This window comes from Pangasianodon hypophthalmus, chromosome 2, assembly GCF_027358585.1.
Source record: "Pangasianodon hypophthalmus isolate fPanHyp1 chromosome 2, fPanHyp1.pri, whole genome shotgun sequence".
Classification (NCBI taxonomy): Eukaryota; Metazoa; Chordata; class Actinopteri; order Siluriformes; family Pangasiidae; genus Pangasianodon; species Pangasianodon hypophthalmus.
Genome location: NC_069711.1, coordinates 3,970,001 through 4,034,702, shown reverse-complemented (window position 1 = coordinate 4,034,702; position 64,702 = coordinate 3,970,001). Strand labels below are relative to the sequence as shown.

General features: G+C 38.9%; 3 protein-coding genes across 6 annotated transcripts; 2 read left to right on the top strand and 1 right to left on the bottom strand.

Annotated features, from left to right (window-relative positions):
- Positions 1 to 5,688: 5,688 nt before the first annotated feature.
- cldn10e (claudin 10e) lies at positions 5,689 to 13,510 on the top strand. Its single transcript, XM_026945452.3, has 6 exons — positions 5,689 to 6,386; positions 6,548 to 6,709; positions 6,817 to 6,895; positions 7,086 to 7,196; positions 7,440 to 8,694; positions 13,052 to 13,510. Exons 1-5 carry the CDS (start codon positions 6,155 to 6,157, stop codon positions 7,603 to 7,605), a joined length of 750 nt encoding a protein of 249 aa, XP_026801253.1. The 5' UTR covers positions 5,689 to 6,154; the 3' UTR covers positions 7,606 to 8,694; positions 13,052 to 13,510.
- A 9,691-nt stretch (positions 13,511 to 23,201) lies between these two features.
- cldn10d (claudin 10d) lies at positions 23,202 to 27,154 on the top strand. 2 transcript variants are annotated; one of them, XM_026945607.3, is made up of 6 exons: positions 23,202 to 23,611; positions 24,412 to 24,549; positions 24,795 to 24,956; positions 25,034 to 25,115; positions 25,442 to 25,549; positions 25,694 to 27,154. In XM_026945607.3, exons 1-6 carry the CDS (start codon positions 23,383 to 23,385, stop codon positions 25,929 to 25,931), a joined length of 957 nt encoding a protein of 318 aa, XP_026801408.2. In that variant the 5' UTR covers positions 23,202 to 23,382; the 3' UTR covers positions 25,932 to 27,154. The 2 variants fall into 2 exon arrangements, with proteins under 2 accessions (XP_026801408.2, XP_026801409.2); XM_026945608.3 differs by lacking the exon at positions 24,412 to 24,549.
- dzip1 (DAZ interacting zinc finger protein 1) lies at positions 26,005 to 56,425 on the bottom strand. Of its 3 annotated transcripts, XM_026945604.3 has the most exons (19): positions 56,354 to 56,425; positions 55,409 to 55,513; positions 54,597 to 55,178; positions 53,105 to 53,189; positions 50,443 to 50,573; positions 47,314 to 47,472; positions 46,809 to 46,946; positions 43,510 to 43,572; positions 43,274 to 43,402; positions 42,674 to 42,713; positions 42,525 to 42,578; positions 38,417 to 38,476; positions 36,276 to 36,427; positions 35,962 to 36,148; positions 34,344 to 34,506; positions 33,883 to 34,199; positions 30,709 to 30,842; positions 29,830 to 29,998; positions 26,005 to 27,285 (listed from the first exon to the last, which is right to left on the bottom strand). In XM_026945604.3, exons 2-19 carry the CDS (start codon positions 55,409 to 55,411, stop codon positions 27,209 to 27,211), a joined length of 2,643 nt encoding a protein of 880 aa, XP_026801405.3. In that variant the 5' UTR covers positions 55,412 to 55,513; positions 56,354 to 56,425; the 3' UTR covers positions 26,005 to 27,208. The 3 variants fall into 3 exon arrangements, with proteins under 3 accessions (XP_026801405.3, XP_053083688.1, XP_053083690.1); XM_053227713.1 differs by lacking the exon at positions 38,417 to 38,476; XM_053227715.1 differs by lacking the exons at positions 26,005 to 27,285; positions 29,830 to 29,998 and having other exon boundaries at positions 33,866 to 34,199.
- Positions 56,426 to 64,702: the final 8,277 nt, after the last annotated feature.

Below are 64,702 nucleotides of genomic sequence, written 5' to 3'. Positions count from 1 at the left end.
TATTAGAACATCCAGACAGAAAGGCATTACAATAATCCAACCTAGAGGTAACAAAAGCATGAACTAGTTTTTTTGCATCATGTAGTGACATTATATTTGTTATCTTATATTTCTGAGATGAAAGAAAGCTATCCTAGTAATTTTATCTACATGAGCTTCTAATGAATGACTGGAGTCAATAATCACACTAAGGCCATCCAGAGTTACTATGTAATCAGAAAGCTTACTTCTAGCTGCATGTAGTCCTAGTACAAGCACTTCTGTCTTGTCCGAATTATGTAAAAGAAAGTTAATAAGCATCAAGTGTCTAATGTCCTTTACTCATTCCTCAACATTATTAAGCTGGTGTCTCTCACCTGGCTTTGCTGAAACATACAACAGTGTGTCATCAGCATAACAGTGGAAGCTAATACCATGTTTATGAATAATTTTACCCAAAGGTAACATATATATAGAAAAAAGGAGTGGGCCTAAAACAGAACCTTGCAGAACACCAAACTTTACCTTAGTATGTGTAGAGAAATCACCATTTACAGCTACAAACTGATAACGATCAGTCAAAAAAGACTTGATCCAGGAGACGGCCATTCCCTTAACTCCAACAACATTTTCTAGACATCAAGGAGAATAGCATGATCAGTGGTGTCAAAAGCTGTACTAAGGTCAAGCAACACGAGCAAGGAGACACAACCCTGATCAGAGGCCAGTAGTAGGTCATTTACCACTTTAACCAGCGCTGTCTCTGTGCTATGATGAGGCCTAAATCCTGACTGATACATTTCATGAATGTTATTCCTATGTAGTTATGAGCATAACTGCTGTGCTACAACCTTTTCTAGGATCTTGGACATACAGGGGAGGTTTGATATTGGCCTATTGTTAGACAGCTGACAGGGGTCGAGGTCAGGTTTTTTAATCAGGTGTTTGCTAATTGCTAGTTTATTAAGATTTAGGTACATAGCTAGTGCTAACGGAAGAACTGATTGTTTTTAGAAGAGGTTTGATTATTTCTGGTAGTATCTGTTTGAAGAAACATGTAGGTAAGGGATCTAGTACACAAGCTGATAATTTTGATGACAAAATTAGTGAAATTAGTTCGGTCTCTCAATCTTATATAGTTTTATTGTTATCTACAGGGTTAGTCATCAAAACGTCTGGTTTTAAATTTATAGTCTGATTTTTTTGCCTGATATTTTCAATTTTGCCATTGAAAAAATTCATGAAGTCATCGCTACTACATATTGATGGTGTGCATGTTTCTGTGGTGGTCTTATTCCTAGTTAATTTTGCCACAGTATTAAATGAGAATCTAGGATTATTTTTGTTATCTTCTATTAGGGTGGAGAGATACATTGATCTAGCCGCACTAAGATCATTTCTATAGCTCTGGAGGCTCTCCTTCCTTGCTGTTTGAAATACTACCAATTTAGTTTTATACCATTTATGTTGTAATTTTATACAGACACCAAAATAAGTGGAGCTAATCTTTTAATAGATAATCGTTTGATTACCTACCACCATGCACATAGGCCTACAGTTATGTGTTCCTGCTATTTGAAGATAAACAATCTGAATATGAATACGCTGAGTTTTCTTCTGATCGAAAACCATTTTCTGTGGTGTGTATTGTCGTTTCTTTCAAGCGCTTCAACAATCCTGTTAAGAATTTTTAGGACTTAGGAATTAGGACTATTTGAGATAGTTTCAGTAATTCTACTAGCCCTGTTTTCCATCTGTTATAGGAACTGCTGATAGCAATAGCCTAAGTATTTCTGAGTAGAATTATGAGTAGAATTCTAATGAATTTGCAACGTTGGAGGCATTTGGTCTGCGCTGCGTGGTTCTTCTGAGCATGTCCAGTTTGGGTGAGTCTGTGCCTATGGTAGCCTCAGATCCATGTTCTTGGCTGATGGTAGTGGAACCTGATGTGCTGCTGTTGTAGCCCATCCACCCCAGGGTGTGATGTGCTGTGCATTCTGAGATGCTTTTCTGCTCACCATGATTCAAAAGAGTGATTATTTGAGTTACTATATCCTTCCTGGCAGCTCGAACCAATCTGGCCATTTTCCTCTGACCTCTCTTATCAAAAAGATGTTTCCACCCACAGAACTGTCACTCACTCAATGTTTTATGTTTTTCGCACCATTCTATGTAAACACTGGAGACTGTTGCGTGTGAAAATTCCAGGAGATCAGCAGTTTCTGAAATACTCAAACCAGTCCATCTGGTGTCAACATCCACGCCATGATCAAAGTCACAGGGATCACATTTTTTTCCTTCATTCTGATGTTTGATGTGAACATTAGCTGAAGCTCTTGACCTCGATCTGCATGATTTTTTGCATTGCCCTGCTGCCACATGATTGTGTGATTAGATAAAAGCATGAAAGTGCAGGTGTACAGGTGCTCCTATTAAAGTGGATGGTGAGTGTATATTTTTACTGGCATAGATATGACTCAAAATAACTTCCACTTCTACCTCTGAGAAAGTTATTCTTGTTATTTACTCATCACATCGGGTCTGTGAGCTTTGTGTTTTATTGAGTTTTGGGAGCATCACCAAATGCAAATCAGCTGTGCTGTGTATGCACCTAGTAATATATGAGTGATTGGCATTCATCAACATACAGTTTGTATATGAATATTAAGAAAATGAGTGTTTTCTGAAACTTTTGTATATCCAGCATAAATGTTTAGTTCAGTTAGGCTTTCGCAAACAATTACACACAACTTTACTAAAAGATTGACAGAGGCCTAATGTTTTTAAAATGCTTTAAAGCAGTTTCTAACTTCTAACTTTTAACTTCTAACTTTTAACAAGCAATGCCATTAATCTGATTAAAATATATATCCTAAACAAACTGTAAAATTGAAAATCAATATCATATTTAAAAAATAAAATCTAAAATTGTGTTAATTGAAGCCTAATGTGTTCAAAAATAGTAATGAATTGATTTTCTTAAGTGTTTTAATGTTTTTTCCCATTAAAGGGTTAAGAAAATATCCTTCTAATATGTATGAAATATTACATCATACGTTTTCCTTTAAGAGTCTGAATACGCCACTCTACTGAGGTCATTTTATTCTAGGTCTTCAGAATATTTTAGCTTGATTTTTTTTTTATCAGTGACCTTTATGTGAAATACAATTCTCGAACAGTATTGCTTTTTTTGTTGACATGCAGAAAACTTTCCTCACTGAAAAGTAAAACCTTCACTGCTTTGCTCTTAGGTCACGTTATCTGTTCAGTGAAACATCAGCAGGGTTTTAATTTTTAAGAATTAAACACTAAGATCAGAAGTGAATTTAATTCCTCATTGAATTGCATTTCACTTTACAGTGTTGCACTTGTGCCACAGTAACATGCAATGCCCAATCCTAAACCGTACTCACCCTTTATAGTTTCTCAGAGATGCTTCATTCCTGCTGCATTGATTGTTGAACCGTTAATATTTATAGCTCACAGCGCAACCTAGGAGTTATCACTGTTCTTACTTTCAGTGATATATCTTCAGACTTCAGAAAGGAGGCATTTATTTATTGTTTCTATTTATATCTGCCTGTGATATTTCCAAATGAACTTTGTTTGATTTTGAAAAAAAGAAAAAAAAATTAGTAAATTAAACCACAGTGAATAAAGCATGTAGTTATTATGAATGAGAGAACGTGGGAGGCTACTATGTTAAACAATGTGGCCTTTCTTTGTCCCATGAGCTTCATACGACACCTTTAGCCTTGAGCTCGACACTGCTGACGAGGCTTTTGCCTGCTTATTCGACGTTGCCATATTCTACATTAAATGACGATGCACTGACTTGTAAAACAGTCCAATTATACCACATGCACGAATGCATTATGACCTAATTTCATTTAAGTTGTTACTTCGAACTGAAAATCGTTATAACAGCAACAGCAACAAAAACAAAATACATGTTGTTTAAACATTTTTCAAAAATGTAACAATCATACTCATTGAAATTTTTTTTTATGACTATAAGGTATGGTATGATACATTATCTGAACCTGGACTACCAAAAATTCACCACAGTCTGTAAGAACAAGGCTTACTAAAATAGGAACATAATAAAGACAAAGCCTTCTTCACCCTTAAAAGTATGATCATATATTGTATTCAAAAATAGCTTGTTTATATGAATAAGTGTCAGACCACTCTGTCTCACAGGGGTTAAGATATCTTGGGTCAAGACTTACAATCTTATTTCTAGCCATAAAATCTTATTGATCTTATTTTAAGAATAAAATGCTATGCAAGTGCAGATTGTGTAAGATTATTATGATTGTTTTAAGATTATTTATCTTTTTTTTCTTACTTAGTTCGCAAAGCTTAAAGTTAGTTATTTTACCTGAAAATTAAGCTTATTAATTATTATTAATCATCATTTATTATTATTATTAGGCATCATTTGAGGCCTTGTATCTTTTAAGACTTTGTTTTAGCTGTAATAACTGGTCTTAAGGTTGCCCAGTAAAAAAAAATGCTCAATAATCACACTTAGGACTTAGTATTAGTAGGACTTAGTACTCATTAGTATTATTTATTCCAAATGCTTGTTTTATGTCAACACCAACATATTTATTTACAACCTAACAACAAATGATAAGACTCTGCAGTATTAAGTCAGCACACTCTTTCCAATTATCCAGTATGGTTTTTAATTTCCAGTTTTAAGTGCAACGACATCTTCCAGATTATATTTTGTCAATACATACACACTGTTTTTGAAACTGACTGGATAATATGACTTCGGATTGAGGATCGAGGAGCTTTTCAGCATCTATAAACTCTGTTGCCTGGTATTTTGAGAAGCAGCAAGTAATGATTTTGCTTTGTTTTTGCACGGTAACTACTGTGTGTTTCAAGAGTCTTCATTTGAATAAATAATTGTTGACAATATGTATGCGTGATCTTGATTTTAATAGTCTTGTTTTAAGTTTAAATGCTTTGTCTCATTTTAAGTCAGAATATATAATGATGACAATTCTTAAATTAAGAGGAATTATCTTGTTTAGTAGCTCTAGTTTTACGATATTTTCACACAAATTAAGATAAGCAAACTGTTTAAAAAGTAATTAATACACTGCTTGGAATAAGTGTTTTAATGCTTATTTTAAGACATTTTGTTCTTTTTCTAAAGCCTAGATATGTTTTCTTATTTCACGAAATCTTACCATGTGTAATTATCTTACTGCACTGGCAGATAGTTGGACTTGTTTCTAGTCTGTATCTTCTTAAATCATGCATTTGTTTCTTATATTTAGACGGTTATTTTTTGCAGTGTATGTTCTTGATGATGATGATATCAAATATTTTCATTCAACTTCATTCATTTAACATAAATAAATTCTTTAAAATAGATTAAAAACAATTTTTTCTTTAAAAGCCTGCAAGGGGAAAAATGCCTTTTAATTAAATATTTACTAATATATGTAAAATGTGTAAATGTAGTTATTTTGACATCGAACTATAATGCAAAATTAAAGACCAATTTCTTTAGTATTTTTTAAAAGTTCAATATTACAGTTTGCTTCGTGTTGGTTCTGGAATCTGGGTAATTTCTGCAGCGGTACGACTCTTAAAAGCACTTGTTTTCATGCTTATATTACTCCTGATTCAGAGCAGAACACCTCTGTGTTGATAGATTAAGTCACAATCATATCCCTTTTGACTCAGATAGGATTTTCTTCTCTTGATGCAGAAACTTTTCCTAAGACAGGTACGATGTGTTAGTGAAGCAGAAATTTGAGCTGCGTGTCTAGGTAAGCACTTTATAAGTTCTTTGTGCCTCACTTATCAGTCCAGCTCTGAGAATGGACACTAAGACTCGCTCACATTGACAACAAGAAGGACACATTGTCTCCTGAGGCAGTTCTCTTCTGTTGGTTTGCAGAAAAGCCAAAAAAAAAAAAAAAAAAAAAGGATTTAGATTAAGTGTGACAGTGTGAAGGGCAGACTAATTAAAAACTTCTAAAAGGACTAATTTTAGTAAAAGGCTAAAAACTAGACAGGGGCATGTGCAGTAAATTCAGACAAAATAGGTTTGAGAGAGAAAAAAGAGATTGCTAAAGAGGTACAGGCGAACAAGAAGAAACAAAGTTCTGAAATCGATATCTGACAGCAGAGTAGTGAACTGAATATGGAGGTCCGTGGAATGCAGATCTGGGGATTTTTTCTGACTGTACTAGGCTGGATTTTCATTGCTTGCTCCTTGGCCATGGAGGGCTGGAAGGTGGCCGCTGTTGGTGGCCAGGGTGGCAGCTCTGTCATCTACATTACTTGGTATTGGTCCAGTCTGTGGCGGACATGCTCCACTGCCTCTAATGCTGTCTCCAACTGCTATGACTTTCCCATGCTCTGGTCTGTGGAGAGTAAGTACAGACACTTGACTGTCTAATATCACTTAGACTAATTACTGCTGCTGTGGTGGGTGGTATGTACAGTATATTTCCCTGTGTATTGAAAACTTGCCAAATAATGATGTGTGCTGTAAGAAGAAAACTATTCAAGGTAATAAGTCTTATATGTCCAGATCATGTCCAGATTGTGAGGGCACTACTAATGGGTGGACTATCCATTGGCATGCTGGGGTTCATTCTGAGCCTGGTAGGGATGGAATGCACTTACATAGGGGGCAAAGAGAAGGAGAAGAACAGAGCCGTCTTCATTGGAAGCTTCTGTCATACTACCAGTGGTACTAAGATTCATTTTTTATTATTACACTTTTGAACCTGATAGTTAGTCCCTCACCAGTGCAATTAACCACTTTGTTCCTCTCTCTTTTCATCTCCCATTTTTAAGGTGTGTTAGCTGCAGCAGGGTATGCAGTCTATGCTCGCAACATTACAGCAGAATTCTTCAATCCTAGTTTTGAATTAAAGTAAGCACTCTATAGGCATCTGGGAAGTTCTGGGATTCTGCCTCTCTTAAATGATCAAATAATCAGGATTATCAGTGAAGTATTACTATGGTCCTTCAAACTTCTTTTTGTCTTGTAAATTGTGATATAGCATTAATTAACTGCGCTGGAGAACAACGTAGTTTTGTCTTGCATGTCTGTCTAATTTCAGGTTTGATCTGGGCACACCGTTATTTGTTGGATGGGCTGGATGTATATTTCAATTCAGTGGAGGGATCTTGTACATGGTTTCAGTTTATAAGCTCTGGTCTCTAGACAGGAGGTGAGTTTACGTTTAGATACTGTATTGCATTCTCTCCACTAACCAGAGAAGGAGGTTCTTACCGAACTGCTCAATTGTATTAAACTGCTTGGTTTAGCATTTTCCCTGCTCCAGCTTTTGAAGGGTTAATAATTATATGACAAATCATGTGTGCTAAAATAGGGAAATACTACAGGTACATATGTTTCTTGGTATTCATGCTATTCAGATTCTAATGATGCTTAATAAAAAGTATCTCTACAGGACAATTGACGATATAGTTCCTGATGAAGAAGCCATAGCCCTGCAATCCATTCCCTCTGAGCTTACCACCAGATCCAAAGGGTCCAGTGTGTCTGAGCTGTCCTTAAAGTCATCTTCCACTGTGTTCAGCGTCTCACATAAGTCTCACCATCTTTCCAAAGCCTGATGTTTTTCAAAACAGAAACATATTATGAGATCATGGGACTGTATGTGATTGGAACATTCTTGAGCTCTTTCAGGTTTTCTTGAACTTCTTGAAATTTTGGAACCTCTAAATCCTGCTCTTCAGGAACTCATTGGAAACTGGAAAATATGTGCATATGTCTCACACACACACACACACACCTTATAAAATGTTACATATGTAAAGGCCAGTGTGAAAGTTGAATAAAAAGAACAAAAATCAAACGAGTGCTGATTAATGAAGTGGAGGTTTGACGTTTGCCATTAAACCCAAACTGGTGAAGTAGCAGATTGTGGCAGTGAATGTGCTAAATTCTAAGATAGAACAGATATTTGTATGTATTTAGTATACTATAATTGTGTGTGTGTGTGTGTGTGTATGAGAGAGAGAGAGAGAGAGAGAGAGAGAGAGAAAGAGAGAGACGAACTGGGGGTATTCCACAAAGCGAGCTAACAGGCCAACATCCTGGCTCAATGCTCCAGCAGCAAAGCTCAGCTGCAACCTATTTCTGCTCACTCAAGCCAAAATCGGTCAATCGAAGCTTATGCATGTGCAGGTGATATACACCGATCAGCCTTAACATTAAAACCACCTGCCTAATACTGTGTGGGTGTGGCCAAAACATCTCTGAGCCATCAAGGCATGGACTCCATGGACTCAACTCATCAGCCCTAGCAATCAAGTGAAGATGGCAGTAAATGAGAGAGCCTGTTTATTTCCTCCACCTGAACACTGATTTATAATTAAATTGTACAATGAGTATAAAGGCATTATTGCAAATAAAAGCAACACCTTGGCAACTACCGAAGCTTGCAAAGCAGCATGGCAGAGAATATATGACAGAATAAATGTGTAAGAACATGTAATTAAAACAATTACATAAATAATATGAAAGAGAATTTAAATGGCTTCTATAGTCAAAATTAATATGCTTAATACATACTGTCGCTTTGTGGTTCAAGGCTTTGTGCATGAAGTTTGAATCCAAACAATTAACACGCAGCCTCTTTGTGGCAAAGAAGATCGTTGTGGAGCTGAATTGGAGGAGCCCAAGTCTGCAAGTAGAACCTGGTAGGTAAGCTGTCTTATAAATGCCATATAAAACGACATTTTAATGTGATGTTTTTGCTGGTATGCTTTAGTAAACTTTCTCACAATGTAAAAACTGCTTTGTTGATAAGAGCTGTTGCTTGTACCCAGCTAATAACGCAAACGTTAGCTAGCTAGTTAGCTAACTCACAAGAGCTATCACTCGTTCACAGTTTTCTCCGAATCTTGAAAAGTCTTATTAAATTTTAAAATAAATTTAAGGTCATAAATGTCCGAAATGTCTTATTTTTGCTAGCAGAAGTACTGAGTACTGATCCTGGCAGACCGTTATATTAACCTAAATTGTGCAGCTGTGAAAACACAAAGGTCACATCAGACTCAGTATCAGCCAATACTCAATATTAAAGGACTCAAACTGGATGGAGGGGCAGAAAAATGAATCAGTAAATTATCTGATTAATTTCTAAGATGATGCCTAAAGATTGAGTTAAAAAGAGTCATTGTGTATATTAAGCTAGTTCAGAACAGTGCGCTAACTAGCCTCACTGAGCACTTTATTAGGAACACCTGTACACCTACACATTCATGCAATTATTTAATCAGCCAATCACGTGGCAGCAGTGCAATGTATCTAATCATGCAGATACGGGCCAGCAGCTTCAGGTAATATACATCAACCATCAGAATGGGGGAAAAATGGTTTGAATATTTCTATAACTGCTGATCTCCTGGGATTTTTCACACACAACAGTCATTAAAGATTACTCAGAATGCAATAAATAAAAAAAAAAACAGTTCTGAAAAACATAGCCTGGTCTGATGAATCTCGGTTTCTGCTGAGGCGCACAGATGGCAGGGTCAGAATTTGGCACCAACAGCATGAATCCATGGATCCAACCTGCATTGTGTCATCAGTCCAGGCTGGTGGAGGTGGTATAGTGGTGTGGGGAATGTTTTCTTGGCACAGTTGAATGCCACAGCTTATTTGAGTATTGTTGCTAACCATGTGCATCCCTTAATGGCCATAATTTACCCATCTTCTAATGGCTACTTCCAGCATGACAATGCACCATGTCAGAAAGCAAAAGTTGTCTCAATCTGATTTCATAAACATGGCAATGAGTTCAATGTTCTTCTGTGGCCTTTCCAGTCACCGCATTTGAATCCAATAGAACACCTTTGGGGCATTGTAGAACGTTTGGAGAGCAAAGGGAGGCCCTACTCAGTATTAGTATGGTTATGTTGGCTTAAAAAGTGGAAAGAGAGAGTGGAAAACATGATAATATAAATGAAAATATAACAATCGGTTCCATTTTTTGTTTACTAAAGAAGAATTTAAACTGATTTTTGACACATCTACACTGACGAATCACTTCATCACATAATCCTTCAGTTTCACTATTCCCCTGCAAAAATCAAAACAAAAAATGCTCATATCTTATCATAATCTGAAAGGGATTGACCCAATATCTTTCTCTTCCTCTATTTATGCTTCTTCTATTCTTGACTCTGTTGAACTTTCTTGCCCCGCTGAGATCTTGTCCAGCTATAACTATTTCTCAGGCCAGCTGTCACCAAGACAAGGCTGGTTCCCTCCTCTCACGCCTCTCCCTCATTCACTCCTGAGCTTTGGAACATGAAAAAGATTGGGCAATGCCTTGAGCGTCTATATAGGAAAACTGGCCTAGCCTTACATTCTCTAGCTTATACTGAGCACCTGCTTAGATACAGAACTGCTCTAAATAGCACCTGATCAGCTTTAATTTTCCACTATCATCAGTAATGCCAGCTACAAGCCCAAAACACTTTTTGCTACTGTGTACAAACTCAAACTATTGGAAAGAGTCGTTGCCAGTCAGTTGTAGTAACACCTGTCTTCCAATCTCTATGACCCCTTTCAGTCAGGTTTCCGTCCTTGAGGTCTCCCAGTCAGGAAGTCCAACAGCCAGTTGCACAGCGAGGTGTTGAGTCCCAGCTGGACCAATTTGTGAATGAGCTGTTGAGGGATGATAGTGTTGAATGCTGAACTGAAATCTATGAACAGCATTCTAACGTATGAGTCTTTTTTGTCCAGATGTGTGAGGGCTGAGTGGAGAGCAGTGGCGATGGCGTCATCGGTTGAGCGGTTGGACCGATATGCAAACTGAAAGGGGTCAAGGGAGGGGGGGAGGAAAGACTTGATGTGGTGCATGACTAGTCGTTCAAAGCACTTCATTAGGATAGGAGTAAGTGCAACCGGATGGTAGTCATTGAAGCAGGAGGGTGACGACTTCTTCGGGACTGGAATGATGGTGGTGGCTTTGAAGCATGTGGGAACAACAGCCTGACTAAGTGAGATGTTAAATATGTCTGTGAAGACATCAGTGAGTTCTACTGCACAGTCTCTCAGTACACGACCAGGTATGTTGTCAGGACCCGGAGCTTTGCGTGCGTTGATCCTGCTGAGGGATCTCCTCACGCTGTGCGTGGACAATGTCATCACCTGGTCGCCAGGAGGAGGTGGAGTCTTCTGTGCAGTGGTGCTATTTTGTGCCTCAAAGCGAGCAAAGAAGGCGTTCAGCTCGTTCAGCAGGGAGATGGTGCTGTCACAGGTCTGGGGCGGGGGCTTGTAGTCCGTAATGGTCTGTATCCCTCGCCACAGGCTTCGAGTGTCTCTGCTGTCGCTAAAACAATGAACTATCCTCCTGGAGTACTGTCTCTTAGCCTCTCTGATGCCTCAGGACAGGTTGGCCCTAGCTGTCCTCAGTCCCTCCTCATCTCCAGATCTGAAGGCAGCGTTACGACATTCAGGAGTCTGTAGACTTTGCCTGTCAGCCACGGCTTCTGATTGGCCCGAACAGTGATGGTCTTGGTGACCGTTACATCTTCAATACACTTGGTGATGTAGGCAGTGACAGTCTCTGTGTACTCCTGGAGGTCAGTGGTGTTGTTGTATGTGGCAGCTTGCTTAAACATATTCCAGTCTGTGGTGCTGAAACAGTCTTGAAGAGCCTCTGAAGACCCCTCTGGCCACACCAGTATTTGTTTGCGAACTGGTTTGGCAACTTTAACAAGCGGTCTGTATGCAGGCATTAGCATGACAGTGATGTGGTCTGAGGCACCAAGGTGGGGGAGGGGAAGAGACTTGTAAGCTCCACTCTGGGTGGTGTAAACAAAGTCCAGTATGTTGTTTCCCCTAGTTGGAAAGTCTATGTGTTGATATATTTTATCGTATATATATATATCGGATATATATCGTGCAGAGTTCTACCGACGTCGAGCAGAAACTCACGACTGTATACACGCTTAAAGACAGACAGACGTGACGAATACTTACAATAACACTGCGACTTACAAGATAAAAAACACGAAAACACCGTACTGTCGGGAGAGAGAGAAGAAAGTGCATGCGCCACCATCTTGAAGGCGTTATACGCTAATTTTGAAAAAATCTGATTTCCGTGTAGATATTGACGGTATTCTTTTCAAACCCTCTCAGACTGTTAGGAACCTTGGTGTTGCCTGTGATCCCTTCCTCTCATTTGAACCACACATTAGCTCCATTGTTAAAACTACCTTTTATCATCTCCAAAACATGGCTCGCCTCCGTCACATTCTCAGTCTTAAAGATGCAGAAACTCTTGTCCAAGCGTTTATTGCGTCCCGTCTTGACTACTGCGATGCCCTTTTTATTGGACTTCCATTAAAGGCCATAACCAGTTTACAGTATATTCAAAATTCAGCAGCTAGAGTTCTCACCTTCTCCTCTAGGTCCACTCACATTACACCCATATTACATATTACATACACTGGCTACCTGTAGTTTCTAGGATTCAGTACAAAGTCCTTCTTCTGACCTCCATAGCCTTTCCCCCCTTATCTATCTGAGCTCCTTCATCCCTACATCCCAGTACAGACCCTCAGGTCCTCCGATTCAGACCTACTCATTGTGCACATTTCCGCTTCCCCGTGGTAGATCATTTGCCATCATGGCTCCAAAACTTTGGAATTCACTCCCACAGAACCTCCGAAATGTTACCTCTATCTCGACTTTCAAATCTTAAAACACATTTATTTCTTCAGTAGTTTCTCTCTTTTCCTAACAGTTGAAATATTTATATCATTGCTTTTTTGTTTGTTCTGCTCCTATGTCTATTAGTTTGGAATGTAAAGTGTCCTTGAGCTGTGGAAAGGTGCTATATAAATAAAACGTATTATTATTATTAAGCCAATATTATCTAACAATAAAAATAGACTATGGTAATGTTGTTATTTAATTTCACCTGTGATAAAACTGCACTTCCCTAATTGACATTTAGGTCTTTTAGCTGTATTAGATGCATTGCTATTCAATTCTAAAGTAACAACCATTGTTGTTTTTTTTTTTTTGCAATTGCAGATACTGTTCTAGCACAGTTTCCTGGGACCTCTCCATCAGATATCAGGACTATCCTTAGAAGAAAGGGCAACAATGAGAGCTATTCAAAGAGAGGTCAAGAAAGTGTTCAAGTTTACCAAAAGACTATTGCTGGTGACAAAACCAGTTGAGAGACAGAGAGGGACCTATTGAGTAACTTACTACAAGACTGACAGATAGAGGGAATAATAGATGGATAGAGGATAACAGATGGGAATAACAGACTGACAGATGGGGCTAAATGACAGATAAATGGGATAACAGAAAGACGGGGTAAATGATAGAGATAACAGACAGATGGGCTGACTGACAAAGGAGATAACATACAGTGAAAATGTAACAATAGTTATATATTTTCTTTTACAATATCTTTTTGATTTATTGAGGCTTTTAGTTACTTTGTTCAATGACTCAGGTTGAGTGAATTCATTTAAATAAACTTCGTGGACATTCATCCAGCTTTTGACTTCTTATTTCTTTACAAAACGTAGCCTATATGTGTTTAGGTGTTTGTTGCAAGTTAGTGTATCAAATATATATATTAGTTCACCCAAGACCATATTTTAAAAAATATATTTTAAGTGTAGTAGAATTTGTGTCTTAGTAATGCATGCTTAAGTAAAATTAATTGCAGCTTAAGTTGTTCCAGAAAAGCACACTTGGACATTACTTAAGTAATGGTACCGGTAATGATTTAAATGTAATTTAAATGTTATTTCAATTGAATGCATACTTAAGTATGCATTTTATGAAAGTACACTTAAATGCATTTTATATTTATTACATATATTTAGTGATATTGAAATATAATTTAAAATGCACTTAATTGTATTTTAGTTGCAGTATATCTTAAAGTAGTGTGCAATATGGGCAAAAGTGCAGTCAGTAGAACATTTATAATATACTGCATGCATCTACTTGAATGCAACTTCAGTTGTACAATAAAAGCACTCTAAAGTACAACTAAATGCATTTAAGATATATTTAAATATAAAATAATCACAATTTAAGTTATAATTTAAGTTGTCATAAGTTGTTCCAAAAAAAAAAAACATTTAGTATGCATTAAAGTATGTATTACTTTTTAAAAGTACACTTAAATACACTTTTTAAAAGGATACTTAAATACACTTTTGTTTTACAAGGGTTGGCAAGACCTAAAGAATAGGAGGAAAGTGGAATCATGTTTCTATGACATTGTGTTGCGAAGCTATTATTGTAAACATATGTCCAAATTTGCCCTATTGGTGGTGCTAGAATGCTTGAGGTGTATACACCAAAATTGCACTTTCACCAAATGTGCATTTGCCAATACCCCACAGTGAATCAGGCTTTGGTGGATTTATATCTGATTAGAATCCGATTCCACCAAGGCCTGATATGTGAACACTTGAATAATCACTGGTATGTGATATGTTCTGGCTCAGCCAAGGGAGGCCAGAGGTGCATCAGGGATCCCGATCAGTGTCCCCACTTCCAGAAGGGAACACTAGTCCTGAAAATGCACGGCTTATCTACAGTGCCAGTAAAACTGCCTGGGCCTGGCCATGGGCCTCATGGGCACAGGAGGTTCTGCCTGTGAGGAGAAAGCAGGGGGAGATATAGGGCAGGAAGAAGAGGAAGGGAAGGAAAAGCAGGTTGAAAGCAAGTTGAAAGCTGGGGTGCTGGTTTTGGGGCCCTGGCAAATAAATCCTGGAGAGCTGGAACTGGATAGGGAGAAATGAGAGGGAAAAGAGCCACCTGACCCAGGGGACACCACCGGTGGCCCTCTGCCAGTTGGATGGCTTCATCCAGAGATGCCAGCCAGTGACACTGGACTCACTCTGTTCTTCCGGCCGGGAGTTGAGCGATGAACTGCTCCAGCACCACCAGCTTGGGGATGTCCCAGAGTCCTGCTCCTCTGCCACCAGCCACTGACAGGAGTACAAAAGCTGCTACAAGAAGATGAATGGGTGGCCGAACTCCATGAGTTTCAAGGTCTGGAAGCATCAGCAATGTTCTGCCAGAGACCAGTCAACCTGCTGCAGCACTGCCTTCTTCAAGCTTGGTTACTCCTGCTGAATCCTTGACACCATGTGCTTTGGTGGCAAGTGGGTGGCAAACTGGGCTTCCCTCTGACAACAAGGGGAGGAGTCACAAAACCCACTCATCCTCTGGCCACCCCCATACAGCTGTTGCATGCTCAAAGAGCTCCATGAAGGCCTCCAGATCATCGGAGAAGGACATCTTTGTGAGAGTCATGTGCAGGCTGGCTGAAGTGGCTGCAGTTGGGGGAGCTGCAGCTGGAGGTACAGTAGGTTTGGGCAATTTCTTCTGAGACTGCTGTGAATGTGGGCAGCAACCAGATATGACATCATGTACCAAGGATTTGGGTTTTTTTATCCACATATCATGGATTCCGACATGCTTCTCTTTTGAAGTTGATTCTATATTCTTATAAAGCTGTGTTGTATAAAACGGGGTAGTGTGACACAGCTATAATCAGTGCCTCCTCCATCTTGGATTTTCTGTTGATCTTCTATTGGTCATGTGTCTTCATGTGATATGAATTTGCTGGTCAGATTTCACCAAACTTGGACTTTGGAACGCAGGCAAAGTTTTTGTTTTCTTTTATTGAGGCCGTGATGCTGAATGAGATGAAGCATGTAAAATGTAAAAAGGAGTGGACCAAGAACAGAACCTTGACAAACAGGCATGGAAAAGTATTTGTAATTTAATTTTAGTAAAATGTTGCCAACCTGTGAGATATAAGGTAAACTGCTTAAATCAAGAAGCATAAGAATACTGAGAAACCTAGAATCTGCAGCCAAAAGGAAATCATTCCCAGCTCTGACGAGCACGGGTTCAGTGCTCTGGAATGGCTTGAATCCAGATCGGAAGGGCTCAAACAGATTATTTAAGGTAAGATCTGTCTGAACCTGGGATTCAACCACACTTTTCATTAGTTTCTCATAAAAGTGAGATTAGATATTGGCCTATAGTTGATTTGCTCTGTTGATCCTAGACCTGGCTTTTTCAAAATGGGGGTAACAGCTGCCATTTTTAGATCTGCTGGCACAATTCCCGGAGCTAAGCTACTGTTTAGTAAGCAAGAAACAGGGACTGCAATATCTGACAGACAGTGAGAAGTGATGATGTATTAGCTTTCATGAGTAACTAGAAAAGAAGTGTGGGAAGGTAGGTGTTTGTAGATAGAGTCAATTTTATCTTGAAAGAAGTGTGGAAATGAGTTGCACAGTTCCACAGAGCCAGACGCAACAGCTACAGGAAAGAGGTGAGTTATTTTATTAATGGTAGTGAAGAGTTCTTGTGCTGTGCGCTATTGCTAATGAGGTAGTCGTAGGAAAAGTGAGCTGCATTAAGTGCAACACGGTATCTTAATAAATGGTCACTGTAGGCTAATACCATGGTTAGGAATAATTTTACCCAGAGGTAGTATATACAGAGAAAAATGCAGTGAGCCTAAAACAGAACCTTGTGGAACACCAGTCAAATAAGACCTGAGCCAGGAGTGTGTCGTTCCCTTAACTCCAAAAACATTTTTTTGTCTAATAAGGAGAATAATATGATCAATGGTTTTAAAAGCTGCATTAAGGTCAAGCAACACAAGCAAGGAGACACAATTCTGATCAGAGGCCAGTAATAGGCCATTTACCACTTTAACCCGCGCTGTCTCAGTGCTACGATGAGGCCTAAATCCTGACTGATAGATTTCATAAATGTTATTCTCATGTAGGTATAAACTGCTGTGCTACATTTTCTAGGATCTTGGAGATAAAGGGGAGCTTTGATATTGGCCTATAGTTGGACAGTTGACAGGGGTTGAGGTGACATTTTTTAATCAGGAGTTTGATAACTGCTAATTTAAAGGATTTAGGTACATGACCAGTGCTCAGGGAAGAATTGATTATTTGTAATAGAGGTTTGATTGCTTCCGGTAGTATCTGTTTGAACAAAAGTTTAGGTAAGGGATCTAGAACACAAGTTGAGGATTTTGATGAGGAAATTAGGTTAATTAGTTCAGTGTGCCAGGGAACACGACAGTGTGCTCCCAGTGCCGGCCCCAAGCCCGGCTAAAAATTGGGGAGGGTTTTGTCAGGAGGGACATCCAACGTAAAATAAAAACCCCCTTTACTGAGAATATTGATATGAAGCTTCCAGCCACTTCCCGATTAAAACTCTTGGAAAAGCTCATAGACATATCATCTATAATGGCAGTCTGAGAGCTCATTTTCTAGAAGTCCTGTTGGAAGATTCTGGTGCCGTATGTATAAAGCCGCTCAGAGTAAAATTTTTGTCTTAAGTGTCAAAGTTCTAAGAATGACATAATTTTACTCTTATTCCTAGACTTAAGAATAAGTGTGATTCATAAAGGTTCCTAAGTGCTAAGACTAGGTCTCAGCTCCTAAATTATTTAAGAGAGCTGGAGAGGTCTCTTAACTTAGTTAGGAGTAACAACATGGCAGCAGAGAGGCGGAGACCGCGCACTTTCCAACAACGAAAGAATGTGTTGGAATTATATGATGACAGGGAGTTGATAAAACGATACAGGCTTGATCGTCAAGGTATTCTTTTTAATAACTTCTCCCACGCTACGAAACAATGCAGCTGCAGAAATGAAAGTCATAATGACTCTGCGTTTTTTGGTGACTGGAAAAATGCAGCAATGCACCGGTGATGACTTGGGCCCATCACAGTCCACAGTCAGCAGGAGCTTAAATAGTACTATTATGGCACTAACCACACCAAATATAGTAAGGCAGTTCATTGGCTTCCCAACTGACCCTCAAACTATAGAGCAAATGTAAGCGGCTTTTATGCGGATTGCGAGCTTCCCTGGAGTTGTTGGAGCCATCGACGGCACTCAGGTTCGCATCATTGCTCCAACAGTAAATGAGGAGACATACATAAATAGAAAAGGATTCCACAGCATCAGTGTTCAAGTTGTGTTTGATGCCAGTTACAAGATCCTGGATCTTGTGCCAAAATGGCCAGGGTCAACACATGATGCTCGAGTTCTTTCCCAGAGTGGCCTCACAGGGCTATTCGAACAAAATTATGTTCACCCTGGATGTCATCTGCTGGGTGACTCGGGATACCCTTTAAAACGCTGGCTTCTCACTCCTTACAGAAGACCACAGGGAGAACAGCAGCTTAATTATAACAGATACTGTACTGGACTGAACTGTAGATAAGATACCAATTTAGTTCAATGAGTGCATTCTTTTTGTATTAAATGACTGTTTCCATGAGCAGCTGAGTTCTTGTCAAATAGGTGGAGGCCCTCCATGTAATCCTCTATCTGAGATTGCTGAGATAGTAGAGGAGATATTGGGAATGGCCAATCCTTCCATTTGTGGCATTGCAGATGCTCCAGACCCTGCACTGCTCAAACTGAAGGAGTTACAGAGATGGTAAGAAGAAAATGATACGTGTAATACTGTGTTAGCCTTGACATTAGTTACTTTAATCTATGGACTTGGAAAAAAAATACACATCGGATTCAGTAAACGTTTGCACTCTTTAATATTTCCTGCATGTGAATGTAGTGTGGATGATGCTGGAGCCGGTCCTTCCGAAGCATCTTCTCCTGTATCATCTCAGGACATCTCCCCGTGTCCTCCAGATGAGCCTTCTCCCTCACAAGACACAGGGTTTGCACAGAATGCAGCCCCTGAGGATGACGAGTGTCTTAAAAGAAAAAAGCTCAGTAAATAAAGGTGCTGGAAATTCAAAATGAATACTACACAGTAAAACTGGAAAGATTAAAGAATAGTCAATGATTGTACATATGTTTTTTGCAAATAAAATGGTGTGATGACAAATTTGTGTGTTGTTACTTATTGTCTACAAATTTTACTTACCCAAAATGTAAGTTAGCAAAGCAGTCCCTTATTGACTCGCTCCCTGAAATGCTTTGTAATGTGTGGTCAGTGGTATTGTCATCATTCTCATCATAATCATGATCACTGTCATCATCATCATGATCATCATCATCATCAGTAAGCAGTGGGAGGTTACGTGCTTTGCAAATATTGCGCAAAATGCCACAAGCCACACAAAAAAGGGTATAATAAGGCTGAAATAAAATGTACCAGTGGCTCGCATGCTTTCTTTGTATGCTGCAATTTCCTTGCGTGCCGTTGCCAAAACATTGTACCACCTTTTCTCACAATCCTCTGCTGAACGTCTTGTCTGAGAAAATGCTGCATTTACACTCACTGCAATGTGTTGCCATGCATTTTTTTTTGTCCTTACTTGTTAAATTTGGACTGAATTTTCCTCTTATCACCTCCTTCCATTTAAGGACTGACTGCACTAGAAGAAGATTTTCTTCTTTGGACCAGTTTTTTTGGTTTTTATTTAAAATTCATTTTTAATGGTTTGCAACTTTCTAGTCTTTCCTTTATATACACGTGAGTGCAATTTAGAATGCTGTGATTCATCAGCTTAATTAATTAAATAGCATCACATTTGTCCATTTAATTAATGTGTTGAAACTCATAATTAAAATTGTACAAAATTGTGTAAAATAAATGCATGCACTTATTTGTAATATCTTTGCACATTATGCTAAATTAATTTAAATAAATAAATAAATACATTTAAATATTAAAGTAATTGTAATGTCTTAAACCATGAATGAATGATGTCATGCTGCTATGACTTCACCCTTGCAGGCTCACTATTGGCTGATTCAGAGGTCAAGGGCGGCCATTTTGGGTTGACATCATTGTAGTCCTTAGTGTCACCTCAGTCAACACTTAAGAATCAGCATTGGACTTTACTGAAAGTTGCTTTTAGCTTCTTTATAAAAGTCTCCTACTCTTAGAAAAGTCCTACTTTTTACTAAGAATTTTTTGACACTTAAGTCAAAGCTTAAGACTATTCTTAAGAGCATTTCTGAGAGGTTTTATACATACAGGCCCTGAATGAAGAAAAGTATGATCTCAGTGATTTTGATCATGGCATGGATGTTGGTACCAGACGGGCTGGTTTGAGTATTTCCGAAACTGCTGATCTCTTGGGATTTTCACACGGAACAGTCTCTAGAGTTTACACAGAATGGTGCGAAATCAGGTTAATCAGGCTAATATCAGGGTTTCCGTTAGACGGTAAATACCGGTATTTGACTGGCAAAAACTTTGCGTGACCAGCATATTAAGATCCTGCCGGATACACTGTCTGGTAAAAAAAAAAATCACTTAAAAGACATACAAATTTCAAAATAAATAAAGTACATATAATTTTTAATGTAAATACATAGCTGCTAGCCTGAGAGTGTACTTTATTAACAAAAAACAACCACCGAACATATCCAGTGTCAGATGTCTCACTGCCTCATTCATCCAAAGTTTTTTTTTTTCCCAAGACAGTAGACGTCACTGTCAGCATTTTCTAAATATATGACATCTGTAACATCCCCTTTCCTTTAGCTATTGTTTACATGTTTACCGCTAGACTATCACGTGCCTGCATCAAATCTCAAACATAATGCAACCGTGAACAACATAAGTGCGTTTGAAATACGCTGTAACTTGACTTTTAGTATAACCTTTTCTGTACCAACAGAGATAGTGACCTTTGATAAACAAAAAATCCTTGGCAAAAACTTGGCAAGGTACGTGACAAACCCTACGAATCATTGCACAGCTTTCGTATCTGTGGGTGTAGGCATCTCCAAGTTTGCCTGTGTTTTCTCTGGATCAATCCTTAGCCCTTCTGTGGACAGCGTTTGGCCATGGAAATGTACTGCACTGAGCTTGAACTGCAGTTTCGCTTGCTCAGTCTTAGCTTTAAGGCTCTGCACCTCTTCATAAGGGTATGCAGGTTATTGTCATCGTTCCGCACAGCTTGTGTCTTTCTCGCCACCGCTTACTATCAGTATGTTGTCAGGATTTGGTTCAGTGCCTGTCAGACCTACCAGCAACTCGTGTTGTTTGTCCGGGTAGATTTCCGGACTCCAAACCGGAGCTATAGCCATCTCATTTGGCCCCATGGAGTCCAGAAAGTTCTCAGACGACTGCTCTCATCATTGAGCTTGTGACTTGCATAGTGCTTGGTTTAGGGGCTCCAGGGCAACGCAAATTCGAATTTTGTCTGTCTTCACCACTGTCACCATATTGCTTAACCATGCCGTTGGCTCAGTCAATTCTGTGATGTTGCTGGCCCTGATATGTCTGTCTTAGGGTTGTCACGATACCTTAAACATATCTTACGATACTATACCAGCTGAAGTATCACGATAACAAGTAGTATCACGATACCATGCAATATTGTGTTAATTCATAATTCAAATCTACAAGAAATTCAAGTCTACAGAAATACATAGATATAAATGAAAACAGACAAACCAAAATTTCCTCTGAATACTTTATTAATGAGAACGAATAATTGGCTATTGGAAAAACTCAAGAATAATCATACAATTGGCAAGCAACGAATTCAATGTGCCACGTCATCTATTGTTCCCTAGAGCAATGAAATCATGCAAATGTAAATTGTCCTCAGAGTAATAAGAACGAACAGAACATTAGAAATAAATAACTGAACTTGGAAAGGAACTCCAAAAAAAACCATAACATTTGAAACGTTAATTCGCTTACTATCAAACATGGCTAATTTTATTATTTACACGCAGCAGTAAGCGTAACGTTAGTTCGTTTACTATTAAACAGGAAATCTTTAAAGATTAAGGTAAAGAATTTAGGTTAAATTAAGTGTCACTAACCTTTGTGTATTCTACAAAAGCAGTGAGATGTGTCGTTTTAGCGAAAATAGTATTAACTGCCGCACATACAACATTACTTACGGTACTAATGTATTGACGATACAACCGTTTAAAAAATTAGATTAGCATCACGAGTATTTTGAAGCGTTTGTATCGCGATAATGCCGTGCAACCCTACTGTAGTTGCCTCTAATTCTTCCTTCACTGTGGCTTTCAGGGCCAATGGAACATTGTGTGGTGCAGATTGCACAGGTAACACATCAGGGTCCAAAGTGTACATCACCTGACACCGATTCATTTGAATTGTGAAAGACATTTAATCCTTTAGCTCCCAATAATCACATGATGACACTTCTTCCTTTAGTCTTGTTACAAATCTATTGATAAGTTCATCTGGTTCTTGTTTACAGTACCCATATTCCTCTCATATATCGCATTTCTTGCAGGCTTGAAATATTCCCCCAGAGCATCCAGTATTGCTACCGAGTCGTTCTGACGCCATGTTTCAGATTATACTTTATTTAAAAAATCCAACCAAGCACAAGCAGTGTCAGATGTCTCACTGCCTCGTACATCCGGGTTTCTTTCCCAAGACAGTAGACGTCACTATCTGTACCACTAGCCTCTAATTCATATGGCCACTGCTGTGGAATCACTGTTTCCTAGTCATCATTCAAAGAACAAGGCAGGAATTAAAATGGGATTCATGTAGTTTGCTAAATGGTTCCCAGTTCTCTTTAATATTCATTTTTAAATGAGGAAATTAGACAGCTAGCAAAGTACACATCATAGCTAAACAAGGCCTACGCCAACGGACATGGGAATTTGTATGCGCTGGTTGAACGGACAATGGCAAAACAGTTGACTCTTAAAAGTTTCTTGCTAAAAGCAAGCGATTCTGATCAGCCTAATCGAGACAGTGAGGAAAATGTTGAGGTCATGGAGGCATGATCCTAGTCTAGCTGCACAGAAGCAGAAATGTTGTACATTTGAGAATATGCATTGCTTGGGTGATTCTTTAAATACATTTCAATCCAATTAAAACAATGTAAATAAATAAATAAAATGTTATTAACATAAGAATTGTACTCATTTGTGAGTACACTGTGACTAGCACCATAAAAATCCCTAGTGGAAACATCATATAACATATATATAACTCTTCTTAGAGGGCACTGGGACACCTAACGGTGCCGCACGGTCAACCGACACGTTGGTTCCCTGGGAAAAAAATAAGGTAATCTTGGCCCCCGACCCCTATGATATTCTATACCATAGGGGTAACGTCCTTCTGTCATAGTAAACAAGTGGTAATTAGAGAAACTGCCCTCATCAGAAAGTCAGTTTTGGGTAGATATGAGTATCTGCTTGCTATGCAATACCACAGACAATTTCCAGTTTCGGGCTTCAGCATGCATAACAACCTAAGGGAGGTTGTCTTTCAGAGCCAGACGCCTCAGTGTTCTTTTCTCTTTCAATATAATCCTTTCTGGCAATTCATGTACAGCTTTGTTTGATCAACTTAAGCAGGATATTCCCTTCTCTTGGAGTCTCTCTTAGACTGTAGTATGAAGCCAGCAAAATGAATCGCACGGCTATGATGTATTTAGAAATTGGCTGCTTTTTGTGTTGCATTTGTGGATGGATTCTGATCTGTTCTACTCTGCCTACCGAGTACTGGAATTTCTCTGAGGTAGGTGATGCTGTACTCACCACGGTCAACTACTACTCCAACCTGTGGATGGATTGTGTATCTGACACCACTGGTGTTTCTGACTGCAAGTACTATCCTTCCTTGATGGCCCTTCCAGGTAAAGACCTGCATAATGCTTGAATTCTCACAATAAATTATATTAGCATCTTATTCAGATGAAGTCCTAAAATAATATACAGTCTGGTCCATAAATATTTGGAGATTGATAAAGGTATTGTTATTTTAGCTGTCTATCACAGTATATTGGGGTTTAAATAATTAATAAAAATTAAATAATAAATAAGTAAAGTCTTTCAGCTTTAATTTACAGGTATTTAAATCCTCATAAGGTGAACAGTGTAGGAATTACAGCACTTTTTATACGTGGTCTTCCCCTTTTTAAATGACAAAAAGTAATTGGACAAACTAATATAATCGTAAATTAAATTGTCATTTTTAATACTTGGTTGCAAATCCTGATGTCTGGAACCAGCAGGCATCACCAGATGTTGGGTTTCTTTCCTGGTGCTGCTCTGCCAGACCTTAACTGAATATGTCTTCAGTTCCTGCTATATGAACTTCAGAATTCATCCTGCTGCTTTTGGCAGCAGTAACATCATCAAAAAATACAAGGGAACCAGTTCCACTGGCAGCCATAAGATGAGGTGGTATGCTTTGGATCATACACAGTTCCTTCCCTTCTCCATAATCTTCTCTTCCCATCATTCTGGTACAAGTTGTCTCTTTGTCTCATCTGTCCATAGGATGTTGGTCCAGAACTGTTTTTTTTTTTTAAATGTTTTTGACAAACTCTTAGGGTCTTCCTGTCGTTGAGGCTTACCAATGGTTTACATCTTGTGGTAAACCCTCTGTATTTATTCTGGTGAAGTCTTCTCTTGATTGTTGAATTTAACACAGATATCCCTAGATCATGGAAGGTGTTCTTGATCTGGCCATCTGTTTTCCTTCACCGTGGAAAGACTTATTCTGTCATCCACCACAGTTGTTTTCTGTGGTCTTCTGGGCCTTTTGGTGTTCCTGAGCTTACCAGTAAAGGTAAGAAGGTGGCCACTGTTTTTTTGTATTTTTGCTGTCTGTCTTGTCCAATTACTTTCGGTCTCTTAAAAATTTAAGAAATTAAAGCTGCAATTCTGCACTTTGAGCTCATATTCATTATACTGTGGTAGACAGCTAAAATAAGTTTCAGTGTACAAATATTTATGGACCTGACTATATTTGGAATGTTATAATAGTTGTATTTTGTGGATTTTTTTTGCTTAAGCCCTGCACCCTTTCTTCAGTTTTCTTGCATGTCACACGTGCCCTGGCCATTGTCTCTGTAATTCTGGGATTTTGGGGGTCCGTGCTCACCTTGATTGGAATGAAGTGCACGAAGATTGGGGGTTCTGAACTTGTTAATACAAGAATAACATTAGCAGCTGCGTTTACCTATATGGCATCAGGTAGGACATCATATTTAATATTAGATATAGCTCTATCCTGTCTACGAATACACTGATGCAAAAACGTTTTATCACAGGACTCTGTGGTATGGCAGTGTACTCCATGTGGGGAAACAGAATACGGGCAGAATTTGTGGATGTCAACTACAAGCCACAGAAGTAAGTGATTGCAAAAACTTGTAAATTGTTTCAGGATATTGTAATTAGTGGTTGATAAATTGATCAGCCAGGTCAATTAATTAGTTTGATCTCGAGCATTTTATGGTAATCAGCATTAGCTGATCAGCCTGCAAGCAGGGTTGGTTAATTAAAAAGTGCTTGAGCACCCTCTTTTGTCTGCCCCAGCAATCACATACCGCCTTCAAAGGCAATGAAACCCCTCAGAGAAAGCACTGGCATTGGCGTTCTCAGAGAACAAATGATAATGGTTTTGCACAAAGTGTGTGAGCACTCTTCTCAGACTTAATATTTTGTTCTTTTTTCAGATTTGAACTTGGTGCAGCATTATTCATAGGATGGGGAGGTTCCAGTTTGGTTATATGTGGAAGTGCAGTTTTGTGTTATTTCTCTGGGAGAGAGAGATTTAGCTCAGGGTAAGGTTAATAGACAATAAACTGAATACTACCAGTATTTCACAGAAAATAATAGAATACTAACAAAACAGATATTTTCGGTGAATCTGACCATTTACCATGATAAAAAGAATCCATAATGCCACTCTTCAATTCTCTCTTCAGGTCAAATGACACACTGGTTCAGGCAGATGCTTACACGAGAGCTCGATCGAGAGGGACATATGTGACTGCTCGAACCAGAGGAACCTATACGTTGCCTGCCTACTCCAAGGCCAATACAGCAATCATGCCCCCCTTATTCCAATCAGGCAGAGAGAGCAAGGGAACCAGAAAAACACAAAGGACATATACAGCCCGAAGGACAGCAGCGTCCATGCCGCTCATGGATTCTTATGTGTGAAGCCCGTGTTTTGGAAACAATATATTGAGTGGATCTGACTTAGGAGCTCTTTCATCAAGAACAGATACCCAGGAAAAGATAACCAGGGATGAAATTTAATTATGTGAATTTATAGTACACTCCAAAAAAAGGTATTTTTATAAAAGCATGCACATTCTCTGAAAAGGTAGTAATCAGTCCATTCAGAATAATAATAAAAAAAAAAACCTTTGTGTAGCTCACTCCTTACAATGGATGGATGGATGGATAATAGATTTTTTACAATTTACAAAAATGTATTCACCAGTTTAACAGTAGGTGTGCCTTAATGGTACCACTTACAGCATATGTAAGATACATGATGTGTAAATCTCTCCTTAAAGGGGGATCCCTCTCTTTTTCCCCAGACCAACATCACTTTTAGTTACCCTTACAAGACTTCTTCAAATTTCTGTTAATCAGTTAATCAATAGCTATTCTGTTAACAGCTATTGTAACTAAAGAACTATTATGCATTATCTTTTTTTTTGTTTTTAACAATGATTCATTTTATCATTACATGTATGTTGCCAAAGAGCAACAAGGTACAATAAAGGAACATAACCCATTCAGAGGAAATTCTTATATGACCGACAGTCATAGTAGATGACAGTCACAGTCTTTGTAAAGAAAAAAATTATTTTTTTGAACATATTAGTTCATGCAGCATTGATAATAATGGTAATAGCAGTATCTTTTCTTTTAAAAAAATGCACATGGAGCAAACAAAAAATATAACTGTGGGTCAAACTTTTTGCGAGAACAGTGGGGGATTAGTCAGAATTCCTTTTGGGAGTGAATGGGGGGGAAAAAACAGTTCCACGCACACCTCAGATACACAGATATGCATAGTCTTAGAAACAAAAAAGTAAAGCACAATTTAACAAAACTGTACTGTTTACACACTTTTTTCCATGATAAAAAAAAAATCCATGAAAATTTACTATAAATTCACATAAGGTTTAAAATTTATGTAAAATTTTTAACACTATATATCAACGACATTGTGAAGTACAAAGAAAAGACTATATTGCTTTTGTGGTCCCTGAATAGTTTTGAACTTCACCACATGTACTAAGGATCTTGAGTATTATTACAGTTACTTGAATATTTATGTGTACGACTTGCAGCATATTAGCGCAAACATCTCTGAACATGTTCCATCAGCAGCATTCAAAATAAAGAAATCTGTTTAGTCCATTTTATTCTGTGTGTTGTTTTTTTGGATTATTATTGCTTATTGCTAAATGCTATTATATTTATGTGCCATCTGAGTCATCCCAGTCACTAACTGTCACAATACTGCTCTTCAGAGTGCTGCCAGTATCTTTCAGACCTGAAAAACACACAAACACATTCAAATATACATAAACACAAACAGAATGCATTAAAACTAATAGTTTCATGTGAGGGGTTATGAGTACTCTCTACAGTTGATTGGCAGAAGTGGAGATCAAAAAAGCCCCAAAGACAACAAAGCAATAAAATTTGTCTACATATATATATATATATATATATATATATATATATAAAGTAAATAATGTTGATTATCTCGTTACAATGGTACCTATCAATAGGTGGGATATATTAGGCAGCAAGGGGTAGTATTGGGGGGTATTGGGTACCTTAGTACCTCCCAAAAGTGGTCCCACAGAAGATTTACTGTAGCACAAATTGCTGAAAAAAGTTAATGCTGGCTATGATAGAAAAGTGTCAGAACACACAGTGCACCTACAATGGGCACATGAGCATCAGAACTGGACCATGGACCATGGAAGAAGGCGGCCTGGTCTGATGAATCACATTTTCTTTTACATCAAGTGGATGGCCAGGTGCGTGTACATCACTTGCCTGGGAAATGCACTAGAATGCACTATGGGAAGAAGGTAAGCTGGTGGAGGCAGTGTGATGCTCTGGGCAATGTTCTGCTGGTAAACCGTGGGTCCTGGCATTCAGGTGGATGTTACTTTGACACGTACCACCTACCTAAACACTGTTGCAGATCAAGTACACTCCTTCATGGCAACGGTATTCCCTAATGGCAGTGGCCTCATTCAGCAGGATAATGCGCCCTGCCACACTGAGATGGTTTGAGGAACATGACAAAGAGTTCAAGGTGTTGACTTGGCCTCGAAATTCCCCAGATCTCAATCCGTGGAATGTGCTGGACAAACAAGTCTGATCCATGGAGGCCCCACCTTGCAACTTAGAGGACTTAAAGGATCTGCTGCTAACGTCTTGGTGCCAGAAACAACAGCACACCTTTAGAGGTCTTGCCTCGTATATAAGCTCTAGAATGCTAACAAACTCCAGATATACGTCACATCAACAACAAGAATCTTTGACCGGTCATCTTGTTGCTGGCCTTCTTTCTTCATTCTTTGGACTTTTTGTTTTTAACACTGTATTAATCTCTGCCAGAGCCATCCCATTCTCACCTGTACACTACCTGCCTGAGCCTTCTACCTCCCTGCACCTTTTCTCATTTGCAGCGAATGAGCTGTTGCGTTGCTAATTACTGCGCGGGTTGTTTACTGGCTTCCGCTCACTCACTGGTGAGGTAGGATAATTTGTTCATGGCTAACATGGTGAACATAATAATAATGCTTTATCAATGGTTCAATCAATGGCACACCTGTACACCTACATATTCATGCAATTGTCTAATCAGCCAATTGTGTGGCAGCAGTGCAATGCATAAAAATGCAGATACGGGACAGCAGCTTCGGGTAACGTTCACATCAACAATCAGAATGGCTGAAAAAAATGTGATCTCACTGATTTTGACCATGGCATGATTGTTGGTGCCAGACGGGCTGGTTTGAGTATTTCTATAACAGCTGATCTCCCGGGATTTTCATGCACAACAGTCTCTAGAGTTTATGCAGAATGGTGCAATAAAGAAAAAACATCCAGTGAGTAGCAATTTTGCGGATGGAAATGCCTTGTTGTTGAGGTCCATGGAGAATGGCCAGACTGGTTCGAGGTAACGGAAAGGCTACAGTAACTCAGATAACCACTCAGATCACCACTACAAATGTGGTGAGCAGAAAAGCACCTCAGAATGCACAACACGTCAAACCTTGAGGCAGATGGGCTACAACAGCAGAAGACCATGTCGGGTTCCACTTCTATCAGCCAAGAAAAGAAAGTTGAAGCTGTAGTGGGCGCAGGCCCACCAAAACTGGACAGTTGAAGACTGAAAAAATGTAGCCTGGTCTGATGAATCTTGATTTCTGCTGAGGCACACAGGTGGCAGGGTCAGAATTTGGCACCAATAGCATGAATCCATGGACCTAACCTGCATTGTGTCAACAGTCCAGGCTGGTGGAGGTGGTATAGTGGTGTGGGGAATGTTTTCTTGGCACATTTTGGGCCCATTAATACCAATCAATCATCAATTGAATGCCATATCCTATTTCAGTATTGTTGTTGACCATGTGCATCCGTTCATGGCCACAATTTACCCATCTTCTAATGGTTACTTCCAGCATGACAATGCACCGTGTCAGAAAGCAAAAGTCTCAAAAGCAAAAGTCTCAAACTGGTTTCACAAACATGAGTTCAATGTTCTTCAGTGGCCTTCCCAGTCACTGGATCTGAATCCAATAGAACAGCTTTGGGATGAAAGTGCACCTGAAAAATCTGCAGGAATTACATGATGCAATCATGTCAACATGGACCAGAATCTCAGAGGAATGTTTCCAACATCTTGAGGAATCCATGCCATGAAGAATTGAGGCTGTTTTTGAGAAAGTGAGGCCTTACAGTGATTTAGAATTCCACATTGTGACAGTGCAATTATTTATGTTTTGCTTAAAAAAATGACTGAATTGGTCATATTTTTGCAATTATTTAATATGTTATAAGCTCTACATACCTGGCTCTTGTCCTTTGCCAGTAAAAGTTCCCCACACACTAGTGCTGGTGTCAAGACTCTTGTCTATGCTGTTCTTTACAGGGGCAGAACCGGATTTGTGTGCAGGAGGGACATCCTCTAGAGAGGAAATATCCCAGTCATCGTCGTTATCGTCTGCGAAATCAGTGTGCTGTAACACATGAAGTAACAAAGTTTTGCCCCATAGAACCACATATTAAAATATCCTGCACAATCTATGCGTCATCTTTTGCATAAGCAAATGTATGATTCATGAAATTTCCATGAAATGACATTTCCAGTACACCTCTTCCAAAACTACACATAACCATCAGTGTTTCATTAAAAGTCAGAACTCCTTTTGCTTCCCCCACACAAAAATGATACGTCTGCAAAAACAGATACCTGCATACGCTGATTTCAGATTAGACCAGATTGTCATGCTGCAATATTTTTGGCAAAATTAATAATATTTTTCATCAGTGGAAAGGTTTTCTTAAGACATTTTGGAAAATACTGTGAAACATATCTCAAACAACAAGATAAAGCAGAACTGTTTTGCTGTAATGCAACTATTCTGAACAGGGAATTTAAGCCTACTCAAAGTTACAGCTAGAAAAAGAAACAGGTAAATTACTGAGGTATTTCACCCTAAAACAACAAAATCAGCCTCAGTAACTAGAAGCCCAGACTAAAATAAAGATGATGGTAATTTTCTTGAACAGACTGTCTCTGTTGTTGCAATTCTTACAGTTCCAGCCCAAACCTGTTCCGATGAAAGCACTGGAATTTACTGATACCTTTGCATTAAAAGTACAGCAAAATAATGAGTTTTTGTAGCTCTAATTACAGAGTTTGGTGCTGTAACCTAACAGGTCTTACTTTAATCTCCCACACTGCATCATTTGTGTTAGTGACTCCAGTAGGTTTATCTGGGATGGCAACTCCTGCTGTTCTTTTATGCCCTTGGTCTGCAGGCTGCTTCTCCAGATTATTGCTTAGTGCCTTCACATAACCTGTGGAGAGATAAACACTGGATCAGACACATATATATTTCAGCATCTGTGTCCCTCAACTCAGTCTTAATGAGGAATTTATTGAATTTTGTATTACAAAGTTCCAGAAATTAGTTGTTTTGACATTTGCTTTAAGCCAGATGAGAATACTATACGGTGCTGTAGCCATTTGCCAGATATGATTATAAAAGGAATAAGGTATCTGCAAGGCCAACATGGTAATGTTTTTAAAGAACTCCACACTCTTAAGAGCGTAATGATTTGAAAGCTGCACTCTTAAGAGCGTAATGATTTAGCACTCTGCACTGTTACAGCAGGATTTAGAATTCTGCACTCAGTGGGATGAGGAAATATGCAAAATAAAATCATGATTGTTTTCCTGAGCTGTACAATTAAATTGTACAATGCTGATCTATTATTTAAAAAAAAAAAAAGCAAACAAACAGTGGATTAGGATGTGGCCTCAGCATGTATTACTTTGCTGAGAAAACCTGTATGGAAAATGGACTTCTGGTCTAGACTGCTTGCATGTGTTTGGATCCACCTGCTGTCAGTCACTTTACAGACACTCTATGGACCGTAGACCGCACTGTAGGTCCTGGCGTTGGAGCTTCCTGAACATGTGTGGGAATCATTCAAATGTCAAACCCATCTAACCATTAGAGACCTAATCTTGGAAAAAAAGACTAAACTTACCTATTGCAACTTTAAGACATATTATACAGTCAAACAATCTTTCCATATTTTAATAACGGTACATAAAATACCTTCATGGCAGTTCCACTGAAAATGATTAAAATGTACTAAACATGTTAATAATAGGGGAAAATTATAAATTGTGATCTATTTCTCTCCAGTAAACTCCAGCAAGCTACTTCACCGGCTCTCACCTCGATATCTCTGTGCTTATAGTGTAGCTATCTGGCTATCTAGCTTTCAATCAGAAACAGGAAAAATGCAGAATCTCAAATGGTTAATCCTGTTTATCACAGCAGTTTATCACCAATAAATAAGTTTATCACCAATAAACTGTGACTAAAGGAATGCATTCATTAAAAAAAAACATATTATAATCAGAATAATAAATGTTGCTAAATAATAGTGCATAGTTTCTGTTAGCCCTTCATTTTTCTAGAAACAACCTGTTCTATTCTTAGAGCATAAGCTCTTGGTGTTAGTTGATAGAATATGTTAAATAAGTATTAAAAACAACAACAAAAAAATAAAATCAGACTATGATTACAGCCCTTAGATCTCACAAAAATGCTGATGTGGCCAAGCAGAATTTGAGTTTGACACCCTTGGTCTAGAGTTAACTAGTATCTAGTTCAGTTGTTTTTATTTTATTGTTTATAAAACTGTCCAAGATCATGGACTATTAATTCTGCTCATTTTCCTTAGCACTGTTTTCTGACTCGCTCATTAGGGATAAATTTAAATTTTATATCCAGATTTCTGTAAAGCTGTTTTGTGACAGTGTCCACTGTATAAAAAAAAAAAACAAAAACAAAAAACAAACAAAAAAAACTATATAAATAAAATTTAACTGAATTGAAAATCTGGCCCCATCCCAATGCAGCATGGTGATGTAGCTTACAGCAGGTTATGGTCTCTGAACTGCTGGATGTCTGGATGGTACTCTAAAAATAATCTGGGCTTTACTGACAATTGGAGAAGATTTAAGGGAAAGTATCCATCCCTGCTCTCATTTCTTATAGCGTAGCTCAGTTTTAGAACAGGCCGAGTTAATTGGTGACAATCCAGAGCCTGGGGCAGGCAACAGACCAACAGTCACACCGTTTCAATCTAGAAATTCAGTTGGATTTCCAATTGAAAATTTGAAAATCCAACTGAAAATTGGTGGGATGACTTAAAAAACTCAGCACAGTCGCCTTCAAAAGAGATTGTGAAAGAGCCAATAGCAACTGACCTAAGAGAGTGGAACAGTAGGTCAAAGATGTAGAACATTGTTAGAGTGTTTTGTTACTCTTTAGAGACTGTTAATGGACAGAGAGCCAGTGCAACAATGCCAGAACCAGGGTTTTTCATTTTCAATGCGAGTTGCCAACAGAGCTTGTCAATATGAAGATATAATATCGATAAATTATGTCAATGCTCTCTTCTGAGATATCGTGGATATCTGTATTTTGCTATCAGTTAAAAACTGATTAAAATGAACTGATGTTAAATTTGTACTGTACTGTTCTTTAAAATAGTAAAATGTTAAAATATTAATCTCAGTTTTCCATTTTGCTGGTTGCGCCTTTATGTTGTGATGCATATCAATGAAATATGGTGTCATGCTGTTATATTTGTGTCATATATTCAACCCTTAAGTTGCCAACCCACATTAAAATGAAGCAGTGAAACCATCTGTGATGCAAATGGGGCAGAGAGAGCATGGTGAAAAACCTGAGAACAATTAAGAACAAATCGATGTGAGTGAATACATGTCAATTCAACAGTGATCTGATTCAGCTATTCAAGCTGAAATAATATAAACAAATATTATATAATATAATGCATTGAAAGTATTTTATACTCTAAAATTTCTCAGGAATATTTATTCATTACTGATGTCATTCTCTGTAATAAACTTCAGCTTCTCTATGCAAATTCTGTGTCATTAGAATTGCAAAATACTTACGAATTTCCTGTATACTCTTTCACATAGTGCAGATATCACATTTCTGATTCTGTTCACGAAAGCTAAGTAGCTGCTGTCAGTGTCGTGGACTCAACTTCACAAATTTGCTGACTTTCAACTAGACTTGACATAATCAAAGAAGACTTGTGATTCGACTTTGATATCAATGACTTGTGACTTCGTTTGGACTTGACCCCTTGAATCAGACCCCAGGAATCTTCCCCTTGGTAGTGTGAGTAATTATTATTTAAGTAGTTGGTTGGTGTTTCTTCTATTTTCCTGATTCAAAAATGAACATGGTGGCCTTGCCGTGGTTTATTACTTTGATATTACAAAAAGCCAAATTATTTTAGAGCTCTAATCTTTCAGAACTCACTGAAACAAGTTTCTTACTGCATGAAGTCTTTGGAACATTTCCATTCTGGTCTGTGTGCTTCTGCAGTTGATCTAAGGAAATCTCCTCCATCTCGCTGCCTTCTGTCCACTCACTCTCGCTTTCCTGCACGGTCACTTCCATCTTGCTAAACACTGGGGCCTGGTGAGATCCAGAGCTCTGTGCTGCTTTCTGAAATGAGGCTAGAGCTGGGGGAGCAGTGTGCTGCTGAACTCCTGGGGAGTGGCTTTTCACTGTGGCTTTCTGTGCCTGAGGAGAGTCTTTGGTAGATTCCTCTTCTTCTGAGGAGTCTTCATCTTGACTGAATCGAGGGACTCTGTTGATGCAAAGGAAACAGTGGATAAAATGGTAATATTTTATGTTTTAGTGTTCTTTTTAGACTTGATTTGTGAGTTATATATTATCTTTCTGACAACTACCTCAGAAGAAAGTCATGCATACATATGCCGAGTCTGCTTACTTGTGAGGGGCCATTGGCGTGGAGGTTGTGGGACGAGTGGAAGTGTTGTTTTGATGAGCTGGCTGCGGTGTGTACTGCCGTCTGGCCAGAGGGCCTGACGCTACTTTGGTGACTGTAACAGGAAGACTGTTGGACCGTGGCCTGGACTGAGGTAGCGTTCGAACTGAAAACAAAACAAATCTAAGTCAGTACTTAAAACCAGAGTGAATAAAAGCTGTTTCCTTGAACTGTGCTAAAACTGACAATACAGTACATTGTGGGTTAAGACGCACAATTTGTCATTTGTTAATGGGCAGTCAATATTGGTCTTAATATGGTATTACTTTTGGAGATGGCTGCAATATGCAAAAATAACACAGTAACAAATCACAAAAATTTTACTGGCTGCTATGAGCAAATCTCAAATGTTCACAACAAATAAATACACCGATATCAGTACATCAATATACAATGTACAATGTAGGAACTAGATCAGAGTTCTTCAATCTTATCCACAATGGGCCGGTGTGGCTGCAGGCTCTCATTACAGCCAAGGCGCACTTGATAGTTGATGGAAGACCAACCAGGAGTCACGCCAGATTACGCAAGTGAAATCAGGTGTGGCTCCTGCTCAGTGGGAATGAAAGCCTGCAATTACACCGGCCCTTTGTGGATAAGATTGAAGACCCCTGACCTGGATGAACATAACTTTGTCTTATTTTGTCTTTTGTCCTGCATGTCCAAGCAGTGATGTTGTGCTTCATGTCCACTCGAATGGTGTAGGACGATGACTGTAGGGTGCACATCTGTATTGGTGCACATTTCTACATTTGTATGACCTTTTTGAGAGCATGATAGAACACTGGGATACATTAAATCACAGGACCTCAATCCTATAGAAAATGTGTATGATTATTTAGAACAGCAGGTGAAGTACCAAAGTAGCTCCCAACAAACTCTAGCTGAAATGAACCCCTGTGGCTAAAATTGACAAGCATTCTTAGCTGGCAGGATTGGCAATATTATAGAAGTAAGCAGAGGTGTAACCAAGTACTGGGGAAAAAAAATGTGATTTCACCTGCTGTAACTGAGTTTTATATACACACCGATCAGCCATAACATTAAAACCACTTGCCGGTTGATGTGAATAACACTGATTATCTCGTTACAATGGCACCTCCCAAGGGGTGGGATATAAGTGAACAGTCAGTTCAGTCAGTTCTCAAAGTTGATGTATTGGAAGCAGGAAAAATGGGCAAGCATAAACATCTGAGCGACTTTGACAAGAGCCAAATTGGCTAGACGACTGGGTCAGAGCATCTCCTACACGGCAGGTCTTGTCAGGTGTTCCTGGTAGGCAGTGCTTAGTACCTACTGCTAAGTGTCTAAAAGCCGTGCTCATAAAATTTGTGGTTAAATAAAAGTGTGGCTAGACTAACCGTGGTTCCAGGAAGAGCGGCTGTCTTAACTACAGTCTTTTTTCTCCTAGTCAGCTTTATATCTGTCAGCTTTATATTAGTCAGCTTTATATCTGACCACATGCTCTCACCTTTATGAAAGTAAAAACCACCTAACCACCACACTTCACACAGTGTAAAGCTCACTTCATAGATGAATATTAAAAATGCAGAATGCTTACCGTGTCCTGATTGTTTGGGCTTGGCAACTGGACGTGTGCTCCGTTCCTTAACTCTTCTGTCTAGATTTTGGCTGAGATCTATCTGCATCTTACGGTACTCAGTACATTCCCTCTGCCTCTGCTGCCTCTCAGAGACCACACGAGCCAAGGCGCTATCAAATGTTGTCTTAGAGAGCCCACGAACAGCCTGAAGTAAGACCATAAACATAAGCAGAACTGTCATGCTTCATGGCTTACACATTTGTAGTAAAACACCAGAATGAAGATTTGGACTAGTAGTGTCCATATGTATGCTAGAGTAACAGAAGTCTTACAGGCTCAATGCCTAATTGTAACAGCTTGTCATGGAGGCTTTGCTGCACAGCCAAGTGCATGTCCCTTTTGAGGCTGGGGTTCTTCAGTAGCTCTTTCACTTTCTGCTGCCTTGACTGGCTCTCAGCAGGGCCCTCTGAGAAGCTTGATGAATCTGGGCAGAAAAACCAATGAACTGTCAAATTAAATAACTTCATTGTCACTTCCATAACCACAACCACAGGTGTACAGGTGGTGAAAATCTTGGTTGCATTCTCCTAAGCTGTGCTGTACACAAGTATACAGACCACAATATACACAGTAAAAACCTGTACAGTATGTACAGTATTCACATAATACAATATACACAGTATACATGCAGAACACATACAGGTGAGCAGCACAGTATGCAGAAATGCAAATGGAATGTCAAGGAGTACAGAATAATGAAGATATTGAAATGCAGCACTATCAGAGTCTGATATCAGTCTATCTATCAGGTCAGAGTCCAGTGTAAATGTAAATGATAACGTGCAGTGCATGGAAGGTAGAGTGGGTTGTGCTTGTGGTGGTGTTATTAGTTAGAGTTCAACAGTCTAATGGCCTGCAAGAAGCAGCTGTCCTGCAGCCTGCTGGTGCGGGATCTGATGCTGTGATATCGTCTGCCTAATGGTAGCAGCAAGAGCAGTCCATGGCTTGGGTGGCTGGAGTCTCTGATGATCCTACGTGCTTTCCTCACACACTGTCTGGTGTAGATGTCTTGGAGGGAAGGAAGCACTCCTCCGACAATGTGCTGGGCTATCTGCAACACTCTCTGCAGCGCTTTGCAGTTGAGGGCGGAGCTGGAGGTGATACCAGGAGGTGATGCAGCCAGTCAGGATGCTCTCCACTGTGCAGGTGTAGAATGATTTGAGGATGTTGGGGCTCATACTGAACTTCGTCAGCCATCCGAGGAAGAAGAGGTGCTGGTGAGCTTTCTTCACCACAGCCTCAGTCTGAGTGGACCATGTGAGTTCCTCAGTGATATGAACACCAAGGAACTTGAAGCTGCTGACTCACTCCACTGGTGTCCCGTCAATGGTGATGGGGGTGTGCTCCCTGTCCTGTCTCCTAAAGTCCACTACAAGTTCCTTGGTCTTATTGATGTTGAGCGAGAGGTTGTTTTCCTGGCACCAGTGTGTCAGAGTATGCACCTCTTCTCTGTAGGCTGAAGCACCATTGAGTCCTAGCACTGTTGAGTTATCTGAAAATTTGACGATGACATTGGAGCTGTGAGTGGTCACACAGTTGTAGGTGTATAAGGAGTACAGGATAGGGCTGAGAACACAGCCCTGTAGGACTCCAGTGTTGAGGGTCAGCAGGGAGGAGATGTTGCTGCCAATTGATGCAGTGGTCATTAATGCAAGACCAAATTTAACAAGTGCATCTGTCACAGGAAAAGTTTTTCTCCTTGTATTTCTTCTAACAGATGCAAAGGAAGCGATTTCCAAAGAAAGATTTCCTCAAACATGCTCAAACAGCTCAAAAGTTACACAGGCAAAGAGTCAGAATTCTGCTTCTCAGGGAGTTGCATCTCTCTTTCCTGATTATAGCTTGAACTAACTGGTACATGCTCAATGACTGGACAAGACAGACCAGAAAGAAAGACATGCTGCTTCTCAATTCGCCTACTTATACTATGCACTAAAAGTTGTTTTGCAAATGAGTATGCATTACTGAGACATACTAACATGTCATGTAACAGAAGAGAATGTTGTTGCCTAGTTACGCACATTGCCACCATAAACATACTCCTCGCTGCATTTCAGCTTTTCTTCATTCATTATTCCTTATATATTTTATACAGTATAATTTAGATTTACCATTCCCTTGATTTATGTATCCATATTTTGCAGGTTGAATTTGGTGAAGCAAACTGTCACAATACTCCTCCTCCCTTGCACAAGAAGTTGTGGGCAACATTAGCTGAAAAAGTGTCCACGTATCCACACTTCGAAAATCTACCGGAAATAGTAGACCATCTGGGTATGATTTGGGACACACTAATTCTAAGCTCTGCTACTATTTAGGACGAATGGTAGGCGAATTGGGATGCCTCTATGGTATCCATGCAGAGTACGTGCATACATGCCAATGACATCTATGTGCCATCATTTGTTTTTACCTTTGTCCTCCTCTGAAAGCTCCACTATAGGATCCAATTTATAGACCAAGCTGGACTGCTCTAATAGCACATCACAAGGAGGCAAAGGATCAGACAAGGTTGGAGATTAAAGGTGGACTATTAGAAGCTGAAACCAGAACTTTTCCCTGAACCACTGAAGACTTTAGACATCATTAGCCAAATTGTATGCACCTGTTCATTTTTAAGTGGACATTTCCTCGCTTTCTGTAGTTCCCAAAGCATAAGTATTTTAAATATTTTACAGATTTAACACTAGTGTGATGAGTGGCATGAACATTTGAGCCCATTGTTAAAGGTTGATGGATATCCATATCATATCATATCCATCAGGTAAATCATACAAGAACACAGTGCCTAAAGTTTTACACTATTGATTACGGAAAGAGCCTTATTCATAAAAAGGGTTAAACTTAATTTAACTTAACGTAACTTAACGTAATTGGTCAATATAGAAGAAACAATAAAAATGGGGTGCTAGGCCTAAGACTATGAGTGATTCACAAAGAATTTTCAGCTGAAAGTGGCTGCTAAACCTGTGAAGTACAAGGAGATTTTAAACGAAAATCTGGCTGCCTCTGCCAAGAAGCTACAGCTGGGTCATGATTGGATCTTACAGCAGGACAATGATCAAAATATACATCCTAATTCACACAAAAATAGCTTAATGACTACAGATTCAATCTTTTACTCTGGCCATCACAGTCCCCTGACCTAAACCCTATGGAAAACCGATACAGCAAGCTGGAGAAAAGGATCACCAAGAAAGGACATAGGATTCTGGAGGATCTCGAGAGCTTCTATATCTGATATATGATCTCGGATTGCTTCCTGTCTATTCTCCAATCTCATTAGAGCATTACAGGAGAAGACCCAGTAATGTTATGTTTATGTTACTGTAATGTTGGCAAAGGGAAACTGTACAAAGTACTAAATGCAGGGGTGTCAATAATAGTGTCACATGAGTTTTTCCCCCTTACATTAACTTTCATTAACGTTTAGATTTCTCTCATATTTTCAGTGTGAAAATAAAGCTAATTAACCACAAAGACATTTTTTCATAACCTTTTTTTTAACCAACAATCTTTACTTTTCTGGTTGGAATTGAGATCCTTGTAACTGTCCATTATTTGTTTTTTCCAAATGTGAGAAGAGAAGAAAAGAAAAAAGGGAAAGGAAAAGAAAGAAAAGGAAAAAAAAAGCACATGTATTACAATGACAGACCTATGCAGAATCATAACATTAGTATGGTGGACATGAGATGAGATGAGCAGGTTTGCATTGGTTTTTCTACTGAGCTTGGAGGTATTTAGCAGTTGTGGGGGCATTTAACTTTGGGCTTTGGGGAAATTAAAGGTCAGAGGTATATTTATTTTTGCATTTGGGGCAAAAAGCAGTCAGGTATTACTTAAACTTGGGTTTGGGGAAATTAGAGATCATGGGAATATAATTTTTAGGGTTTGGTGCAATTAACAGGCAGGGTGATGCTTATTTCCAGGTTTGGGGCAATTACACTTTACAAAATGTATTTACACTCACCCAATGCTTTATTAGGAACACTATACTGATACTATACTTGGGCCTCCCTTGGCTTTCAAAACAGCCTCAATTCTTCATGGCATTGATTCCACAAGATGTTGGAAACATTCCTTTGAGATTCTGGTCCATGCTGACATGATTGCATCATGCAATTCCTCCAGAGTTTTTTCAGGTGCACTTTCATGCTACAAAATCTCCCGTTCTACCACAGGTCCCACAGGTGTTCAACTGGATTCAAATCTGGTGATTGGGAAGGCCACTGTAGAACACCGAACTCACTGTCATGTTCATGAAACCATTAGGAAATGGGTAAATTGAAGCCATAAAAGGATGCACATGGTCAGCAATAATATTCAAATAGGCTGTGGCATTCAAATTATTAAATTAAACTGATTGGTATTAATGAGCCCAAAGTGTGCCAAGAAAACATTCCTCACACCAGTACACTACCTTTACCAGCCTGGACTGTTGACAAGTCAGGGTGGGTCCATAGAGTCATGCTGCTGGCGCCAAATTCTGACCCTTCCATCTGTATGCCTCAGTAGAAATCGAGATTCATCAGACCAGGCTATGTTTTTCCAGTCTTCAACTGTCCAGTTTTAGTGAGCCTGTGGCCACTGCAGCCTCAGCTTTCTGTTCTCAGCTGCCAGAATTGGAATCAGACTAGCCATTCTCCATTGACTTCTCTCATCAACGAGGCATTTCCATCCACAGTACCACCACTCATCAGATGTTTTTTCTTTATTGCACCATTCTGAGTAAACTCGAGACTGTTGTGTGTGAAAATCCCAGGAGATCATCAGTTATAGAAATATTCAAACCAGTCCATCTAGCAACAACAATCATGCCATGGTCAAGCTTGACCATACTGATGGTTGATGTGAACATTACCTAAAGTTGCTGGCCCATATCTGCATGATTTTGTGCATTGCACTGCTGCTACATGACTGGCTGATTAGATGATTGCATGAATGCATAGTTGTACAGGTGTTCATAATAAAGTGCTCAGGCTTTTGGCTTTTGGGGCATTTAACAGTCATGATGTTTATTTTTGAGTTTTGAGAAATTAGCAGCAGTCAGGGTGGTATTTATATTTGTGTGTGGGGAAAATAGAGGTCATGTGGGTATTATTTCTGGGTTTGGGGCATTAAGCATTGAGGAGTACATTTATTTTTGGGTTTGGGTGTATTTAGCAGTCATGGGAGATTTCTGGGTTTGCGGCAGTTAGCAGTCAAGGCACAATTATATTTAAAATTTGGGGCTATTTTTAGGTTTTATGGCAATTAGCAGGCATAGTGATATTTATGGATGTGAGTAAATAGACAAAGGATTACTTTTGTTGGAGTTGTTACTGTCCCTCAGATTCTTGCTCTTGGCTGACAGGAGTGGAACTTGATGTGGTCTTCTGCTGTTGTAGCTCATCCACCTCAAGGTTTGACGTGTGATGCTTTGTGAGATTCTTTTCTGCTCACCACGGTTGTAAAGGGTGCTTATTTGAGTTACTATAGACTTCCTGTTAGCTCAAACCAGTCTGGTCATTCTCCTCCGATCTCTCTCATCAACAAGGTGTTTCATCCTTCAGATCCTCTGCTCACAGGATGGTTTTTTTTTTCCCCGCACAAAATAAATACTGTATAATGTAACTGTCCCAAACCCAAAAATTTTTGTCTTAAAAATTTTGGGTTGCTTTCAAAATATGCTTCAGGTCATTGTCCAGTGTCAAGCACTGTCTAATGATGTTCAAAGCTTTTAGCTGAATCTGAGCAGATAATATACACTTAAAAATTCATCTTGCTGCTATTGTCAGCTGTCACATCATCAATAAATCCAAGGGACCCAGTTCCACTATCGGCCATGTGGTAAACCCTCTGTACTTAATCTTGTGAAGTCTTCTCTTGATTGTTGACTTTGACACTAATATGCCTACGTCCTGTAAAGTGTTCTTGATCTGACCAACTGTTATGAAGGGGGTTTTCTTCACCAGGGAAGGAATTCTTCTGTCATCTACCATAGTTATTTTCCATGGTCTTCCGGGCCTTTTGGTGTTCCTGAGCTCACCGGTGCATTCTTTCTTTACCAAATAGTTGATTTTGCCGTACCTAATGTTTTTACTATTTCTCTGGTGGGTTTGTTTTGATACATCCGCCTAATGATGGCTTGCTTCACAGGCAGTAACAGCTCTTTGGACTTCATTTTCAGAGTTAACAGCAACAGAATCTAAACGCAAATGCCACACTTGAAATCAACTCTAGACCATTTATCTGCTTACTTTTATAAGGGGAATAAATTACAATTACCTTAAAAAGAGGGGGGACCACATATAAAAAGTGCTCTAATTCCTACACTGTTCACCCGATTTGGATTTAAATCCCTCAGATTAAAGGTGAAAGTCTGCACTTTGAGCTCATATTCATAACTCCAATATAGTATGGTAGACATCATCGTCAATGGACCTGAATGTATAGCGATGGATAACAAATAAATAACACAGTGGCTTTGTGGAAAAATTAGGGAGAAAGGAGGAAAGAAATCAAAATAAGAGGTGGCATACCACTGACCACCACTCTCGTTTTAGGTTCTGGAGCTGCTGCAACAGCTGGAAACTCTACAAGAAAATGAAAGACACTTTGTAAATCTCTGGGGCCAAAGTTAATTAGTAGTATTATAAATAAATGCACATATACAGAATGAGACTGTTACCTTCTTGTTGCATTGTTGACTTAGGTGAGAAATATTTTATCTGTAAAACACACACAATTCAACAGTTAAAACATTTTTGTTTTAAAATTTTAAATTGAGCAACCCAACAAATTCATAAGTGAAAGAAAGCATCTAAGTATGTAAACTACAGGGGCGGACAAATCATAAATCCATCAGCTAGCTCACCAAGTATGTGAATGCTTTAATGTGAATAATCCTATGTTTTGATTGGCTGAAAACTTAACAGGCTAGGCTAAAAAAAATAGTAGATGGTAGCTAATATGCGATTTTTTTTTCTCTGGATATTGAACAATTTGTCCACAGGGTAACTATAAATAAAAAAACAAATTGTATGGATGCATAAACTTCCTGTCCTGGGTGTCCAGGCTACTGATTCGTTCACTTCTGTACTATCTAAGGACAGGGAAAACAATAAAATGAAACTGAGACTGCTACACTTGAACAAGCTTCGAGAATACTGAAGCACGTGGAATCTAGTATAAAATAAAATGACCTTTCACTGCCTCATTGCAACTGAAAACAACACGAATTGTACCGCTGCTGGGAATCAATGACCTGATTTCCCTGAACTGCACACACCTGCATGTTTTGGGATGTGATGAGCTGCTGCTGCTCTTCCAGCCTGACTTCCAGTTCCTCCACCTGCCTCTCTAACCTTTTCTTCTCCTTGGAGACAGTGGAGTGCGTCTGTGCCAATGCTGTCTGGAGCTAAGCCATAAGCAAAGTGAAAACAAATGTTAAAAAGACAGACACTAGACTGTAGATCATATTCAAACCTCGCCCGAACAAAATAGTAAGATAACTCTCAAACCTACCTGATTTTTCTCGCTCTCGTATTCTTCCTTTATTTTTTGCATTTTTGCTGCCCACTTGATTTCCTGAGAGAAAGAAATATCTTATTTCAATGAGAGACACTCTGTGAAATACATGTGCTTAACAGGGGATAGATATATTTAACAGTAATACACTAAATGGCCAAAAGTATGTGGACTCTGGACCATCACACCCATATACAGTCCCCTCTGAAAGTATTGGAACAGCAAGCTGCGTGACAAAGATGGAGAGGCAAGCACGCTGGTGCAATGGTCAGATTTAGGAAGGGGGGTCTGCGATCTCCGCTTCTGGGAATATTGCTGTCTAAAGTGCACTCAATTTGTAACAAGACTGACAAACTCGAAACCCTTGCAAGCACAAAAAGGGACTTTTCACTGACTTCCGTTTACTGCTTCATGGAGACGTGGTTGAAAGACGCGATTACAACTGAGTCTACCATTTCTGCTAAAGGTGCAATATTTGTATATTAGGATGGTAACTGTGTTGTGTTGTCTATGATTTGTTTGTTGTAAACTGCGTTGAATGTATCATTTTGTGACCAACCACAAGAATGCAATGACAAAAAACCATAAGTCCTAGAAACATGAAACTTGGTCAATAGATAGTACTTGCTGCCACTACTCAGGCCAAATGATGGCGCCATAGCACAAGCGTTTACGTTCTGTTCTACATCGAGAACTGTAACTCATATACTCAAAGTTCCTTTTTCCTCTTATTCATCGGGTTTTCTTAAGCAAAAAAGCTTCAAGAACCTTTTAGCTCTACCCACTTAGAACCTTAGCTAATTTGCATAATACACAAAACCTACTTTTTCAAGCATGAGGTGCCTGAAATCGTATTGTTTTTGTTACAATTTTTCTTCTTCTTATTATTTTTCTCTGTTAAAACCGATCGTGCAGGCCAAACTGTAGGTCCCACAGACATTTAGTCAGCACATATTATTCCCTTCCGCTACTCAGACAAGAGAGATGAGCCGGATCAGGATAATCGTGGTGCTATAGCAAAGCGTTTTACATTTTGGCTCATATCTCAAATACCGCAAGTCCTACAGTGAAAATTCTTCTTGTTTCTTATTCCTTGGGTTCTCCTGAACGAAAGACTCAAGAACCATTTAATTCTGCCCACTTAGATTTTTTGCTAATTTGCATAATAATCAAAACCAACTTTTGAGAACTTGTCCTAGCATTGTTGTCCTATCTTCACAATTTTAGTGTCAAACTACTCAGCAGAGTGAGACCATCATTAATTATCAAAAACACATTGACATTTGTAAACAATATGGCCACCACAAGTCAATCAATTCTAATGAGGCAGAGCCTAATTTACTCAAACAGCTCTAACTCAAGACTGTTTGCATGGATTTGCACAAAACGTGAATATATATATATATATATATATATATATATATATATATATATATATATATCACACAGCACAAGATTCTGAGATCATCTGTAAAGTTTGGGGTGTGGTAATGGAGCGGAGCAAAAGTCAGATGACCGTGTCTCAACAACCGTACGTCTGATCAAGCTTAAACTTGGTATACTGCATCTCTGTGCTAATCTGAAAGTGGCCGCCATTGTCCAATCAGCTTTCAGCAGGCATTTGACAACGCAAACATTGACATATTGTCATGAAACTTGAAAATATGGTCCTCTAAGGACCTCCTATTAACTGATAGTCTCACTCGACTCTGGGGGGACGTTATTCATGTTTTTGCACTTAAAAACAAGCATATGTTTTGTAAAAAAAAAAAAAATAAGGGCACAAAGGAAACTTCTTTTATCCCAGGCTTTATCTCCTTACCCCTTAAAAATGAGCTTTTTGGCCCATATAGCTCTGCCCACTCGAGTATTTGATAATTTATAATTAATAATTTATAATTTTTAATAATTTAAAAATAAAAGAACAGGACGTCCTTCCAAATTTATAAAAGGACAAGACAAAATCTTACCCGGGAGGCTGCCAAGAGACCTACAGCAACATTGAAGTGACAACATTCTCTCGTATTGTTCACATGGCTGAGCTATGGGGTAGGCTGGCTAGATGGAAGCCCTTTCTCCAAAAAAAAAAACAAAACTAAGTCACCCCAAACCATGTGGCAAAATGTGTAATGGTCTGATGAGACCAATTCCAAAAGGTATAATAATTCCATAATTCCAAAAGGTATGTTTAGCACACAAAAAAGGACATCACTAAATGGTGGCACTAAGGCACAGAGTTTTTTTTTTTAGTCCATCTCTCATGAACATGTCCTACAAACAACTGTGTACACTGTAGTGTAGTGTAGTGTAATTATGTTGTATACTGTGTGCATGTGCATTATACTAAATATTCTGATAAATATTTATTAAAATATTTTAGCATTTCAAACCGTAATGAACAGTTGGCTTATTTAGTGCACATTATTTAGATGGATTTTCTTTAAAAACTGTGAGTGTTACAAAATGCTTTATCAAGAATGATGAATATAGAAAAAAATGTATTGTGATAACATATCGGCCAGCTCTATTATAAACTTCATTAGCCAAATGAAACGCCATTCCAATGCTCAGTGGGAAGTAGCACTTTCACAAAATTTAGAATTACCACAAATGCACAGGAAGCTGCCAGAAAGCTACAGCGGCGTTTATGTGGTGGTTCTAGCTAGAAACAATTAGCATGCCAGTCTTGATGTAACAAATTAGAGACTGAGAGCATGAAACGAAGCTTGTATGGCTACTGTGGTGCTAATGGACCTACAAAGATGCTAATGCGGCTAGGCTAACCTAGGATAACATTGTGTGCTTACCACATTGGGTGTGAAATGGGCTTTACAGTGCTTGTAAATTGGTACCTTGGTTAGCTAACAAAATGAGCTAACAAAGCTAGTTGCAAACAAGCCGTCTGTACCTTTAATATCATAGGAGACTTACGTTAGCGAACTCTGGTACCAAAGCTAACAAAGTGAGCTAAGCTAAAGAAGGTTTAAAAAATAACTAGGACATAGTGATGTTTTAGTGTTAATGCTTTGTAGATTTTATGTGTGATTTTATATGTTATGGATTTGTGAATGACAGCTGAAATAAAAGGTCGAGTCTAGATAAATAGCAAATCAAAAACTAGCTAGCTAATTAACTAATGCAGATGAACTTCACCACCATGGCAGATTGTGGGAGATGGGGTTTCATGTATATAGGCATGGATGGAAAGTGGAGTCAAGAAGTAAACTCATTTTTTTTCCCATCACTTAGTACCCATTAGAGCTCCAGTTCTACTCAGTGGCCTTTAAGAAGCTGACCTGTTGGTGGAGCTTCTGTTGGAGATGAGTAACCTCCTGCTTCTGTTTGTCTTCACTGCTCCGCACCGAACTTGCTTGTCCCTGCACAGGCTGCATGTTCTCCTGCATCTTACTGCTTTGCTGCAGCTTCAACACTTGCTAGAGGACAAAACGGAAATTAAATATTAACATTGTTTCACATCATTTGAGAGTACTTATTTTTGGTGGTCTAAAATGGAGATCCTATTTTATACAATTATTTACATTATTGGTGTCATTCAATGGGCAAAGATTCAATCATAAAAAATTCATTAAAAACGTGATTTAAATTTTCCAATCAACTAGAGAAACAAATATGTTTTATATATGGGTGTCATGATCAGGTGTCCACATAGTTTTAGTCATATAGCGTATGTTTTTCTGTATTTTATTTATTTATATATGGTTATTTTTATTAAAGGGTGCCAATAATTCTCAGGTTAGGCATACATTAGTTTTATCATTTTAAACAGATATGAGAACTCACTTTCTCTAGGTTTCTGTTTTTCTGATGCATGGAGTCCATGTCTCTCTGACAGGCCTGCTTAACTTCATCAATTTTGCTGTTCATGCGCACACGCTCATTTTCCTTCCAGATTTCCAGCTGTTTCATAAAGTCAGCCTGCTTCTGAGTTAGATCCTTCTCCTGAATTACAGGGAATTAATATTGCTTAGATGAGAAGTTAAGCAATAGACGGATGACAATCTCGAATGTCATTCATGCGTCTCTTCATACAGGTTATAATAAAAATACATAGCAAGCACGGCACAACTTGTTTGGTCGACCATAAATATTTGCATTGTCATCTGCTTGCCAGCTCACGGTAGGCAGACTGCTATAGACAGACAGCATTATTCATGCTATAGCTTATTAAAGTTGAAGCCAAAACTTTGCATGCACCTTGGCTAAAGACATTCAACCTAATATTTTTCACAACTCCACATATATTTTGTCTGAATCAATGATGGTTTCTACTTCATTTCCTTAAGAGGTAATTTCCTAACAACAGGTAAAAGACTATTATTTAAGAAAGTCCAGAAAGGCCAAGCGTTATATTTGGAAATTGCTCCTAAGGAAGCAAGGCGCCGTAGCAAGAAGTCGCCCTCCAATTTCACTTGTTCTATGTTATGTCCTTCGAGGGCTCCTCCTATGCTTAGGAAATGTTTTTTTCTGACAGGAAGGGGCGATAACACGTGGACCATTATTACATGTAACTTCCTTTTGTCTTCATTACTTAATAAATTTTCACCTAATATATTTCCTATACTTCTACAACCTGGCTCTTGGCTGGTCTCCTGGTTCCTGCCTCTGACATCTGCAAGATTTACAACAGCTCTGGTGACCCAAATGGGACAATGACGACTTCCACCTCCTTCTACCTGCACTCCTGTGATGACCACACAGGTGAGTTAGTCATCCTGTAGAAGGAACATGCCAGGAAACGGAACCAGTATACTGAATTTTGACCCAATGTCCATTGGATGTTCACCGCGTGTCGGGGGGAAGTGTGGAAGTGTGTCTGCGAAAATCCACCACCAGCTCTTTGGTCTTGCTGCCATTGATCTGGAGGCAGTTCCGCTGGCACCAGACTAGAAAGTCCTGGATCAGTTCTCTGTGCTCTGCGTCATCCTCCCCAGTGATGAGGCCAACGGGTGCAGAGTCATCAGAGAACTTCTGCCTATGTGCAACTTGGTGCAACTGCACTCTGTCAGTTGTCTTATTCCTTATGAAAGAGTCACCACTGTGAAACTGAATGTATCCAGTGCGATCGAGGGTTTTCAATCTGACAGACAGTCGACAAATTCGGGGCAAAAGCGCTAGCATTTCTAGCGACGAGTGCCGCTGCTGTCATAAGCATAGGCACTGGGAGCATGTGTGATAGAGGAAACAGGCTGATCTTAAGCAGAGAGGCAAGAAATGTGCTCAAAATTCCAGTGTAGCTCAGCCACTCACAGAGTGGAGCCACCTCGCCAGAGGCGGCGGAGCAGGGAATACAAGTGCTACAGCGTGTCTCCTAATCCTCAGACTCTCTTCCTCCTCCCTCTCTTTTAAATTAGAAAATGTCTGCTCTGAGAGCTTATTAACAGCCGATCACACGTGAATTTAAATAAACAGGCTGTATGTAAACAACCTGATGAATGATTATGAATGCAAGTTTTTGCATCCTGATGCACAAGCTTTGCCTTTACCTACTGCTACGGATTTTTGATTCCTTTTAATGAGAACTTGGTCTGTCTGACTGGAGAGACTCACAACAGTCACAGAACTCTGTGTTTATCTTTCGGCCCCAAGTCTCTCACTCTCCCTCTGACAGCAGCTCCCATCTGATTCTCCTCACATTCTAAGGATGGACGCTGTCTCACAGTTACACATGCGACTAGATTCTGAGCAGATTTCAGGTAGCAGACACTACCATGTTAATGATTACTTCATCTTCTAACACTTATATTTGATGGTACACGGGGTTAGAAGAATATGACCTACCCTTATTTAGTATACTGGCCATTGATTACTGTTTATTTAAGATATTCAAGCTTGCTATAATGAACACTTTTAGAAGTGTTCAAAGGGGGGATTGTGGGACATTTGTAATATTGGTTTGGGTAAAAACAATATGAGCATTTCCTTTTTTCATAATGCTCATTTCAGTTTTACCCAAATCAACACGATCATGATGACTTGCATATTGTAACTGTATTGTAACTTGCATATTGTAATTATCACCCCGAAGAAACGCTAAGAAGACGCCCTCCATTTTTGTTTGGTCTCTCTTACTGTCCTTCAGGCTGGTTTTCCTGATATGAGGGCGTGAGGACATTTGGATTTGTACCTGAAGATGTTTGTTTTTAAAGCTGTGTGTTTTCAGAGACCCATCAGACCAGATCAGATACCATACATACTCTGGAGACACAGAAATCATTGATGATCAGATCATAATTATACATCACTTCCTTTTGTTTATTTCACTTTTTGTGCGCACTTATGGCCTATCCTTCTACACACGCCCTTACACAGCCAGAGGTGTGTTCCCAATTAACTCCTAATTATGATACCTGTTCAATCAGAAGATTCTAAAAGGCATTGCATCAATTTCTGGAATCTTCCAGACTGTATAAAGAAACAGTCAACTCGGTGTATATAAACTTTTGACCCACTAGAATTCTGACATGGTGAATTAAAGCTCAAATAAATCTTTGTCTAATCAATTGTTTTATATTTTCCTCTGATGTGAACAAAGTAGATGCCCTAATTGAATTGTCCAAAGAAATGTATAGTAACATGACATGTGTGGTTTTGTAAAACTGAGATTGAATATCTTTAGATTAGGTGCACGTAAACTTTTGAACTGTATAACACAGCGCTGATGAATTCTCAAATCTGATTGGTCAGAAGGTGACGATTAATTTCCTACAACAGCATGGCACAGAAACTCTTTTCCCACAGGATACCATGGAATCTTTACCAACCCTACTATACAGATGTCCTGATCGCCTCCCATGTACACATATTTAAAAAACATGGAGTCAGTCAGTAAGACTGGTCTTTGGCAAGACACAATGACAACAGGGAATAAACCAACACAGTGAGAATATACAAAGCAGGCTACGGTCTGACCTGTTTGGTATTGTAATCCTTTTGCTGGGTCTCCATTTCAGATTTAGCCAGGGTTAGCTGATCCTGCAGCCTGATGATCTCTTCTTGTAGCTTTTTTGTCTGAAGATCCTTCTGATTATCAGCGATCAGTTCTAAGACAGAGAAATAGCGAAAACATTTTGAATGCAGTCAATGGCTATTAGTGATGCATGATGTGACAAAATGTATTTCATTATTGAATTTACATCATCGCTATAAACTAAACGTTACAAGGATCATTTTTACTTTTCTATCCCTGACCAAATTCAATGTTAATCATAACGAATATCAGTTGCATGCATGTCAAAATATATTTTTGCACCGAACATTTTATATTCTATTACATTCTGGTTTAATTGAATTTTTGCTTATGTTAAATAATAGTACAAAGCAATTTTAAATATTGTGAAACATTGTGAAAGTGTACTTGCGTACCAAAGTAGGGCTGCACAATACAACACTGGCCTTTGCAATACTGATTTCACAGAACCAGTCATTGCAAATGATTGAAAATTGTGTTTTATGTGAATTTTGACCAACAAAGAATCACTCTGAGTTTTCACAAATCATGGCATTGGGCCAAAAAAAAAAGCAATTAGTTTGATGATGTGTATCATAGCTTTCTTGACACAAAGTATCCGCACTGAAAGCTCGTAGATTGGATGCTTACAGGTACAGTCACGGGAAAAAGAAAGTACACCCTCCTTCAATGTTTTTATTTATCAGGGCCTAAATATCTGTGTGGTCCTCACAAACTTCTATAAAGAAACAAATAACCTCGGGTGACCAAAAAAAACCCACATTTCAATATGTAGTCACTTTTTCCCAAAAAGTAAACCAACATTCAGAAACCATGTGGGGGGGAAAAAGTAAGTACACCCTCTAAATCAGTAACATGTAGAACACCTTTAGTAACAATAACGAAATAAATTTGTCTCTCAAAGTCTCTCACTTTGTTTTAGAGAAATTTTGGCCCACTCTTCTTTACAACATTACTTCAAGTTCACTGACGTTTGAAGGCATTTGTTTATACACAGCTCTCTTAAGATCACTGTCCTTGGGATCATTGTCCTGTTGCGTGACCCAATTTCAGCCCAGCTTAAGCTGCTGGACAGATGGCCTCACAATTGTCTCAAGAATATTCTGGTATAAAGTGGAGTTCATCGTTGTCTCAGTGACTGCAAGTTTCCCAGGTCCTGTGGCTGCAAAAACAAGCCCAAATCATCACCCCTTCCTCCACCACCATGCCTGACAGTTGGTATGAGGAGTTTGTGGTAATATGCTGTGCGTGGCTTTTGCCAAACATGGTGCTGTGCTTGGTGACCAAACATCTCCACCTTGGTCTCATCAGTCCAAAGGATATTGTTCCAGAACTTTTGTGGTTTGTTCAGAGGCAAATTTACAAAGTCATGATGTCATATTCTTTTGGTAGAGAAGGAGCTTTTTTCTTAGCCCTCCCTTCCATGAAAGCCAAACCTGTTCAGTCTTTTTCTGATTGTGCGGTCATAAACAAACATTAATGTGCTTACAGAGACCTCTAGATCACATGATGCAGCTCTTGGGTTTTTTCTTTATATCTCTGAGCATTAAACAGTCTGACCTTGGACTGAATTTGCTGGGATGCCCACTCCTGGAAAGATTGGCAACTGTCTTGAAGGCTCTGCATTTGTAAACAATCCTTCACATGGTAAAATGATGATTTTCAAATTGTTTGGAGATGGCCTTATAACTCTTCTCAGATGGATAAGCTGCAAGAATTGCTTCTCTGAGGTCACGGCTGATGTACTTTCTTCTGGGCATGATGTGGATACACACTTGAGTGCTCCAGAACACCAAACTTTTATAGAAGTAGTCATACTTGTTAATGATTAACTAATCATGTACATTTCATTAGTAACACCTGGCTGCTAATTACTCTCTCAATGATTACAGAAGTGGGAAGGACACATTTGTTTTTCCCCAGCTAGTTTCTGAATGGTTTACTTTTTGGGAAAAAATGACTACATATTGAAATCTGTTGAAATCTGTTGTGCTCCTACAATGCGGATGGCTTTCGTATTGTGTGAAGTTGGAGCAAGTCTAACGCTGTCTAGGCGAGGTTTGCAGTAATGTTGCTGTGAAACAATGTGTAATGGAAGGCTTAAATGCTTTGTCTGTGACCTGAGGGAATATCCAACAAAAAAAAAAACTACATGGTCCTAACTATAATTTTGACATCCTGCCCTAAAATAAACCTACCACACACGTGAATTATGGTCCTTCACAATTGTGTGACCGCTGTTTACAGCCAACCAGATATGTCCTAGGAACAGCAATGTCACTTCCTGCTCTCATGAATATTCATTTGAAATGATCTAGAAACACAATATACTATTTTTAAGTAATATTTTCAAACCAGTCCATCTGGTACCAACATCCATGCCTCGGTTATCACACTTTCCCCCCATTCTGATGTTCGATGTGAACATTAACTGAAGCTCTTGACCTGTATCTACATGATTTTATGCACTGTGCTGCTGCCACATGATTGGCTGACTACATAAATGATTCGGTGTTTCTATTAAAGTGGACGGTGAGTGTATTTGCCTATATTGCCCACCCTTAGCACATGCTGTAAAGTTTGTGATATGCTACTGAAACTCACTAATGTCATGCTCCACAGGATGCCTGCGTTGCAGGTGACGTTGCAGGAATGAGATGTTCATGAAGGCTTTTTCACAATGTTGGCACTGAAAGTCAAAAAAAAAAAAAAAAACATTTGAAAAATTGTCAAAAGCATCACAGACAATAAATCCCAGGTAATGTTTTATAGTGTCAGGTGAACAAGCAATGTAGAGATGACACCCAGAATTAGTATCAGGTCAATAGCCCCAGAAAATGCTGATACTGGAGACAAAATAGAAGGAAAAAAATTTGATCAATTTCTATAACAAATCTAGCATGAAATACCACAGACTTACTTGTAGCATAACGGCAAGTAGCTAGTAATTTAGCACTAATATACAAGAATAACGGTTCTTTTTCTTTTAATTGTGTACTTTTGCAATCAGATGCACTGTGCTATATAAACTGTGATATTGACATGAACTCTTTTGCTTGTAAGAGTTTATTTGAATAAAAAAAAAAAAAAGCTGTGGTTTTGTGTTTTATGTTGTTGGCTATAATTTTATCTTAAGTGAAGTTACTCATTTTAAAGCTTACTAGTTAAACTGGGTCACTGTGTCAGCTGATAGTCGAGGTTTTAATACTTGTAAGCGTTTGGAGAAAGAAAAAAAAAAAAGAAAAAGTGGTAGTGTAAAGCAGTAAGACAGTGTGACTGGGTCACAGCAAACACTCAGCAGTTCCATATAAGCAGGAGAATGTGAGGGGTTTTGCCATAGAAACATGGAGTAGTTTTTCCTCTTTCGCTAGTGAAGTGTATCAGCATTTCAAAGATCAGAAGAAAGAGTCTCGTGTTTAACTGTCTCTTAAGCTACACAGAGCAGTGACATTTAAACGCAGCTCTTAGCCAAGCCTTCCTAGCACCTAGCAACCACTCTCACACTCTCTCACACACACACACACACACACACACAGTACTTCTGGTTCATCATTAGGTAAAGACACAGACAAGCACAAAGAGCAAATGTGGCCACAATGCAAATGACAGTGGCAAACCTCTGATCTGAAGGAGTGCCTTTGTATCGGCTATTGCTCTTGAGGCTTGTGGATTGATGTCACTGTCACCACCAGACAAATTTTGCTCGCACTTAAATCACGAACACTGTCACAAGTTTGTGTCATAATTCTTAACCTCACCTGTTCATAATTCTTCAACCTCACCTGTTCCCACAGTTATTATTATTATTTATTTGTACCTGCCTGTGATATTTCCTAACAAACTTTCTATTTCTATTCCCCAAACATAAAAATATTAGTAATTTAAACCACAGAGATCAGGATCACGGAGTCATCAGTAAACTCAACTGCAGCTTTTTTTTGGTGGGTCCCACGTGGTCCCACTACTTCACCCTCCATTTTCCTCACACTCACCAGAACAGCAAAAGGCAACGCCAAGCTGTGAATGGGGGAGGGGAGTGATCAAATCACGAAAACGATTAAGAAAGGCTCACATCCCAGCATCAGTTTGGACCAACCTTATGGTAATTAGTTAGGCCTGCACTGATCATGGCTTGCTGAGAGGCAATAATCTTCTTCCGCTGCTTTAGCTCTTCTTTTAACAGCTTGGCGTCCTGGCTCTGCTTCTGCAGCTGCACCTGGAGATGCTGCTTCTCTCTGGTCTCGGTCTGAAGCTGCTGCTCAGCAGCCTGCAGGCTGAGAGTCAGGCAGTCCTGAGAGTGCAGCAGGTATTCAATTGTGAGTTGGGCTAGCCGGAAGAGCTTGAGGAGCGCCGGGTCCACTTGGCTCTGACAGTTCAGGCATCGCTCACCTTCTAAGCTGCAGAATGTCACCCCTGCGATGTGCTCCTGGAGCATCTGAAAGTCCAGCTCACTGGCCACCCGGTCCACATCGATTGCATTAATCCGACGCCAGTCCACACTCTCGCGACGGGTGCGAAACTTGAACGGAGGAGGAACGGAGGCTCCTGACATGGCCAAGCCGGGAGGTCTGATCTGCTGGTCTGAGGATGGCTGACACTCAGGGGAATTCATCAAAGATGTGGCATGAGCGCTGTGGGGCTCTGATGAAAACGGGTAGTAGACATTGCTGTAAAATGGCTGCGGAGCAAAAAGAAATGTACATATGTACATATAAATCAAAATATAATGAATGCCTGGTAAGGCTCAGGTACAGAGGAACAAATACAAAAGGCATCACGAGAGCGGTCACTATAGCAACAGCTACACCAATAAGGAAGTAGGAAGAGCGTTTCTTAACCAAAATAAAGGTTATTTTCAACCATCAACACTAGGTCACCTTATTTTGGGGCGTCGATCTCTGTCCTTACCATGCTGTATTCTGAAGAAGCTTCAGCAGCGGTTCCTCTGCGCGCTGAGTGACGTCCTGTCAGTCTCCATGGAAACAAAAGCGCGTGGCCCACATTGCTGACAAACTAGCATGAGAATTAGCAACATTCAGGTCTCTAATGTAAACAAAGCATTAGCTTTAAACACACATTAGCTCGAAATTATTGTTGAATTAACAGGCTGGCAGCGTTTATCAGGCGTGAGACATAGTGCTGTGTTTATACATTTCCCTGACGTGATTCTTTACCTGTACATCCTAAACTTGCTGTTACATTGCAAAGCAATAACGGTTCCTTTAGCTAGCAACAGTTCAAATTAAACCAAACGCTGATTATATATATGTGTATGTGTGTAAAATAAACGAATTTGAACCTTGTTATTTATTTCGTGTTGTTTTTCGTGCATATTTTGAATTTGGAGCTTAGAAACTACTCATAAGCCTTGACCATGGTGTATATTTTCTTGTATTTGAGCCCACTGTTCAGTACAGAGCTAGCTAAGAGACTGCTAGCTCCTTCATCTTGACATCAAGTTGGGAAAAGTTGCTGAAGAAAAACAAAGACGCCGGCGGTTCGGGCAATTTTCAGAAGGTGTGAAGTCTTCAAAACAAACTAAAAATCATGCTAGGACTTAGCTTTACGTTTATATTCATACCAAACCAGATACTGTTACATTTACTAACGTTAAAAAAATACATCTTAGCAAAGGTTTTGACAAAAGCTAACTAACGTTCCCGAAGGAATGGCGAAGGAATTAGCCTTGGAGGGGGGAAAAAAGTCTTAAATACTTTTTGGGGAACAAGCACCGAATGAAAGAGCTCATTTCGATTCAAAAGCGGTAGGATTATGTAGCGAAAATGCTGTTAGAAAGACCAAAAACGACCAACAAACAAACAAACAAACACAAAAAAAACAAAAAAAGTGTACCTCTGTGAAGAGGGGAACTCGAGTTACCCTGGACGATGCGGGCGGCCGTGACGTAAGAGAGGAGGAGGAGGAGGAGGAACATTCCAGCCGCAGCAGCAGAGGGAATCAGCCAATCATGTGGCAGCAGTGCAATGCAAAAAAAAAAATCATGCATATACAGGTCAAGAGCTTCAGTTAATGTTCACATCAACCATCAGAATGAAGAAAAAGTGTGATCTCTGTGACTCTAATTGTGGCATGGTTGTTGGTACCAGATGGGCTGGTTTGAGTATTTCATAAACTGCTGATCTCCTGGGATTTTCACCCACAACAGTCTCTAGAGTTTACACAAAGTGATGCAAAAAACATACAGTGAGTGACAGTTCTGTAGGTGGAAATGCCTTGTTGATAAGAGACATCAGAAGAAAATGGACAGATTGGTTTGAGCTGCCAGGAAGGATATAGGAACTCATATAATCACTCTTTACATCCGTGGTGAGCAGAAAAGCATCTCAGCATGCACAAAACATCAAACCTTGAGGTGGATGGGCTACAACAGCGGAAGACCACATCGGGTTCCACTCCTGTCAGCCAAGAACAGGAATCTGAGGCTATCATGGACACAGGGTCACCCGAACTGGACAGTTGAAGATTAGAAAAAAAATAAATCACCTGTTTTTTTTTTCCCCACTCTTCAACTGTCAGGTTTCGGTGAGTCTGTGCCCATGATAGCCTTCCTTGTTTTTGCAAGTCTTCCCAAGTTGCAAATGAAGTCAGGTCTTGTTTCTTAACTTTAGGTCATGTTGTTAAATATAGTATATGACGTAATTTATCAAGTTAAGACTTATGTTGCTGAGCTATGTGCTCAATTCCTGTTTGGCCGCTTAGCCATCGAATTCGTTCGCATCTCACACATTAAAAAAATCTGATGAACAAGGCTTTGTAATGTTCTGACAACGCTGTTATCCAAATATCGTCATGATTGCACAAAGATTGTAGTAGAAGAAGCAAAAAGGTTTTTTCCAAATTTCAAAATGGCGGAGTCCTGTTTGGCAAATTTCAAATTCTTCACATGAAGATCTCTCGGCACCTTCCTGGGAATCAAGAGAAAGAAGATTCTTGATTGCAGGTTGAGAGGTTATGAGTAAGTAATGAGTAGTTATACTAATTTGTGAATGATAGTGATTTAGACAAAACTTCCTGGAGTCCCTTAGGACAAGGTCATTTACTCATCTACAAAGGCTGGTCCAAAATCCATCACACCACAAAATCTGACAACTGGACAAAATTTTTTATTTTGTAAATTCAAAATGGCAGAAAATCCAATATGGATGAATATTGATTCAAGTGGAATTGCATTTCTGTGTTGTGGAGTTATTATAGTAAACATACTGTATGTCCACATTTGGTCTACTGGTGGCACTAGATGCTTTGAGTGGCATACACCAAAATTGCTGTGAAAGTAACTGAGACTGTCCTCTATCACTGTATCACTCACTATCACTTCTCCCATGTGGAAATATTTAATAATAATAATAATAATAATAATAATGATAATAATGATAATAATAAGCGATCATAGGGGTCCAAGCACTTTTATTCAGCTTTATAGGCTCCTACTGTCATCTTGTGGTGCAATATGATATTGCACACTGAATGTTTAAGTAATTATAATATTATATGTATAACTTATTGTAATTTACATATCTTCACTATATGACTGAGACAACGTTTACTCAGTTTTTACACCAACATAGCAAAAACAACAAAAATAGCAAAAATAGAATATGTATTATTATTATTATTATTATTATTATTATTATTATTATAAGTAGTTGTAGTGGTAGTGTTAATATTCTATTTCCACATGGCAAAATAATTAGTAAAAATACAGCACCACCGACACAAAAGTTTCAACATAATGACAAGAAAGCTCACTGATAGTTAAATGTGCTACTACTGTAGCTTTGGATTAATCATTTTCATAAATTAACATCTGAAATGTGGAATAGAAAGAACAACAGAAATGCTTATTTATGCAGATTTATAACCTCATTCTTCCATCTTGTGGTGTAATATTATATTTTACATTGTATGTATTAAAATGGAACACAAATCTGTTTGACCTATAAACTATTTATGTTACTGGAGTGCCTACTGATGCAAATATATCAAAATTGGCATGACACGTTAGCAAGACATTTCAACAGATGTGGAAAAAAAAAATGTATGAATTCAGAATAGAATCAAAAGGTACTCTTTTAAAACATGATCCTCCACTGACTCCATTCTGGCTTTTGTCACATAGCCCATTTATTTTATTAAATCCACAGTCCATTAACATTATGAAAAACATGACTACAAATGGATTTTGTTGGCATTTCTTAATTTTATTGGTTGTTTTTACATGTAAAAAAATAAATCTTGACAATAGTCAGTTAAATATTGTATGTAAGGAAGTTAGTAAAGTAAAGTACGTATTGTATGTAAGTATGGCTTTAAATTTACTTTTAAAGAGGAAGTGCACTGGTGGTTCCTTGCTTGTTCCTTAGGTGGTTGTAAGAGCATTTCATCTCGATTAGATATATGGAATGTGAGAAAAATGTACTTGAACTTAATCACGCCCCCTGAACATAAACCTAATGTTCCATTGACAGCATTTGACAGATGCCCTTATCCAGAGGGACTTTATTTTTTATACAACTGAACAGTTGAGGGTTAAGGGCCTTACTCAGGGGCCCAGTAGTGACAGCTCAGTGATGCTGGGATTTGAACTCACAACCTTCTGATCAGAAGTCCAACATCTTAACCACTGAGCTACCACTGTTCAGGAATGGTTTGAGGAACATGACAAAGAGTTCAAGGTGGTGATTTGTCCTTCAAATTCCCCAGATCTCAATCCAATTGAGCATCTGTGGGATATGTTGGACAAACATGTCCGATCCATATCTCAAAAATCATTGGAATAGTTTTCAAAAGATGGGTTCACACTCTAATCAAATTATTTAAAAAAATGAGTGGGCAGGGCTAAATGTTCCAAAAAGCACATTTTTGTTGCATAAGCAACTAAATCAGGAGAAAAAAAGAATATTCCCTGTCCACCTTATTTTACACGAAATATGCTTGTTTATAAGTGAAAAAATGAATAGTGTCTCCCCAATGGCCAATTTGACAATGCAGCATTTTTTCGGGGTCGCTAGAGGGACCTACCATTTTAAATTTCATAATGATTGCTCATTTTTATTCTCATCAAAAGCCTGCTGAAATTTGATTGGCCAATGGCGGCCATGTTTTTTTTTTAAGTGACCAGGTCATCATTAACAAATCACCTACCAATTAGTATAAATTTAAAATGAAGAAATAAAAAGTTCTTCTTCAACTTAATTTGTTTGCACCAACTCTAAAAAATTGCCTTTTGGAACATTTGGCTCTGTGCATTAAAATTTGCAATAATTTGCATAACATGCGAAACCTACTTTTGGGAACTAGTCCTAAGATTTTTGGATCTTCACACATTTGATGTTAAACTACTCAGGATTGTGTGAATCACAATAATGCTCAAAATTAAAAGAGTTTTCCTCTCCTTATTATCATTTTTCTTCGCTAAAACTGATCGAGAAGACCAAACCATAGGTCCTACAGACCTGAAACTTGGTCGGTAAGACAGGGTTATCATTGAAATATTCCTACCAAATTTGGTAGTTAGGTCCCATATCCCACCCCTACTCAGGCAAATGAAATGACCCATACCCACCAAAAGGGGGTGCTACAGTAAATGAATTTAGCTTTTGGTTTACATCTTCACAACTGTAAAGAATAGAGTAAAACATCTTATATCAGCAGAATTCCCGAGTTCTCCTGCAACTTCTTGCCATATGCTTTACTTACTTTCGGTTGACATCCATTGTTATTTTTAATTTTCTGAAAAATCTTCTTTTTCAAACTCGTCCTAGATTGTTCATTTGCTCAGCATAAACTATGAAATGTAGCAAGCAGTTTGATGACAAACTCTTGACATTTTTGATTGGCCAAACCATGTGGCTACTACAAGTCAATGAAATTTTAGGCCATTGCATGTATGTACTAAAAAAGCTGTATCTTCTAATTGCAAAGTCAAATTTCTACAAACTTTACAATAACTGGTCAGTAGGACACTCTCTGGCAACCCCTCACATTTCATAACTATTTTCCATGGCGGGGGGGGGGGGGGGGGGGGGGGGGGGGGCGTGCTATGACAAGAAAATGCATATGTCTCTTCAACTGTCTGACCATACTAAGATAAAATTTGCTCCGCTTTTTCTTGGTCAAAGTTGAACATTTTATGTCGTTATTTATCTAATTAATACATTTGTCGAAGAAATGTAGCCTACCAAAAAACAGCAGACTTTTGTACCTGGTGTGTGTGTATACCATGAGGAAAAGAGAGAGATGGGAGTCTATGGACATGTTTGTTCTTAGCTGAACAGAATTTGAGTTTAACACCCTTGGTTTATATGATTATTAAACAGACAGCCATGTAAAACTTTGCATCAAATTCATAATTCCAGTCAGCATGTGTTTGAGGCATGATGCGCTCCTAGAATACAATGACTGTAGATTTTAATAATGGCAAGGTTAGATTTAAATGACTGTTTCTCAGACCATGAGTACTGCATTGTTGTGCTAATCTGTGAGTGGATTTCTACTGTTGACTAGGTTCCTTAAAAACACGGTGGCAATCAGCCAATCACACTGCAGCACACACTTTACAGTTTTATCAATAAGCTACAGTCACAAAATTTTAATAACTGTGGTTTCTTTAGTGTCCTATGCAACTTGCTGAGAACTAGCTATCAAGAGTGTGGTCTTGTCGCTTGGTGCTTGGCCCCACAGATTGCTCCAGATTCCCGCAACAGAAGTGTTTGCCCTATAATCCAGAGATCACAAGTTCAAATCCTGATGATGCCACAGCCATTCGTGGCTGGGAGATCAAGACTGAAAAATTGGCCGTGCTCTCAGAGAGGGAGAGATGGCATACTCTCTCTCCCCATCAATCACAGTGACACTTGGCAATCATGGGCGTCTCTGAGTTTATGCATGCAGAAGTGGGCGGATAGTGCTTCCTTCTGAGTGTGTTGCATGAGCAGCAGTTTGAAAAGATGCAGTCGGCTGGCCTCACATGCCTTGGAGGAAGCCCTCCCTTGTTGGTAGCTGTCGTGTGTTAGGGAAGAGATGCCTGATGGGTGGGAATTGGCCATGACTAAATTAATTAGAAAATCAAGGGAAAAAAAATTATTCTTATTCTTATTACGGGTCCAAGCACTGAACGTGCTATTGTTTTTGTTCAGATTTTTTTTCTTGTTCTCATCATTATCATTCTGATTCTCAAGTCTAAATCATGTATGGCAAAGGATTTTGAGGTGATATGTAAAGTTTTGAGCATAGCCATCGAAAAAGTTAAGCTGAAACAGCTATTTCTCAGAAACCGAAAGTCTGATCATGCTGAAATTTGGTGTGCTGCATCAATGTGCGAATCTGTAATTGTATTTTTTGTCAGCATTGAATTACTGCAAAAACATGGCCCCCTTCACACAACTAGCACTATGCTTTTGTCACAGAACATCATAAGTATGTTCATGTATGGTCTCTTTATTGTTCTATGTACACTGGCAAGGACTGGCCACTGGGGACGATGTTTGCTTGGACCCCGAAGATCGCTGCTTGCGGCTATATTTTTTATTATTATTCTGATTCTGCCTTAAAATGTACCATTGCACTGGAGATGATCTTTCTAAAAATCAAATTTAACCTTAAATAATGTCACCAAGTTCCAACATAAGATGAAGATAAGCATCTTGGAAATACATTGATACTTACAGACAAAGCTTCTACTGATGATTGCAAAGATGATACATATATTAAAGATAGCTGCTTAAATGATGTGACTATCAGTATCAACTAAGTAAAACAAGATGGTTACTACCAAGGTTAAAAGTTACTCACTATGACTACGTCAAAAACAGACATGGAATAGCACCACCTAGTGGCTCTACAAAAAACTACACAGGGAACAGTACAGCCAATCTTCTCAAAAGTTTGGCTGTACTGTGCAGGGGGCAGAATTAAGTTCATATAATTTCTCAGCAAGCTTTTCACACAGCTAGCATTGAGCTATCACCACATAACCTGATAAGTATGTTCATCTATGGTCTCTTCATTGTTCTATGTAGATTATTGTGCAGACCAAACCGTAAATCCTACAGACATGAAACTTGGTCAATAAGTAGTAGTCCCTCGCGCTACTCAGGGAAGTGAGATGGGCCCAATGGGCCTAATGGTGGTGTTATAGCACAAGTGTTTAGATTTTGGCCTACAGTATATCTCAAGAACTGTAAGTTGTACACTTGAAGTACTTTTTTTCCTCTTAATCCTTGGTTTAATGGAATTTACTTAGGCCCCACCCAATAATTTTGCTAATATTCACACTATGCTAAACCAACTTTTTGATAACTTGCCCTATGATTTTTAGAGTCTGCTTTTCAAAAGTTGTTCAAATCATACTGAAATGTTATTTTAAAAATTGCCACCAATTACTTGCAAAGCAGAGTCCAATTTACTCATGACTGCTTGTGTGGAATTGCACGAAACATGTTTTTGGCTCTTATAGTATAGCCATGCCTACTCAAATTTATGATAATTTACATAATATGTGAAATCTACTTTTGCTAACTAGTCCTAGGTATTTTGGCCTATCATCAAGAGGTTGGTGTCAAACGTCTCAGGAAAGTCTCTTCCATAGAAATCATATTGAGATAAAAATATAAAAAATATGGATGCCACATGCCAGTCAGTTTATGCGTAATGGAGCCTAATTTGCTCAAATTACTTAGTCCTGCCCACTCACATTTAAGATAATTCGCAAATGCAAAACATTCTTTTCCAAAATATTCCAGGCCAACCTTCACAAATTTGGTGTAAAAATACTCATGGGAGGATAAAACTCAAAATCTTTCCAAAATATATTGAATTGTCTAATTGTGTAATTCAGGACGGCTTTGATGGATTTGCACGAAAGGCATGTTTATATCTGATTTGCACATAAGAGCACGCATATCTTATGTAAAATATGTTTTTTTTGGATTTGATTCACTGAACCAAGCCATAAAAAAATCACTTTCAATTAATTTAGCCATGCCCACTCACACGTATGATACGCAAAGCTTATTTTTGTGACCTAATCCTAGGATTTATGGCCTTTTTTCATAAACATTAGTAAAATACAGAGTGGAGACTGTGCTTCAAGAATTTTCCAAAATATTTTGACATTTATCAATACTATGGTCAGTACATGCCAATCAATCCTTGCTCAAGATTGGTTTATGAGGAAGTCTGTAAAGAATGGGGCATGGTCACTAATACACAACAGGATTAAACTCAAATAACCGTTTCTCTTGGTTTGCTTGAGTGAGATTGAATTGAAATTTGGTATACTGCATCGTTGTTCTATCCTGTAAGTATACTTCTCATGGTGGCTGGGTAACTCAACAAAAATGGCAGCGATTAGTCATTAGCTTTCAGCAGGGATTTTACAGGATTAGAATTGAGCTACTGTCAAGAAATTTGAAAAGTATATAGTAATACAATGATATTTGTGGTCTTCTTTTACATAATTATTTAATGGACTAAATGTCATGGCCTATGTGACAAAAACCAGAATTCCAGATGTTGCTGGAGGGCCACTAGGGTATTGCATTTTTAAAGAAGTACCTATGGATTCTATTCTCAATTCATACCAATCTTTATAGACCTGTTAAAGACATGTGACGCTAACATGTCATTCCCATTTTAATGAATTTGCACAAACATGCAGCCCAGGAACATTAAACTCAAAAGGCAAATAACTTTCTGGTATTTGCTTCTATTTCTGTAATAAATAATATGTGCAATATCAGTTTATACCACAAGATGGCAACATGAATTTATGAATCTTCATAAACTTGCATCACAAGACTTGGCTCTAGGAAGAAGAATTAGTTCTATTACAGTAAATTATAAAGCCATCATATTAAAAAGCCATAATACTAGAATATTTAACTGCCTACACTATGTAACAATTCAAAGTTCAAAGTCCAGTATATCCTGGTGGAAGCGCTCGCCTTGCTCCTCTGAGTACGCTCCAATGTTCTCCTTGGATTTATCAAGATGAGCATCAAGGATATGGACTTTGAGAGACATTCTGCAGCCCATTGAGCCATAGCTCTTCACCAGAGTCACAAACCTTTCTCCTTCCTAGTGAGCTTCTTGGGTTATTCCTTGTATTCCAGGGTGTTCTTTATCTTCTAGAGCCGTGGCAAATTGCTCCATAAGGCCCAATTTGACGTGCAGTTCTGG

Excerpts from the sequence above, each read along its gene's own strand:
- cldn10e (XM_026945452.3), top strand. The coding sequence starts at position 6,155 with ATGGAGGTCCGTGGAATGCAGATCTGGGGATTTTTTCTGACTGTACTA. Across the intron at positions 6,387-6,547 it reads CATGCTCTGGTCTGTGGAGA|ATCATGTCCAGATTGTGAGG; the intron begins GTAAGTACAGAC and ends TTATATGTCCAG. Across the intron at positions 7,197-7,439 it reads CTCTGGTCTCTAGACAGGAG|GACAATTGACGATATAGTTC; the intron begins GTGAGTTTACGT and ends GTATCTCTACAG.
- cldn10d (XM_026945607.3), top strand. The coding sequence starts at position 23,383 with ATGAATCGCACGGCTATGATGTATTTAGAAATTGGCTGCTTTTTGTGT. Across the intron at positions 24,957-25,033 it reads GTTTACCTATATGGCATCAG|GACTCTGTGGTATGGCAGTG; the intron begins GTAGGACATCAT and ends GTTTTATCACAG. Across the intron at positions 25,116-25,441 it reads GTCAACTACAAGCCACAGAA|ATTTGAACTTGGTGCAGCAT; the intron begins GTAAGTGATTGC and ends TTCTTTTTTCAG.
- dzip1 (XM_026945604.3), bottom strand. Across the intron at positions 36,149-36,275 it reads TACAATTAGGCATTGAGCCT|GCTGTTCGTGGGCTCTCTAA; the intron begins GTAAGACTTCTG and ends GTCTTACTTCAG. Across the intron at positions 34,200-34,343 it reads ACGCCAATGGCCCCTCACAA|AGTCCCTCGATTCAGTCAAG; the intron begins GTAAGCAGACTC and ends TTGCATCAACAG.